This window comes from Humulus lupulus, chromosome 5 (genome assembly GCF_963169125.1).
Source record: "Humulus lupulus chromosome 5, drHumLupu1.1, whole genome shotgun sequence".
NCBI lineage: Eukaryota > Viridiplantae > Streptophyta > Magnoliopsida > Rosales > Cannabaceae > Humulus > Humulus lupulus.
The window spans coordinates 76,277,767-76,349,855 of record NC_084797.1 but is presented as its reverse complement, the minus strand read 5'-3'; the positions used below and the strand labels follow the sequence as shown (position 1 = coordinate 76,349,855).

At 41.5% G+C, this 72,089-nt stretch overlaps 3 protein-coding genes across 3 annotated transcripts; all 3 read left to right on the top strand.

The window, feature by feature from the left end:
• The first annotated feature begins 13,716 nt into the window (after positions 1-13,716).
• LOC133779235 (uncharacterized) lies at positions 13,717-14,355 on the top strand. The gene has a single exon (XM_062219222.1). The coding sequence runs from the start codon at positions 13,717-13,719 to the stop codon at positions 14,353-14,355; it is 639 nt and encodes a 212-aa protein (XP_062075206.1).
• Positions 14,356-35,380: 21,025 nt separating this feature from the next.
• LOC133779234 (alpha-amylase 3, chloroplastic-like) lies at positions 35,381-41,997 on the top strand. Its single transcript, XM_062219221.1, has 8 exons — positions 35,381-35,437; positions 39,567-39,652; positions 40,303-40,418; positions 40,925-41,001; positions 41,123-41,257; positions 41,553-41,621; positions 41,815-41,865; positions 41,968-41,997. Exons 1-8 carry the CDS (start codon positions 35,381-35,383, stop codon positions 41,995-41,997), a joined length of 621 nt encoding a protein of 206 aa, XP_062075205.1.
• Positions 41,998-42,870: 873 nt separating this feature from the next.
• Positions 42,871-44,638, top strand: LOC133780469 (endo-1,3;1,4-beta-D-glucanase-like). The gene is made up of 4 exons (XM_062220195.1): positions 42,871-43,071; positions 43,336-43,426; positions 43,603-43,692; positions 44,332-44,638. Exons 1-4 carry the CDS (start codon positions 43,042-43,044, stop codon positions 44,379-44,381), a joined length of 261 nt encoding a protein of 86 aa, XP_062076179.1. The 5' UTR covers positions 42,871-43,041; the 3' UTR covers positions 44,382-44,638.
• Positions 44,639-72,089: the final 27,451 nt, after the last annotated feature.

Sequence of the window (72,089 nt, the reverse complement as noted above, 5' to 3'; positions counted from 1 at the left end):
TTGGGTATTTTTTTGTGATCTACACGTCTGAATTGTGTACACACACATTTTGAAAGTTTAAATCTTGAAAACATACCCAACTTTGAAAATGTAGGGGGTATTATTATGAACTTTGGGGTGTTTTAATGCTTTCAACTTCTCAAATGTGTGTACACACATCTTAGATGTGTAAATCTAAAAAAATATGCAAATTAGAACAATCACCTAAAACGGACACCCGAGTGAAAAGTTATGCACTTTCTATGAATTGCATCGAGGTGTGTCGAGGCGTGTTGAGGCATGTCGAGGTGACATCGAGGCAGATGATTTTTTTCTTCATGAAAATCATGATTTTTAAGGGCCCATCAATCTGGGCATGGTGGCATATCGAGGTGTATCAAGGTATATCATAAAAATCATGATTTTCATGAAAAAAATCATCTACCTCGACACATCTAACAAAATGTAAATGTTTATCATCATTTCTAGTCAATCTCAGATTCTTAGTAAATTTTGATTGAAATTTGTTATTGTTAACATGAGCTTTTCATTAACCAAATGTAGATTGGAATCAAACACTTTACTGTAATATATGTTAAATGAAAATTAGGTTGAAGGCGGAAAGAGGAAATTAAAGTACAAAAATGAAGAAATAAGTGTCTTGCTTCAAGTGTTCATAAATCTGTACCCCCTTTTTGGTGGGGTTCAAAACTGATTTATAGAGGATCTTATAAAGGAGTCCTTTGTTTCTAAAACTAACCAAGTGTGACTATTGTATCAAAACAACAACTTTTTCTTCAATAATACCAAGTGTGACTATTGTATCTGTTGACGCGGTTCTTCGCCAACAGGTAATTAAGAAAATAAGAGAATGGGATTAGTGCTAAGTGATGAACCGAAACAGATGAATGATCTTAAAATGAATTGATGATACGAATACTTTTTTTATGTGGTTCAAAGGTTAAAATCCTTCTACTCCACCAACCAATATTATTGCTATATTTCTGGTATTCTTTACAGGGTATTTCGTTACACAATAGAATCCAACCCTTTGCAACTCCCAGGGTCTCCATATTTATAGGAGAGGGCACCTGGGAGTTGGTAAGGGGGGTCATCCCGTGACCTTCTTACCCATCATGTCACTTCTGTGACATCATCTGACAAATGAAGTGTGGTCTAATCAATAGGTAAGGGGGCCAATGGGCCGCGCGGCCCAACCTAGTCGTGGGTGCCTGAACACGCATGTTCATGCTGCGTGTCTGAGAATTCAGAGATATATCAGACACGTGATGTCTGATATATGCACGTTTACATTGCATGGTTGACTTTATAAAGGGTCACAGCCTCCAACTCCAGCTCGTGCCTCGAGATGGATGCCTTCTTCACCCGTAGTCTTCATATCTGACTCGGCTCTTAAGTAATCTTAATAAACTTTTGGCTACCTCGAACTAAAAAGATAAGACCTGATAACAGCAGCTCCGGCTATGTGGCATCCACGTGGCTAATATAATTATGCCATATCTCAGCTCGCTAATAGCCTGTGGAAAATTAGGGCGTACATTTGCCCCCCAAGCCTCTGCTTGTGGCACATGACGTCATCTGGGGCCACAGTGGGGGCTTTTAGGCTTCTTCATGGACTCTTCATATTCCACCCATTATGCAGGCGCCGAATATGTGGAGCATCGTGGATGGTGACGGTACGTCTTCCGAGAACCACATTAAATGGCCTAGCCTATACTCGGTTGTCGTTTCGCCTTTCGAGTAGAGAGCCTAGGATCCCACATCAGGGCAATCCAACGGCCCTCCTCACTTGGCCTCCTACGTATATAAAAGGGTTGGCCACCTTATGCATGGGCCACCCATTTATTTGAAAATTTTCCAAATTTCCCATCTTCTTCTTTCTTCTCATCCTCAAAAAACCCTCTTTTTCTCCCGGTTACTGTTCCCAGCGTTCCAGAAGTTCAGGTGCGAGAGCTCCTTTGAGGCTTTGGTACCAGCTATTCCGACGAGGCTCCAACCCAGTCGATCCCTTCATCCTCCCCACAGAAAAACACTCCGTAAGTTTTCTGACTGTGCATGCTTTGAATTTCTTCTTCACTGTAGCCTAGGTAAATTGTTCCTGTAGCTGTATGCAATATTCTGTGGGTTTTTTGTGGGTGTGAAAGGCGTAGGTTTTTATTTTAGGGCATCGATTGTAGAAGAAAACCATTTAGGAGAATGGCTCATAGGGTACGCTTCCTGGGGAAATCTTCTGGGTAGGAGTTTTGGTATGCTTGTTTAAAATATCCAGCCTTTTGGGTGCTAAACCGGGTAGCTTAGGGGACACGCTTCACAGGCAGTTTTGCACTTCTTGCCTACTGAAACTTTCCTTCCAAGGAAAATTTTATCCTGACCCTCCTGACACACGAATTTCGAGTAATCGGGGATCCGTTGGGAGAACAGGCGCGTGTTCATAGAACCGCGTGGTCTCACTCTCCACGGGTTGAGATTACCTCAGCCCGTGCAAAGGAACACATTTCGCTTCAGGTTCTTTCTGATGCTTAGGTCGCCTTTTCTAAAATTTATTCTTTTGTTCGCTAGGCGACCAGATGGGACCCAAGAAGAACGACCCTAAGAAGATCGCAGGCAGCTCGTCCTCTCAATAATTCAAAGGGAAGGAGGTGGCGATGGACTCTCCAATCCCCGTTTTCGGGCCGGCCGTGGAGCGGGAGCTCGAGGTGGCGCCCGACTCTTTCTTTGATGAGAAGATCGTCTCGAAGATCACCGACCAGGGGAAAGTGAATAAAATATTCCTTTACCACAATATCGAGCTGGGGAGGGGCGCCCTGATCGCCTAACCTCCCCTAGAAGGCGAGCGGAGCTGTGCGCTGCTCGATGAAGACTACGAGGCTTGGAGTGACGAGCACTTCAAGGCTGGGGCTTTCCTCCCGCTGGACCAATACTTTGCCGACTTCCTCAACTACATGAAGTAGGCTCCTTTCTAGCTCCCCCCTAACTCCTACCGTTTGTTAGCGGGGTTGAGATATCTATTCCTAAAGCAGGAATGGGAGATCCCCACCCCGTCGGATATCTTATATTTTTTCTGCCTCAAGGCCAGCCTGGAGCAGCGGGGGCGAGGCGACAGGTTTTACTACTTGACCCATTTTCCAAAGACGGCTGCGGTCATCGAGCTGCCCAGCCACCCCAATGACTTCAAAGACCAGTTCTTTATGTCCAAGGGATTTCGCAACTGCGAACTTCATTACTTCAACCGTCCTCGTAAGTACCTTTTACTCTTAGTTCGTAAGTTGACTATTAAATAGCTCCCTCTATTTGTTCTTGACTTATAAACGATCATGCAGCCATTTTCGCGAGGACGGCCAAGTCTGTGACCCTCGGGGGTCAATACGAGACACTGGCGGGTTTGCCCCCTAGTGAAAAGGACTATCGCTAGCTCATGACAGACGAGACGATGCTGGCGTGCAAGTTGATCTCTCCGGGCCAGACTTTGGCCTTGAGGAGACCTCGGGGCCCTCCTCCAGCCCGTGAGATAGCACCCATCTCTGAGGAGGAGGCCGCGGGGGAAGGAGAGGACGAGGACGAGGAGGACGAGGTGCCCCTCATGAGGCGGAAGCGGGCGCTGGAGGTCGCCCAAGAAACGGATGAGGAGAGGGTTCGGTCTGGAGCAGTCGCAGGTCCCTCTGGGCAAGGTAATCCTTACATGTTCAGGGACTTAGATAGGGACACCGCCAATCCTCGGTTAGCTAGGTTCAATCCCAACCAGCCCGTTCTACGTCACCGAAGTGGCCCAGACCGCGATATAACCCTACTCCAGTGCGTCGACCAGCTCGTGCTAGATTACGAAAGTAGCCGCCCTAGGGGAACTGTAGTTGTAGACAACACCATAGCTTTTAGGTCGGTCTTCTTTTAGGAGTATGGGACCAACCTTCGGTCGTGGCCCTCTCTTTGGGAGGGTATAGTAGCTCCGGGCCTTAAGAAATATGTAGAAGAGTCTAGTCCCGAGCCAGATTCAGACCCAAAACCTCTTCCAGCCCGCGAAGTCATTATCCTAGACTCACCCGCTACAGCTCCGGTGGTGGTGGTCGTGACCATAGATTCCTCCTCTAGCTCGGAGGGTAGGATCCCTTTCAATATATTTGAGATCTGTTTTCCCTTTAACTTTTGATATCTTGCATAAATATTTCTATTTGTATATTAATACTTTGCCTTTGCTTTCTCAAAAGAGATGTCTCAGCCTGGGAGCACCGACCTGCGAGCTATGTTCCCTGGAGGGAACCCTTCTTCTGGGGCCGCTGGGCCCATGGTGAAAAAGCTTCGGCTGGCCAAGAAGGCCATTGGGAGCACCTTTAAGTCCCCTGCAAAGGGGAAAAACCAGGCTCCGACAACTCCGGAGAAACTGCCTCCGCCACCTCCGCGAGTCTCCGACTCAGCTCGGGATACGGAGGTGCCCCCCGAGACCTTGGCGGCCATGACCCCCGAGGTGCGTGTCCCAGTGAAACCCCAGGCTCTAGAGAAGATCCCTGACGTCTTTCGGGGAACGGTCTATGAGACGGTGAGCAACACCGTGGACCATTACTACAATGCCGCCGAGAGGGACCTGAGGGCAATCGAGACGAGGAGCCCAGAGAATGTGATGGAGTCTTCGCTGGGGATGGATCTCATGGTAAGTTGACCTCGCCTTTGGTATTCCTTGCTTGTTATGCATCGCATGTTTATTTGTTGTTGTTTTTTTATCTAAGGCAGTTGCCTTATCATCTTTTGGCCTTGCAGGGTGCCCTGGCTCTCCACCGGAGCATATCCCGATCTCGGGCCAGGCTCGAAGACATGAGGGGGGAACACCAGGCTGCCCTGGCCGCCTTGGCGACTGCCAAGAAACAGGCACAAGAGGCTAAGGATGCCCTGGTAACCGTACAGGCCGAGCTGGAAGCGTCTCGGCCTAAGCTGCAGGAGGTCGAGGCTACCAAGGCCGCGCTAGTTGTGGCGAGGACTGAGCTCGAGGAGGCTAGGGCCGCTCGGGCCGCACTAGATGCCGCAAAGGCTGAGGCCGAGGAGGCCAAGGCCGCCCTGGCGACGGAGAGGGCAGCCTCCAGCTCCTCCATGGAGGCTATGCTGTACCATTGCTGGGTTTATAACCCAGATGGTGACTTCTCCTTCATGGGGGCGGATGCCTGGGAGAGCTTTCTAGAGAATTTCAAAGCTCGCCTTCAGCATGAGGCACCATCCGAGACTGGGGAGAACTTCGCAGCCGCCGAGCAGGAGGGCGAGGTGGTGACCTCATCGGAGCAGCCTGGCGGGGCCTAGGACTTCTTTTCTTTTTATCCTTTGTATACATTTTTTTTTGTAACTTTGTATGAGGTTTTCAAACCTCGAGCCAATTGGTTTTACCAACTTTTTTGCTTTTAATTGATTTGCATCACTTTACCTTTATGCATTTTGGCAAGTCTTAGTTTTTGTTGGTGCTGCGATTGACATTCTATGCAATTCTAGGAAAAAACATAACCAATTCTGAGCCAACTTCTAAGATAAGTCCTGGTTGCACCCCGGACATTGCCTTAAAAACTTAGTTCACGTTAATTCTTGATTAATATCTCGTGCTCTTTAAGAAAAACAACGATCAATTAATTTGAATTAACTTCTAGGTTTTAGGACCTGGTTATATCCAGGACGTTAGTTTGAAATCTTAGTTGGCGTTAATTTTTATCAATATCTCGTGCTTTTTAAGAAAAACAACGATCAATCAATTTGAATTAACTTCTAAGTTTTAGGACCTGGTTATATCCAGGTCGTTAGTTTGAAAACTTAGTTGGCATTAATTTTTATCAATATCTCGTGCTTTTTAAGAAAAACAATGATCAATCAATTTGAATTAACTTCTAAGTCTTTTAGGGCGACCTGGTTGTATCCAGGCACCATATGCCCCCCAAGTAATTAGGGAAGGGTCTTTCGTGGTTACTTGAGATTACATCCGCAAATATACACAATAATGAAAAAAGATTTAATTCTCATTGCTTAACAAAAAATGGCCTTTCTGAGTAACCCTTACAAGGGTGTTACTGATAATATTTCTTCAAATGGATGGCGTTCCAAGTTCGTGGGACTGCTTCTCCATTGAGCCGAGCTAATTTGTAAGTTCCTTCCTTAATGACCTCGGTGATTTGATATGGCCCTTCCCAGTTCGGTCCCAATACTCCATCTTTGGGATCCTTACCGGCTAAGAAGACTCTCCTGAGGACCAGGTCACCAATGCTAAAGGCGCATTTTTTGACCTTTGAGTTGAAATAACGAGTGATTTTTTGCTGGTAATGCGCGAGATGGAGCTGCGAATCTTCTCGTCTTTCATCAATCAGGTTGAGGGATGCGCAAAGTAGTTCGTGGTTGCGGTCCTGGTCATATGCCTGGACTCTATGCGAAGATACCTTCATCTCGACAGGAAGGACTGCCTCACTCCCAAAATTTAGGGAGAAAGGAGTATGACCCGTGGGAGTCTGATGCGAGGTCCGATATGCCCACAGTACCTGGGGGAGCTGTTCTGGCCAGACCCCCTTGGATTCGTCCAGCCTCTTCTTAAGGCTCGCCTTTAGCATCTTATTGACAGCCTCGACCTGGCCATTTGCCTGGGGATAGGCCACGGAGGAGAAGCTTTCACAATGTCGTACCTTTCACAAAATTCGGTGAAGAGGTCGCTGTCGAATTGAGTCCCGTTGTTGGATATGATTTTCTTTGGAAGCCGGAACCGGCAGATAATGCTTTTGACCACGAAGTCGAGGACTTTCTTGGAAGTGATTGTTGCCAAAGGTTCTGCCTCAGCCCACTTTGTGAAGTAGTCGATAGCCACCACAGCGTAGCGGACCCCGCCCTTTCCAGTAGGGAGGGCGCCAACTAGGTCGATTCCCCAGACTGCGAATGGCCACGGGGACGAGATCATCTTCAGCTCGACTGGGGGAGCTCGGGCAACTATGGCGAATTGTTGGCACTTGTCACATTTCTTGACGTACGAGATCGAGTCCTTTGATAGAGTGGGCCAGTAATACCCTTGCCTTAAGAATTTTAGGGCCAAGCTTTGCCCCCCAGTGTGATCTCCGCAAAAACCCTCGTGCACTTCCTGCAAGATGGTCTTTGCTACGCCTGGCGGAACACATCGTAGGAGGGGTAGGGAATGCCCATGCCGGTACAGCACCCCGTCTACCATCGTATACCTTGGAGCCTGGTACAGTATCCGCCGTGCGCCGTTACGCCCCTTGGGTAACTTTCCTTCAGTGAGATACTCGAGGATGGGGGGTCATCCAAGTCAGTCTGGCGTCGATCATCTCGACCTCCGCCCCGACCTCTTCTATACTTGGTTTCTCCAAAAACTCTACCGGTACTAACCCCAAAGCCTCCGTCTCCCCGGAGGTAGCGAGCCTGGCGAGGGCGTCTGCGTTAGCGTTCTGCTCTCGAGGTATCTGCTCGATTGAGCCTCATTCAAACGCGGACAGTTCAACTTTTACCTTGGCCAGGTAAGTAGCCATCTTGGCTCCCCGTGCTTGATATTCACCTAGCACATGGTTTACCACGAGCTGGGAATCGCTGAAGCATTGAACGGAGCTGGCCTTCAGCTCCTGGGCTACCCTTAGCCCGGCTAGCAAAGCTTCGTATTCGACCTTGTTGTTAGAGGCCTTGAATTCGAATCTCAGCGCCGAGTGGAATCTATGACCTTCTGGGGATATCAAAATGATTCCAGCCCCAGAGCCGTTCTCATTAGATGAGCCATCCACGAAGATCTTCCATGACGCCTGGGTCGAGGTGACCTAGGATGACTCTTCCACAGGATCTTCTCTGAATCCTGTGCACTCTGCCAAAAAATCGGCCAGGGCCTAACTTTTTATTGCTGTTCGTGGGGTGTACAAAATCTCGAACTGATTGAGCTCAATAGCCCACTTCAACAGGCGTCCCGATGCTTCAGGTTTTTGCAAGACCTGCCTTAAAGGTTGATCGGTCATGATGTGTATTGAGTGGGAATGGAAATATGGCCTGAGCTTTCAGGAGGCCGTGATAAGATAGAATGCCATCTTTTCCATCAACTGGTATCGGGACTCGGCTCCGAGAATTCTCTTGCTGATGTAGTAGACTAGCTTTTGAAACCGGTCTTCTTCTCGGACCAATATGGAACTAGCTGCATCTTCTGTGACAGCTAGGTAAAGGAAAAGAGGCTCTCCTGCCTTTGGTTTGGACAATATGGGCGACTCGGCCAGATGTGCCTTCAGGTCGAGGAAAGCACTCTTGCACTCCTCTATCCACTCGAACTTCTTATTCCCTCGGAACAGGTTGTAGAATGGCAGGCACTTGTCGGTGGATTTTGAAATAAATTGATTAAGGGCTACCACCCTTCCTGTCAGGCCTTGAATGTCCTTTCGCGACCTAGGTGAGGGAAGCTTGAGCAATGACTTGATCTTATCGGGGTTCGCCTCGATTCCTCTAGTGTTGACAATGAAACCCAGGAATTTTCCAGCGCGACCCCAAAAGTGAACTTCTGTGGGTTAAGCCTCATGCCGTACTCCCTTAGTATCTTGAAGCATTCCTCCAGGTCAGAAACATGGTTATGGCAGTCTTTGACTTGACCAGCATGTCATCAACGTACACTTCCATGTTCTTCCCGATCTGGTTGGCAAACATCCTATTCACCAATCTCTGGTATGTAGCACCGACGTTCTTCAGCCCGAACGGCATGACCTTGTAACAATAGACGTTAGTTGGGATCATGAAGCTAGTGTGCTCCTGGTCCGCTGGATTCATGGCGATCTGATTATAGCCTGAGTACGCATCCATAAAGGACATGAGCTCGTGCCCCACCGTGGCGTCCACCAATTGGTCGATCCTTGGCAAGGGAAAACAATCTTCGGGGCAGGCTTTATTCAGATCGGAGAAGTTGATGCAGGTCTGCCATTTCCCGTTGGGCTTCGGGACCAGCACAGGATTGGTGACCCAAATCGGAAACTTGGCTTCACGGATAAAACCGCATTTCTTGAGCCGGGCTACTTCTTCTTCTAGGGCTTCAGCCCGAGTTGTTCCCAGGCGCCCTCGTTTCTGGGACTTTGCAGGAACGCTCTTATCCAAATGAAGGGTGTGCATGATGACATTTGGACTGATTCCCACCATGTCCTCGTGTGACCATGCGAACACATCCAGGTTCTCCTGTAGGAATTTGATTAGCTCCGCCTTCCTCTTGCCACAGAGGTTTTTCCCGAGCTTAACCATCCATGAGGGATTCTGTGGATCGATATTTACTTCCTCGAGCTCTTCAATAGCTTGGAGCTCGGACTTATCCTCACCTATTCGGGGGTCAATATCCTCACTTAGGATGATACTTTCCCCTTCGGCGCTCTGAGGTTTTTCAATCTCAGGATTAGGCAAAGGTTCCTGAGATTCCTCTTCTCCACCTTGGACGGCCATTGTTAACTGCCCGGGTTTCAATTTTCCCTTCATGGAAATGCTGTAGTATTCCCTGGCAGTAAGCTAATCGCCCCAGATTGTGCATATCCCTATGGAAGAAGGGAATTTCAGCACGAGGTGGTGGATGGAGGTGATGGCTTCAAAAGCTATAAGTGTAGGTCGACCCAAATTGGCATTGTATGCGGCGGGACAGTCGATGACCGTGAATTCAAGGAGTTTTGAGACTGTCCGAGGTCCCTCTCCTAAGGTGATCACCAGCTCGATCGCCCCTATAGTCGCTGATCCTTCTCCAGAGAAACCATAAAGCATCATGGAGGTCGCCTTCAGCTTGGCGATAGACAAACCCATCTTCTCCAGCATGGACCGGAATAGAAGGTTTACCGAGCACCCATTATCGATCCGCACTCTCCTAACCCTCCGATTAGCGAACTGAACTGTACGACCAGAGGGTCGTTATGAGGGAGCTGAACGTGGCTGGCATCTTCTTTAGTAAAAATGATTGGTTGCCTTTCCAATCGCTGCTGCTTTGGCAGATGTTGCTCGGGGACGAACTTTACTCCATTATGAGCCTTAAGTTTGTTGACGTACCTTTTTTGGGCACCTCTGCTCGTGCCAGCCAAATGAGGACCTCCAGAGATTGTGGAGATCTCTCCTCCTATCACTGGAGGAGGGACGTCTTGATCTACCCGAGACCCGGGCAGAGTGACCGGGACTTCCGGAGCCGGACGGGCTGCGGGAACGCTGTTCCGCGCGTACTGAGCCATGGGGCAGGCTCTGATGAGAGTCTCGATCTCATCCTTAAGGTGTCTACAATCATCGGTATTGTGGCCAATGTCGTTGTGAAAACGACAAAACTTGGAGGGGTCTCGCTTCCCCTTCTGGTGCTTTAACGGTTCCAGCTTCTTCCAGGGGAGGCGAGCAGAGTTTGCTAGGAAGATGTTCTCCCTAGAGTGGGTGAGCTCCATATAAGTCGCGTAGACCGGCTTAAATTTTTCCACGAACTTATTCTTGTTTGGGCCGTGCTGGTTGCCCTCGCCGTTCCCCTTTCTCTTGCCTCCACCAAACTGGTTATTCTGTGTAACGTTCTGGGTCGCTGTCACGACGTCCGTTCCCACTCCAGCGGGCTGCTCAGGGACCTGGCTGGTTCCTGCAGCTGAGGCTTGGGCCTCCTCCAAGTTGATCCACCCCTGGGCCCTATTCAGGAATTCGTTTACAGAGCTGACTCCCTTCCTTTGTATCTCATTCCAGAGTCCCCCTCCGACGAGGATTCCAGTTCTCAATGCCATGAGCTTGGAGCTGTCATCTGCGTCTCTGGCTCGAGCAGCGACATTCGCGAACCTACTCAGGTAAGCCTTCAGAGGCTCGTCATGTTGGCCAGGGAGTCGGCCTTGACGCGGGCAGCCTGGGAGGCTCGGAATGCCCTCTTGAAATCAGCAGAGAAAGTTTTCCAGGAGCTGATTGACTGTTTCTTGCTTTGTTTAAACCACTGCCTGGTCGGCCTAGTCAAAGTGGAGGGAAATATTAAATACCTCAGCTCGGGGCCAATGTTTTGGGCTATCATCAGGGTATTGAACATACCCAGATGATCAGACGGATCTCCGTCTCCGTTGAATTTGGACAGGTGCGGCATACGAAAACCGCGCAGGTATGCCGTTGTTGCTATGTTGGGGGCGAAGAGCTCAAGTTCGTCCCCTGAATCATATTCGTTTTTTTCTTTTTCTGATAGGAGCTTCCTCATTAGCTCCTCCATCTGAGCTAGACGCTCAAGGGTTTTGTCCTGATTTCCTTGGTTATTCCGGGGCTATTCAACTGCTCCGGATCCATTGTACACGTTTGGCGGGTAATTGTCTCTCCTATCTTGAAATAGGTTATATGGGACATTCCCGCTGTCGCGTATCTCGGATAGGTCTTCCCTTGGGTGAGCACGACTGCCGTTTCCCACTGGGTCTCCCCTTTGGGAGTTAAGACGATCTCAGAGGTCGCCTCTCGGGGTGGCTTGAGGACTTTGCGCCGAGATTAGGTGTTGGCGCAGGTTTCCACCAGAAAGGTCACTACGGCGGCTTCCGGTCCAATAGCTCCCGTTTGAAAAGTTCGGAGCCCGCCTTTGGGGCTGAGGATCCGGGACTTCTTTGGGCGCCCTGCTACGATGGGAAGGTCCTGCGGATGGTGGATTTCTCCTGCTGCTCCCATAAGCTGGGATATCTCGGACAGGTCGAGGAGGAGACATATATTTTATCGGTGAAGGAGGATGTCTGACCGGGGACACAATCCTGGTCCCGTCAGGGTGGATCAGGTTAGGTAGGGGCCTCTTGGCCCTGCCAACTTGCAGGTCTTGTGCCTGGCGATCTGAACGGGGCGCAGGACGGCTGGCCGGGACGGGCTGTCGCTGTGAGCCCTCCCCGGATCTCCTTATAGAATTCCCTAGAGCCCTCCTGGGTGCGCTCGAGGCTGGTAGTGAGCTAGGAGTTGAAGTTCGGACTGAGTGGCTTTACTGTTGTTCAGCCCTGGGTAGTTCTTCGAAGGTTGTCTCTCGGCAGCACGATGAGGGAGTGAAGTTGGATGTCGGGGGTCTGGCCGACCGGCTAGGCCTAGACCAATTACCCCGGCAGGACTTATGAGTCTCACCTTGCCTCTTTCCGACGTTAGCGTCGATAGTAAGAGGTGGTAGTCGGGCCAACACCTCCTTAATCTGCTGGTTAGCTTTTGCCAGTTGACTCTTCAGCTGAGCATTCTCCATTTCTACTGCCGTGTAAAAATCCGGGTTCGGATTAGGTGGCTGAGGTGCCAAACTTCCAGTGTCATTCTGCCTTATTGGCTGCTTGCCCAGCCGCTGTTGAACTTCAAGGTTTTGCTCACCGGAGATGGCGGCATGATGAGCCTCCTGCCCATCATGTTGGTCCGCTTCGTTACCGTGTCTTGATCGAGTGATCACCATGGTTGGGTATCTGCGATAGCACCAATCTAACAAGCTCTCAATGAAAGCACCAAACTGTTGACGCGGTTCTTCGCCAATAGGTAATTAAGAAAATAAGAGAATGGGATTAGTGCTAAGTAATGAACCGAAACAGATGAATGATCTTAAAATGAACTGATGATACGAATACTTTTTTTAGGTGGTTCAAAGGTTAAAATCCTTCTACTCCACCAGCCAATATTATTGCTATATTTATGGTATTCTTTACAGGGTATTTCGTTACACAATAGAATCCAACCCTTTGCAACTCCCAAGGTCTCCATATTTATAGGAGAGGGCACCTGGGAGTTGGTAAGGGGGGTCATCCCGTGACCTTCTTACCCATCATGTCACTTCTGTGACATTCATGATTAATTCCTAAAACCTGACAAATGAAGTATGGTCTAATCAATAGGTAAGGGGGATAATGGGCCGCACGGCCCAACCCAGTCGTGGGTGCCTGAACACGCACGTTCATGCTACGTGTCCAAGAATTCAGCGATATATCAGACACGTGATGTCTGATATATGCACATTTACATTGCGTGGTTGACTTTATAAAGGGTCATAGCCTCCAACTCCAGCTCGTGCCTCGAGCTGGATGCCTTCTTGACCCGCGGTCTTCATATCTGACTCAGCCCTTAAGTAATCTTAATAAACTTTTGGCTACCTCGAGCTAAAAAGATAAGACCTGATAACAGCAGTTCTGGCTATGTGGCAACCATATGGCTGATATAATTATGCCATTTCTCAGCTCGCTAATAGCCCGTGGAAAATTAGGGCGTACAGTATCAAAACAACAACTTTTTCTTCAATAATATTTTTTTCCTTCTTTCATTTTCTTCTCATGATTTTTCCATTCTAATATGGTATTAGAGAAATAGCTTTCTTTTCTCTTCTTGTTTTTTTCTTCTTCTTTCTCTTCTTTTCCATCATGCCTCGCACTCGATCGGGCCGATCCACACCTCTCCCAGAGACTACTGTTATGGAGAATCCCACACGTCACGTGGTGACTCTGCTCATCCCGTCGTTGATGTTCCTCACGCTAATCATTCCTGCTCCTAAAACCCATCAAACCCTATTTTCTTTCTAATGATGATCACCCAGGAGCAGTCATCGTTTCCAATCTTCTTCAAGGGAGAAACAACTATAATTATTGGTTTCGATCCATCAAACTCTCATTGGTGGCCGAAAAAAAAATGTTGTTTGTTCTTGGCACCGTACCCACACCCCTCATTAATGACCCAAATTACAACTCTTCGACCCGATGCAATTCCATGGTTATGAGTTGGATTATCAATTTTATTTCTCATAATATTGCTAATTGCATCATATACCATGATCGGGCGTCTACTATGTGGCAAGACCTCTATGACATATTTCACCAAACCAATGGCCCTAAGGTTTCCCAACTCAAACAATCTATTTCAAATCTTCAAAAAGGCGAGCTTGATGTTACTACATATTTTACTAATCTCAAAGCCCACTGGGAAGAGCTTAGTGATTTTAGACCCATTACAGTTTGTGTTTATGGTGGCAGCAAAGAAACCTCTTACTACCAACACCAAGATTATCTCTTACACTTCCTCGTGGGGCTGAATGAGTCCTACACCCATGTTCGTGCTCAAATCTTGATGATGAATCCTCTTCCTCTCATCGACAAAGCTTTCTCCTTGGTTATTCAAGAAGATAAGCAATGTGGTCTACCTTTCATGACTATCCCTATACCTGCTCCTGTCAATGGTAACAAGAATTACCCCAAGAAACCCTTACTTTGCACTCACTTTGGCCTCCATAATCACAACAAGGACCAGTGTTATAAACTCCATGACTTCCCTCTTGGTTGGAAACCAAAATTCAAGGATGGTACAACAAAGAACAACAACAATGGCAGTGTATCTCATATCTCAGAAACTCCTGCTCCAAGTGCCCCATTCACTCCAGCTCAATGTCAACAACTTATGACATTTTTGGCTAATCAACTTCAAGCTTAATCTTCCAATTCGAATGGTTCAAGCTGTCAAGTCTCATGTAATGTATATAACTCTAATTCTTGGTTAACATATACATGGACTAGCCTCTATATATGCAAAAATTCTCGTATGTTTCTTTGTTTTGATGTCTCTATTTACCCTAAATTTGTTTCTTTGCCAAATGGCTTACATGCCCCTGTGCTCAAAGCTGGAACTATTCAACTTTCCCTATTTTTTACATTACATAATGTCCTTTATATTCCAACATTCTCTGTAAATTTAACATCTGTTAGTGCCCTCTGTAAAGAATCAAATAGCACTATCATTTTTTATTCAAATCAATGCACTATTAAGGACAATCTCTACCATTCTTTGATTGGGAGGGATGAATTTCTTGACAATCTCTACATCATGGATATTGCCCATACTACTGCGATCACTGCTAATTTATGGCATACCAGACTCAGACACCCAGCCTTGCACATCATAAATTCTAGAGACAACTTGTTATCTTTTCATACTTTCAATAAAAATCATACTCCTTTTATTGTTTATCACCTTGCTAGACAAAGGAAACTGTCTTTTGTTTTAAATAATAACATTTCTGAATGCATTTTTGACCTTATTCACATAGATATTTGGGGTTCTTTTACTCAAGAAACTAGAGAAGGATATAGATGCTTCCTTGCCATTGTTGATGATCATTCTCGATATACTTAGCTATTTTTGTTAAAATCTAAATCTGAGATTGCTTTAGTTATTTCCAATTTTTTTTACCATGATAAAAACTCACTTTGGGAAAAATATTAAAGGAGTCTGTTCGGAAAATGCCAAAGAGTTGGTGTAATGCCCTAGTTACTCCAATACCGTTACTGTGGACTTTAAATAGTGCTTAACTCACTAAACAAATCATTAGGTTATAAACGTGCATCTAGGTGTTATTAACAAGCCAGGGTAAAAATCTTAATAAAAAGGAATCGATATATTTTAATTAAAAGTGTTACACTGTACATGGGTCCATAAAAGTGTTTACAATCGAAAATGGTTATTACAATACAAAAGATATAATCCGCCGACCTAAGTAGCAAAAATAGGGTTAAACCCTAGTGCCTCTGAGAAACACTTTGGCCGTGGTGGTCAAGTAGTCGCATATATACACATTGCCACTTAAGCTTTCCACTATAGGTTGGGTGAGCTTTTCTTTCCCTTTACCTACACCACATAGCACCTGTGAACCAAGACTCAGCAAGAAAACTTATTACTGCATGTATACAATACAATAAATGATCATGTAATCATTCTGGGGCTTGCAGCCCTAGTCAAATAGGAGACTAATGAGTCACTCCTGGGGTAGGTCACTAATGAGTCACTCTCTGGATAAGTGACTAATGAGTCACACTTTGGATATGTGACTAATGAGTCATACTTTGGGGCTCCGCACCCTAAGCCATGTGACGTTTCAATCACCTGAGCCTTTTGGCCCTGACTCTAAGTAACTAGCCTTTAGACTAGACCGACGCTTTAGTTTTCTTCGACCTTAGGGTCAGTCAAGCATTTAATACTCATATTGATTAGATCTAATCATTTCATCTTGCGTTAAACACATTAATGTCGTTCTTGACTCGTAAGACAATACCATACGACCAATGCTCAGTACTACCGCTGATCTTGACTGATAAGTCACAACTTCACGACCAATACTAAACACCGATGTCGTTCCCTGACTAATAAGTCAGTGCCATTCCCAAGTAAGCAAAGCTGCTATGCATTTATAATGCAATCAATGTCCATATATAGAGCACTCAACATAACTGATCAATAACCATGCATGTCACATACTAGGTGCAGTTTTCTTACCTCTGGTTCGAGCGTGAAATAATAAAAGAGCGACCCTTGAAAATGATCAGTCCTTAAGTCCCTTAGCGGTCACCTAGTCATAACTAATATGAAATCCCATTAATAAAATAAATCAAAAAAGGTTCATGGTCTAAAACCTCGCTCCCGGGACCTCGAATCCTTCTAAAATAGTTAGTAGATTTGATCCCGAGCCTTAAGAAATGAAACCCCAAGCCTAAAACTCTTGAAAAACCCATCCTGGCACAAAAAGGAGGGGTGAGCCGCGACTTGATCCAGTGGGTCGCATGCGCCCCCAAGATAGAAAGCCTATGTCTGGGGTACCAGGGGAAGGTCGTGACTTGACCTAGTGGGTCGCGACACGCTTGCTAGACAGAGCCTAGGGGAGGCTCTGAAATGGGTCTAGGTCGCGACTTGCATGAACTCGGTTGCGAATTGACCCCGCGAACCTAGCTCCCCTGCCTTTCTCTCAATTAAAAACCAGCCAAAACCTCAACAAATCAATCCCATAATTAAAACCAAGCATCAACATAACATATCCACCAGTTTATCAACAAAACCCAAGCTTTGAAACACTAAAAACCACACCAAATAACTACTTCTAAGATCAAAACTCTCAAGCCTTAAACTAACCTTAAAATAGAGTAGAAACTTGAAACTTGAGCTGAAAACCTTACCTTAAACACATAATTGAATCTCCTTCAACTACTGACCACAAACCTAAACCCTCAAGCCTTGATTCCCAAGCTTTAATCCTCAAGCTTACTTCAAACTTTCAATCCGTGAAAGAGAGAGAGATGATCGAGAGTGAGGAAGAAAATTACTTTGTTTTTGCTTTAAACTTCTACAGCCTACCAGCCTTAAGTCTATCCCATGGTCAAAAGACCAAAATGCCCCTAGGGTCAATTAATTCCTTTACAGCCACCCAAGGGCAAAACAGTCATTTCCCGTCTATTCCATTAATTATAATTAATGTCCTCCAATTCTCGTTACTCCCAATATTCTCAAATAATAATTAAATCATATCCCATTACCCGTTCATTCCCAGTAATGTACTAAACATCAAATTACCCACAAACCGCTAATTAAACCCCGTTATGACCAAAGCGCTAATCTTGCAACCTAAGATCGTCTCATGTCGAATGGCTCAAACATATCCACATAACAATGTGGTCTCACCCATAAATCACCAACATGCACACAAATATACATATATGCCGTTAACATGCCAAATTACGAAAATGCCATTCTTATAAGAAGTTGACCCACATGCATGCAATTGTCATCATATATTAATATAACTCACATAATCATGCATATAATCACATAATTGCATAATAAATCAATTATGGCCCTCCTGGCCCCCTAATCCAAGCATTAAACCACATTAGGGAATTTGGGACATTACAACTATCCCCTCATACAAATTTTGTCCTCGAAATTTACCTGAGCAGTTCGGGATACTGATTCTGCATATCTGACTCCAGCTCCCAAGTTGCTTCCTCGACCTTGTTGTTCCTCTATAATACCTTAACCAAATGTATAGTTTTATTCCCTAGGACCTTGTCATTTCTATCTAATATCTGGACTGGCTGTTCCTCATAGGAGAGATCTGTCTCAAGCTCCAGATCCTCGTAACTCAATATATGAGTCACATCTGATACATACCTACGAAGAGCTGAGATATGAAAGACGTTATGCACGACTGACAATGCCGGTGGTAAAGCCAACCTGTAGGCCACCTGACCAATCCTCTCTAGGATCTCAAATGGACCTACAAATCTAGGGCTCAACTTGCCCTTCTTCCCAAATCTTCTCACCCCTTTCAATGGTGAGACTCTAAGGAAGACATAGTCTCCCACTTGGAACTCTACGTTCTTGTGTTTGATATCTGCATAACTTTTCTTTCTACTTTGAGAAGCGAGCATCTGAGCTCTAATCTTTTCAATGGCCTCATTGGTCCTCTGAACTGCCTCAAGAGCCAAGTATCTCATTTCTCCTATCTCATCCCAATGAATGGGAGATCTGCATTTCCTAACATACAACATTTCATAAGGAGCCACCCTAATGGTCGACTGATAGCTATTGTTGTAGGAAAAGTCTATTAAAGGTAGATACTTACTCCAGGACCCACCAAAGTCCAACACACATGCTCCCAGCACACATGCTCCTAACATGTCTTCTAATATCTGAATTGTCCTCTCAGATTGTCCATCTATCTGAGGATGATAAGCAGTACTGAACTTCAACTATGTTCCCATGGCCCTCTGTAAACTTCCCCAGAACTTGGATGTGAAAGTGGGGTCCCAATCTAACACGAACGACCTCGGTGCTCCATGGAGGCGCACGATCTCTCATACATAGAGATCCGCGTACTGGTCAATTATATAAGTATTCCTCATTGGTATGAAGTGAGCTGACTTGGTGTAGCAATCCACGATGACCCATACTGAATCATGTATACCAACAGTCCTGGGTAACCCTATCATGAAATCCATCGTGATGTCCTCCCATTTCCACTCGGGGATGTCTAGAGGCTGCAATAATCCTGCTAGCCTCTGATGCTCAGCCTTGACCTGTTGACATGTCAAGCACTTAGCCACATACTCTGCTACATCCCTCTTCATCACAGGCCACCAATACAATGATCTTACTTCCTGAACATCTTCGTGGTGCCTGGATGCAAAGAGTAAGGAGTAGTATATCTGGCCATAGCAGTGTATGAGATTCAACTAGAATCTCCCACCTCATAGCAGTGACTAACGAAACACATATCCGGCCTTTGTATCTCAACAAGCCCATCTCAGACACTGTATAATCTCAGACACTCCAGCTAAAACATATTCTCTGATCTTGATCAGCTGTGGATCACCCAACTAACCTTCCTTGATTATCTACAACAGCATAGACTGTAGCGTAATATTGGCCAACTGGCCTACCAACAACTCTGGTCATATCCTCTGTTAATTCTTTGGATATCAGCCTCGCACTAAAGATCTGTCCTGGACCCTTCCAGCTTAAAGCATCTGCTACCACGTTGGCCTTTCCTGGATGATACAAGATTTCATAATCATAATCTTTTACTAACTCCATCCAACGTCTTTGTCTCATGTTTACGTCTTTCTGTGTGAAGAAATACTTCAGGCACTTGTGGTCAGTATAAATCTCACACTTCTCCCCATAAAGCTATTTCCTCCACACCTTTAATGCAAAGACCACAGCTGCCAACTCTAAATCATGAGTGGGGTATCTCTGTTCATACTCCTTCAGCTGACGTGAGGCATAAGCAATCACCTTCCCTGACTGCATCAAAAAACAACCCAAACCTTGATAACAGGCATCACAGTATATCACAAACTTCTCCTGATCTATTGGAAGACTCAGAACTGGAGCTGTAATCAACCTTCGCTTCAGTTCTTGGAAGCTGTTCTCACACCTGTCTGACCACACAAATTTCTGATTCTTGCGTGTCAGCTCAGTCAATGAAGTGACAATCTTTGAGAACCCTTCCATGAAACGTCTATAATAGCCTGCCAATCCAAGGAAACTTCTAACTTCTCAAGCATTCTTTGGTCTTAGCCAATCTCTGACCGCCTCATTCTTGACTAGATCCACTTTATTCCTTTCCTTACTAACAATGTGCCCAAGGAAAGTTACCTAAGATAACCAGAATTCACTTTTCTTGAATTTTGCAAACAGTCTATGTTCCCTCAGTCTCTGTAGAACCAACCTCAGATGTTGTTCATGCTCTGACTCTGACTGAGAATAAACCAGAATATCATCAATGAAGACGTTCACAAATTGGTCCAAATAATCCTTGAACACTCTGTTCATCAAATCCATAAAAGCAACAGGGGCATTAGTCAATCCAAAGGACATTACTAAGAACTCATAATGCCCAAATCTACTGCGAAAATCAGTCTTTGGTATATCTCCCTCCTTGACCATCAATTGATGATAACCAGATCGAAGTTCTATTTTTGAGAATACCCTTTTACCTTGCAATTGGTCAAACAAATCATCTATCCTTGGTAGAGGATATTTGTTCTTGATTGTTAACTTATTTTGTTCTCTGTAATCAATACACATCCTCTGAGAACCATCTTTCTTCTTCTGTAACGCCCTACTACCTTAGAGCCATTAGTAAGTGAGTTTAAAATGGAAACTGTGCAACTAACTGAACCTACGAGGTTTTCAAAACCAAAAGTGTGACTAAACCAAAATTTAAGGCTGTAGTTTTTGAAAATGCTTAGTTTCATTGAAAACATTAAGTATCAAACATCTGGGATCCCAAAAATAAGGTTTATTAAATATTTACAACTCAAAAATAGATTTACACCTGGTTAACTATCAAAAGAATAAGTTAATACAACCATATTTAGAATGCCCCCAACCAAAGCAGTCGGGCAGGCCGAACATGTACGCGCCGCCCCCACGCTCTCCATACTCATGGCTAGTTGACTAACTCTTTGCCTTTACCTGCAACACAGAGCACCCGTGAGCCGAAGCCCAGCAAGAAAACTCATACAGTATATAACATATGCATATTATATAGTTAACATATAATCCACAGATAAACAGGAATACCATCAGACTGAGCAAACACGGCCATGCCGCCCCAGAAGCATTACCAAAGCCTGGGATCTCGGTCATTACCGTAAGGATACCCCATGTATCCATTGGGTTCTACCCTGACTATAAGCACTCCATGTGCTAAGTGTTACTTCCGGCCCCACAGCCGTTCTCGACCTTCGCCGCTCTCGGCCTTAGCCGTTCATTTCGCACAATCACACATATAGTACATCTCGAAATAATCATTCAAACATATAATAATTCATTTAAGGTGATACTTTAGCACGTAATACAATCTAGGGCCATGCCCTGCAATAACACTATGGGCCCATGCCCTATTCTCAGGTGCTACGGTTTTCTTACCTTTCAATTAAATAGCTTTGATCACTTGACTCCTTGAGCACGATCCCACTCGAGCCCTAGCGCTCACCTAAACAAAATCCATAGGTCAAAGTCAACACCAACCTCAAGTCCAAAACCTAGCCTCGGGACCAATCTCGAGCCCCCCGGGAAGTCCTAGATCCATAAAACAAGGTGGTGGAATCGAACCCCGAACCCTAGGTCAAAATCCCTCAAAAATAACCCAAAAACCCCTTTCTGGGAACAGGGTAGCGCTACAGCGCTCAAAAGAGGGCGCTATAGCGCTACAACCAGAACCGAACTTCCCCAGAAACAGGGCCTAGCGCTACAGCACCCAAAGACTAGCGCTGTAGCGCTAGTTGCAAACAGGCAACACCCAATTTCGTTTTCTGCGATTTCTTTCAACCAATTCAACCCCAAACTTGTCCAAATCTTTCCCAAACCCAAAACAAACTTATCAACACCTCCCACTCATCCCAAGCATCCCAAGAACTCAAAACCCAAGCTCATGCAACCCAAATCTCAAAATCCACCATAATTAACCCTAAACCCAGAAATTCAGTAAAACATCAAAGTTAAAGACTTAGAATTCATACTGTGGATGGAAATTCGACCTTGAGTTAAATCCTAGACCTCCTTAGCTTGCTCCTTCTCAACCTTGGCCTGAATTCCCCTAAAATCCCCATCAATTCAGCTTAGATACATAGCTCAAACCAATCAAACCCTAAAACTGAAACTTCTAAAAACTTACCTCAATTTTTGATGTGTTCTTGCTAATCCCTTGCCAATCTTCAAGTCTAGCTTAGGATCCTTGATGCTTAGCCTATCCTAGCTCTCCTCTGAGCTTATCTCCAAGAAAAATGAAGGGAAATGGTGGGAGAACCACAAACCGATCCTTTGAAACAAAACCCCTCTGTTTTTCTCTCTTTTCTTTTTTTTCCTTTTTCTTTCTTTTCCACAACCTTATAACTCTTTTCTACCAATCCCACTAAGTAAAAAAGCTTCATTTAACCTATCTCTAAGAAGCCTAATGAACAAAATGCCCTCCCCATTAATTCTAAACCCTTTTGTCCATGTAGGGCCATTTTAGTCATTTTACCCAATTCCCACTAATTCCTCGAGTGTCTCCAATAAATTCCCGCTTGCTACCCAATACCTGATTAATCACCAAATATATATATATATATATTCCTCATCATCAAAATTAACCTCAATATATATTCTCTAAATTCCCATTTAAACTCCCCAGGCTTAACCCAAGCCGGGTATAAATTCCCGCTTTGACTTTTCCGCTAATCCGCTCATTCTAGGATCGTCTCGAGTCACAGATCACAGATATCAGTACCGTTGTGCCCAAAATGGCCAAAATTACAATTATGCCCTTTTTAACACAATCAGGGCCTACATGCATACTAATACACATAGTCATGCATCTCAAATAGTCAAATAGTCATATATCATGCTTTAAATCATAATCATGCATTTAACTAATTAAAGTCACACATATAAATCCCATTATGCCCTCCAGGCAGACTAATCAAGGCCCTTAAGCCTTATTAGCGAATTTGGGTCGTTACATCTTCACAAACAGTACTGGTGCACCCCACGGTGAGAAACTAGGTCTGATAAAACCTAAGTCTAACAGCTCTGCAGCTGTACCTTTAGTTCTTTCAATTCTGATGGGGCCATTCTGTAAGGTTCTCTAGACACCAGCTCCATCCTTGGTGCCTGTTCTATCATAAATTCAATTTCTCTGTGTGGTGGCAACCCTGGTAACTCTTCTGGAAACAAATCCAGAAACTCACAAACTAGTCCGGTCTCCTTTGGTCCCATTGGCATGACCTGAGTGGTATCCACCACACTGGCTAAGAATCCTATACAACCTCCTTGCAATAGATCTCTAGCCCTTAGAACATATATCATAGGTATACGGGGTCCATGAATAGTGCCAACAAACACAAAAGGATCTTTACCTTCAGGCTCAAAGGTTACTATCATCCTTCTGCAATCTATGGTTGCCCCATACTTCACTAACCAATCCATACCCAGAATCATGTCAAAATCAGTCATGACCAACTCTATCAAATCAACTGACAACTCTCTACCCTCTACTGTCACTGGCAGTGATCTGACCCATCCCTTGGATACAACCAGCTCCTCAGTGGTAACAAGGTCTCTCAAACCCCACAGCATAATAATCACATGGTCTACACAGCCTATTAATAATTCTAATAGCAACAAAAGAATGTGTAGCACCATAATCAATCAAAATAGTATAAGGGATTCCAGCACTAAAAAGCTGTCCTGTAACTATTGAGGGTGAAGCCTCAGCTTCTGCCTGAGTCAATGCGAACACTCGAGCTGGGGCTGAGCTGTCCACCTTTCTGGGTTCTTCCTTTCTTGATTTTAGGCAATCTTTCTTGAAATGTCCCACTGCCCCACATAAGAAGTAAGATTTTGTCCTACACTCCCCCACATGTTGCCTCTTGCATCTAGGGCACTCAAGATAAGTCTTCTAGGCCTCACTGCCACCCTGGCAACCCATTGAAATACCACGTGGTCGCCTATCAGGACCTCGAATTGGGAAGGCATAAGGAGCCTTCCTTTTTTGATCACTGGGGCCTCCGCCCCTACCTGAACCCATAAATGGAGCACCTGTTCTCCTAACATATCTTCTGGCTGCCATTGTCCCGCCAGATCTTGTTCACTACGCTCTCAGCTATGAGCGCCTTCTCAACCACCTGTGCATAAGTAGTAACTCTAGCCACAGTGGTGATACGAACATCCCGGGCTATTCTAGGTTGTAGCCCTTGGAGAAACCTGCCCTTCCTGGTCCTATCTGTAGGCACCAACTCCATGGTTAACTTTGCCAATCTATCAAATTTCAGAGCATATTCAGTCACTGATGTGTTTCCTTGAAGTAATCTGTTGAACTCTTTAGCCTTTACAGCCACAATGGCATCATTATAATACTTTTCATTAAATAGATTTTGAAACGCTTCCCAACTCAGGGCATTGAAATTTCTGGCTTGGGATATCACTTCCCACTAAATTCGGGCATCCTCCCAAAACATGTATGTGTCATAAGCCACTCTCTCATTACCAGACACCCTCATAAAGTTAAGGATGGTGGTAACCATGCTCATCCATTGCTCAGCCTTACCTGGATCTGCACTGTCCTAAAAAACTGAAGGGTGTTATTTCCTGAAGCTTTCATAAAGAGGTTCCCATTTACTTTTAGCCTTTGGCAACTACTCAACTGTTGGCACTGCTACAGGTGGTGCCTTCGGTAGAATTTTCCCTACAGGAACCTATTTCTGTCTCAGGAGGCACATTTCTTCTTCCTGCCTCATAACTCTAGCTTACAAATCAGCAAACAACTGCTGCCAGTTATCAGGAGCTGGCTGAGGGATCTGACTCTGGTCATTTTCCTGAGCCTGTCATTCATTCTAGCCCTGTTCATCCTGGCCAGCTGATGAATCTACCAATCTTGGAATCATATTATCAACTTATACCTTGCTGCAATAATCAATACAGCCAGTTAGGCAGTGATAACTAAACCTCTTGCTGCCTCACGATCCAAGATCAACCAGATATTTATCCATGTTCCACAATCATACAGATAAATATATTGATTCATGATCATAACATTTAACATTTAGCATTTAGCAATTAACAATTGACAATTAACAATGCAAATAAGCATGTTCTAGCAATATCAGTACTAATAAGTACATTCTTGCTTATCATGCAGCAGTCAAGGCCCAACCTTATTAATGTATCTCATGTAGGCAGGTAAAGCATTTATATTCTATTTAAGCAGTTAAACACATAACCACATAAATAGTTACCAAACCATGAGTCGAGCTTGTCTTCAGTGGCGAGTACATGCCCAGCCAGTCTACAAGAACCCTAAACCTTGGCACACTCTGATACCAAGCTGTAGCGCCTTTGGTTACTCTAAGACTGTTATTGTGGACTTTAAATAGTGCTTAACTCGTTAAACAAGTCATTAGGTTATAAACGTGCATCTAGGTGTTATTAACAAGCTAGGGTAAAAATCTGAATAAAAAGGAATGGATATATTTTAATTAAAAGCGTTAAATTGTACATGAGCCCATAAAAGTGTTTACAAAGTTATTTACAATCCAAAATGGTCATTACAATATAAAAGTTACAACCTGCCGACCTAAGCGGCAAAAATAAGGTTAAACCCTAGTTCCTCTGAGAAACACCTTGGCCGTGGTGGTCAAGCGGCCGCATATGTACACATGGCCACCTAAGCTCTCCACTCAAGGCTGGGTGAGCTTTTCTTTCCCTTTACCTTCACCACATAGCACCCGTGAGCCAAGGCTTAGCAAGAAAACTTATTACTACATGTATACAATACAATAAATGATCATGTAATCATTCTGGGGCTTGCAGCCTTAATCAGATAAGAGACTAATGAGTCACTCCTTGGATAGGTCGCTAACGAGTCACTCTTTCGATAGGTGACTAATGAGTCACACTCTGGATAAGTGACTAATGAGTCACACTATGCGGCTTCGCACCCTAAGCGATGTGACGTTTCAATCACCTGAGCCTTTTAGCCCTGACTCTAAGTAATAATCCTTTAGACTAGACCAATGCTTTAGTTTTCTTCTACCTTAGGGTCAGTCAAGAATTTAATGCCGTTCTTGACTCGTAAGCCAATACCATATGACCAGTGCTCAGTACTACCGCTGATCTTGACTGATAAGTCACAACTTCATGACCAATACTAAACACCAATGTTGTTCCCTGACTAATAAGTCAGTGCCATTCACAAGTAAGCAAAGCTGTTATGCATTTACAATGAAATCAATGTCCATATATAGAGCACTCAACATGCCTCATAATAACCATTCATGTCACATACTGGGTGCAGTTTTCTTACCTCTGGTTCGAGCGTGAAATAATAAAACAGCGACCCTTGAGAACGATCGGTCCTTAAGTCCCTTAGCGGTCACCTAGTCATATCCAAATATTAAATCCCATCAATAAAATAAATCATAAAAGGTTCATGGTCTAAAACCTCGCTCCCGGGACCTCGAATCTGACTAAAACGGTTAGTAGATTTGATCCCGAGCCTTAAGAAATGAAACCGTGAGCCTAAAACTTTCGAATAACCCATCCTAGCACATAAAGGAGGGGTGGGTCGTGACTTGACCTAGTGGGTCGTGGCACGCCCCCAAGACGGAAAGCCTCTGTCTGGGGTACCAGGGGCGGGCCGCGACTTGACCTAGTGGGTCACGGCGCATTTGCTAGACGGAGCCTAGGAAAGGCTCTGAAATGGGTCCAGGTCGTGACTTGCATGAACTCGGTCGCGACTTAACCCTGCAAACCCAGCTCCCCTGCCTTTATCTCAATTAAAAACCAGCCAAAACCTCAACAAATCAATCCCACAATTAAAACCAAGCATCAACATAACATATCCACCAGTTTATCAACAAAACCCAAGCTTTGAAACACTAAAAACCACACCAAATAACTACTTCTAAGATCAAAACTCTCAAGCCTTAAACTAACCTTGAAACATAATAGAAATTTGAAACTACAGCTGAAAACGTTACCTTAAACACATAATTGAATCTCCTTCAGCTACTGATCACAAATCTAAACCCTCAAGCCTTGATTCCCAAGCATTAATCCTCAAGCTTACTTCAAACTTTCCACCCGTGAAAGAGAGAGAGATGATCGAGAGTAAGGAAGAAAGTTACTTTGTTTTTTCTTTAAACTTCTATAGCCTACCAGCCTTAAGTCTATCCTATGGTCAAAAGACCAAAATTCCCCTAGGGTCAATTAATTCCTTTACAACCACCCAAGGGCAAAACAATCATTTCCCATCTATCCTGTTACTCCCATTATTCTCAAATAATAATTAAATCATATCACATTACCCGTTCATTCTCGGTAATGAACTAAGCATCAAATTACCCCCATGCTCACCCCGAGCCTGGCAATTAAACCCTGTTATGACCAAACCGCTAATCTTGCAACCTAAGATCGTCTCATGAAGAATAGCTCAAACATATCCACATTACAATGTGGTCTCACCCATAAATGACCAACATGCACACAAATATATAGATATGCCCTTAACGGGACAAATTACGAAAATGCCCTTCTAATAAGAAGTGGACCCACATGCATGCAGTTATCATCATATAATAATATAACTCACATAATCATGCATATAATCACATAATTGCATAATAAATCAATTATGACCCTCCTAGCCTCCTAATCCAGGCATTAAATCACATTAGGGAATTAAGGACAGTTGGCTTTTGATTTGTTTTTTACAATCTCAAGGTACTCTACATTTCATTTCTTATGTAGATTGTCTTGAGCAGAATGCGGTTGTTGAACGAAAACACCAACACTTGTTCAATGTGGCGAGAGCTTTAATTTTTCAGTCTGGATTATCTCTTATGCATTGGAGATATGATGTCCTCATGACTACTCACCTAATTAATCGTTTAATGTAATGCCCTACTACCATAGAGTCGTTACCATATGATTTTAAAATGTGCCATTAGCTCGCTAATTGAGGTTTTAGACCGAAAAGTGAGATTAAATCGGAATAAAGACTCATTTATTGAAAATTAAGTATAAAAGGTTTGGACATGCATTAAAGCTATAAAAGTGATACATTGGGATCCCAAAAATATGTTTCAAAATGTATTTACAACTCAACAAATAAAGTACAGTCGACCTAAGCGACAAAACCAAATGTTTATAACATGTCCCTCAAACAACCCCGGTCGTGGCAGCCAGGTAGGTCGAACATGTATGCGCCTCTCCGTGCCCTCCAACTCATACTTTGTCGGCCTTTCTTTTGCCCTTACCTACACCATAGAGCACCATAAGACAAGGCCCAGCAAGAAAACTCCCCACAAAGCATATGCAAGTTCAATCAAATAAATACACAACCTTAAACAAATAATAGACTATTCACATAACAGCCTATGCCGACCTAGGTGCTTTACCAGGCACTGGGTCGCGGTCTTCACTAAATGGGTTAGCACAACACCCTAGATGGCCATGCCCTGGCGGCCTGCATTCAGCATTCCTATCGCCATTCCAGACCTTCACATATCCCGTCCTTCGCCGTACAATCATAATCACACAAAGATGGCATAACAATTTCAAATATTCGCACATAACATTAAACACAGATAATTGGGCCACGCCCTGCTCTATGGGCAGAAACAATTTTCTTACCTGTGTCCTGAGCTGACTGACTAGTGCAGCATGATCCCCTAAACCCAAGCCTTGGCGGTAAAACCTAATCACAACGCAATAATAATAATCCATCAAGCCCTAAACCAAATAAGAACTTCAGAATAATATTCTAGCCTCCGAGACCTCGAATTCTACTAAACCGGGTAGTAGAGCCCTTCTCGGCCCTTAAATTTGGGTTCCCGAGCTTAAAACCCTATATAGGACATTTCCCCTAATTTGAGTCACAGCGCGCTACAAGTCAGAGAGCATTGGGGCTCTCTTCTATGGGACACGGGCCGCGGTGCGCTCTACTTGCGCAGCGACGCCTAGGAAAAATTAGATGCTCCCTAAGCCTCTTCGCACACACAAGTCGTGGCGCCTGAAGAACAGGACAGCGTCTCGAGCCTCAAACCCAGAAATCTTGCATGTTTTCACTACATTTTCCTCAGCCAAATTTACCAATTCACACCCAATTCAACCTCTACAACCAGAATTAAATCTAGAATTCATATCAAGGCAACCTAACCAGTATAACACACTTCAATAACTATTCCATAATCTCATCAAAACCTCAAAACCAGCCTAGAGTTTCAACCCCATGAAAGCCCTTAGATCACAACAGAAAATCAAGTTGAAACCCTTACCTCAACTGAGAATTCGTGTTGAGCTAATCCCCAAGCAATTCAAGCCTCAAGTTCTTCAAATCCTTAACGAATCGCTTCACGAATTCCCCCGAAACCTCCAAGTTTAGTGAGAGAGAGTGAGCATCGAGAGAGAAAGAGAACAACTGAAGGAGAGTTGTGTTTTTTTTTGTCTTCTGATTAGTTCTAGAGTTCTAAGCCTAGTTTAAGTCTATCCTCAACTGCAAAAATGTCGAAAATGCTCCTAAGTTAACCCTTAGCCACTCAATGCCTCCAAGGGCAATCCTGTCATTTGCCACATCCCGCCAATTCCTCGAGTGTTCCTATAAATCCCCAATTAACCAAGACATACCTAAATAACCGATAAATAGCTACTTGTTACTTGGTACATCTCAAACATATACTACATTCCAAAAATACCCCTAGGTTCATCCCGAGCTGGGTATTCGACCCCATTGTGACTATTATGCTAATTTTCTCCCTAGGACCGTCTCGGATCACACATCACAAATGTATCTCCACAATATTGTGGTCTCTAACACAACACACACATAATCACATTTATGCCCTCAACGAGCCAAAATTACAAATATGCCCCTGTTAACAAAAACAGGCCCACATGCATATTTAATTGACATAAACATGCATTTCTAATCATATAATCATTTAATCCACGTAATAACACAATTAAATCAATTATTGCCATCATGGCATGCTAATCAAGGAACTAAGCCTTATTATCAGATTTGGGACATTATATTTGCCCACTAAATTGTTGCACAATAAGACACCTAATTATGAGGTACTGCATTCAAAACTTCCCACTTATGATCATTTGCTCATCTTTGGATGTTTAAGTTTTATCTCAGCTTTAAAAATCTCTAGAAATAAATTTACACCAAGAACTAAACCTTGTATTTTTATAGAGTATCCACATGGTATGGAAGCTTACAAAGTTTTAGAACTTGATTCCAACAAAGTGACTATTTATTGTGATCTTGTTTTTTTTTTAATGAAAATGTCTTCCCTTTCCTTAATAATAATTCTGAAAAAGATGTAGGTTTGTTTCTTTTTGACTCTTACTTACCTTTTTTTGTGCATGGAAAATCTGTCCAAGCTACTGATAACACAAGTGCTCCCAAAAACTGGCGCTAAAAGTGAACATACAACAACCTTAGGACCAGATTTGGACAATGTCACAAAAACTACCCCTGTTGTTACTACTCGCTCTAGGAGATACCTAAAACTCCCTACTTATTTATAGTAGTATCATTGCTTTAATACCACTTCTGAGTTTAATCATTTTGCTACTATTAGAATTGGTTAAAATACAAAGCTTAAAGTGGTATTACACAAGCTAGGTGTAAAACCCTAATGGTTTCATTTAATGAAGATGTGAAATTTGATTTTTTATTGTAGGAATTTAAAAATTGTATTTTTTTTTTATCCAAAGTGATACATTGAGATATCTAACGATGCCCAAAAATTTTGGGAGCATTTGGAGACGTTTACGGTCACTTTTGAGAAGTTGGACATGCCCATATGGCATTGCATCGCCTCCTTGTAGGTGATGCATTGATTAAAAGCTTGAAATTTGGGCAAGATGCAGTAGGCGATGCATAGCCAACTAGTAGGAGACGCATCGCCTGACAGGCGATGTATTGCCTATAGTCAGGTGATGCATCGCCTGGCGTGTCCATACAAACACATATTTTAAGCTCCAAATGATGTGTTCAAAAGCCCTCCTATTGGTTAGACTTAATGACGGCACCTACAACATAAATGGGGACTTTTAGAGTTTTGATAGACTTGATCACTCTTTAAAATCTGTCTCTAACCACTCTCTTTCTCTAGCTTTCAAGATCATAAGGTTTCTCCAAGAAATATATAGAGAAAGTGCTTATCTTTGTGAATTTCAAGGATTGTTCAATCCCAATTCCCTTCCTACTAGTGAAAGCCTCCAGCTTCAATGAAAGGCTAGGATATAGAGAATTTAGACAATGATACATCTCATGTATAAGCGTTGTGTTTGATTATCTTCATCAAAAGGATTCAAATGGTGTTCTACCTAGGGTTTGAAGGTTGGAAGAAGAACAAAAGTGTTTGTTCTATAACTAGGGTTTGCATCTCTTTCTCAATCTTTTATTGGACTCTGTCAAGTTATGTGTAGCTTCTTGTTATTGTGGTGGTGTAATCTCACTCTCTCCCTACAATCAAATATAGAACCGTCTTCAATTTTGGCTTTGAAATTTATGACACAAGACTTGGTTAGATTGGATAAATTTGATGGAACTATATTTGTGCATTGGCAAGACAAGATTAGGTTTTTACTCACTACTCTCAAGGTATACTGCATCTTGGATAAATGACTAAAGGCCATAGAACCCGCTAAGGAGAATGACACTCGAGAAGTCATCAAGGAAATGAAGAAGCGTGAAGAAGATGAACTAATTTATAGGGGTCTCAACCTCAATGCCCTCTCAAACTAGTTGTATGATTTCTATAATAACACCAAGACCGCTAAGGAGATTTGTGAGACATTGGAAAACAAATACAAAGCGGAAGAAGAAGGTACAAAGAAATTCCTTATTACTCAATATATGGAATTTAATTTTTTTGATGTGAAACCCTAATTCCCTAAATTATAGAATTACAAACTATTGTGAATAAACTATCTACCTAAATATTGTATTTCTAGAACAATTCCTTTTTGGTTCTATTATAGCCAAGTTGCCTCCACCTTGGAGAGGCTATAGAAAGAAAATCCACCATAAGAATGAGGAGATTTCATAGGAGGAAATTCTAATAACATTTGAGGATTAAGGAGGAGTCCTGTTCTAGAGATAAGAATGTGGAAGATTCTAATGGAGAGACTTTTTTTTGGGATAAGGCTATAATCCAAGCTTTGTATATTACAATTAAAAAGAATAAGCCAAAGATAATCTATTCTCTAATGGAAGAATAATACAAAGAACATAACAAATAAAACAAGTGGTAGAATGGTGTAGAGTCCCAGAATGTTTACTTAGCCTAGCTAGATAGTAGTAGTAGTAGTAGTAGATAGTATTAGTTAGTAGTATGTTAGTTACCGTAGATTTTGGTTCAAGTCGGGACTTAGTTGGAAACTCATAGCAACAATTATGGATTTTATAAGTTTAACCTATAGTTTAAGAATGTTAATTAGAACATAATGTTTGATTAATATTGTTGGTCCTAGATATATTATTTATTATAACCTAAGGTTTAGATAGAGCCAATAAGAGCATGACACTTGTCATAATCATGATTGTTAAGGAATTAAGTATTTTGATGAATAGTTTTAATAAAAGAAAGATCTAGAAGCTCTAGAACCTTCCAGCAACTGTTAGGATTGTATTATGACTCAGTCAAAGCTGTTTATCCAATTCAAATTATGCTAAAAAAGTGCAAATATGTGTTTAATTTATCTACGTATGCCGATATATTGCAGCATAGGGGCCGATATATCGCCTACGGAAGATACGGAAAACACGTCAACTTTCCACGAGTGATCGAACAAGCCTCAGGAATACAGGGGGAGGCGATATTTTGCCTAGGGTGGGCGATATATCGGCTCCATGGGTATATTTTTGGAAGTTTGACTTTTTAAATTTTAAAAATACCCTTAACCACTTATATTGCCTTTGAATGATTTTGACCGAGTTCTGGGCGTCAGTTGAACGAAAATTCAAAAAATTTCATTTTATAATCATTATTTATTCAAATTAAAAGGGGTTAGTTTCACTCCTTGAACTCTATAAATAGGACCTAGTACTCAGCCATTTTCATCATTCTTCAAGAATTTGATCAGATTCTTCAAGCATTTGATCAGATTCTTCAAGGTGCTAGTGTTACTATAGAGAGATACACTAGGATTTTGGGTTAAAGCTTTATTATTCTAAGCTTTTATAAACAGTTGGGAAGTGAGAAATAGAGTGTTTTCGGTATTGAGGTTTAGACCAATATATAAGGTCATTCAAGGTATTCCTATTCTTTAAGTCCAGTTCTTTATAATTCTTTAGTTTTCTTTAGTTTCTTTTGTTCAGATCCTAACTCTTATTATTGATTCTTGATTAGGTATTTAAGTTCTTGAAACTTAAGGCCCTTCTTGGTAAGTTTCTTCTTGATGGTTTAGTTCCCATATTCATCTTTATTCTAAAAAATTCTCACCCTTTTCTAATGTTGGTTTATAGGAGTTTCTAAATCTCGTTCTTGTTCCCAAATATCCCGACTTTTGGTAAGGAAAATAGGATAGATTTTATATGCTTATATGTTATGATATGATGTGTTATGTTATAATATGTTTATGTTATGATATGTTATGTTATGATATATATGAATATGTCTTGTATTCGTTGGGGCTTATAGTTGCTTAGCTAGCAAACCTCAATACGATTATGTCGCTTGAGGCTTATAGTTAATTAGCTAGCAAACCCCAATGTTTTTATGATGCTTGGGGCTTATAGTTGCTTAGATTGCAAACCCCAAGATTACCATGATCATGGGTTAGAGTTGTGATATATGTTTTATAGTATGTAGTTATGATATAGTCTTATGCTTTTGATTTATGATGTATGTTGTTAGTAGACTTTCCTTGCTGGGCATTAGGCTCACTCCTTTATTTTTAGTGTGATGCAGGAAAGTGATTATGGAGGCGGAAGGATTCTTGGTAGCTTCGCTTGTGTGTTAAGGATGAATGGACTAAGTGGATTGCGTGTCGATCGAGGATGACATTTATTTAGCCTTTTGAATTATGTTTCTTTTGTAATTCCACATTTAGTCCTTGAACAATTGATTTAAAGTTAGGTTTTATGTTTTACAAATAATGGGTACCCAAGCCATATTACATTTTAATTTATAATTTTATGTTATTGATACAATAATTATTTTAGAGTTTTAATAAGGTTATGATTATTTCTTTTGTTTTCTCCAAAAGTAGTAGCTAAGTCTAGTAGTAGCTAAGTCTAGTAGTTTTAACGGTCCAAGATCTTAGAAATAGTTGGGTTATTACAAATGGACCTTTGAGTTGTAGAACCTTGATACATAAAATCACAAGTTTGTGATTTTATGTAAATAAAAAAAATGTAACAAAGGCTTGAAAAAATTTGAGATTTGTTGTCCAAAAAATATCTATTCCTAGTCTCATCCTTGAGATTTCTTAAAACTACTACAATGGAATGAGATTTACAAGCCTTGAATCTCCATGCAAGTCAAGCTTTCTTGATGAAGATCTTGGAGAAAACTATTAATCTTGAACCCTTATTAGACTAAACTAATGAGATTAGAGCATTTAATTTTAAATTTTAGTGCAAAAAATGCGTCACTGTACGGACTGCCCAGGTGATGCGTGGCTTGCACCTAGGCGAAGCATCACCACCATGTAGGCGATGCGTCACCTGTGTTTTGTTTCCAGGGACCAGCGATGCGTCGCCTCTCAGAGGCGACGCAATGGAGGTCCCTTTGACTTGGCACCCCAAAACTTGTCTCTAAACATCCCCAAATACCTCCAAATTTTTTGGGTACTTTTATATACTCCAAAGAAATACTTTGGACCCAAAAAATATGATTTATAGATGCCTATACCAAAAGTGAACTCTCACATGTTGACTTTAGTGAAACCATTATGGTTTTTGTACCTCTTCGTGCCTAACCAATTTCACTATGTATTTAACCAATCATAACAATCCACCACTTGGATAAATACATCCTCAATCATATAGCCAGAACGATATTAGTGCATAAAATAAAGTGCCTTTTTGCTTTGAACTTTATCTTAGTGAAAACACTACAAAGCTTCTATGCTAAGGTATTCTTAATAGATTAAACCAAACATTCTTAGTGATAAAAACCAGTAATGTCTTACACACCTCTAATCAATTACTCATGTATTTCCCACTTTTTGTGCTTAACACTTTCATGGCCTTGTGCTTATCCATTCACGAACCATCCTGAGAGAAAACTCCTACTCTCTTGAGAGGCAGCACCACCTCTAGGTTCATATCGGTGAAATTCTTACAACATCTTTGCTACATTTAGAGATGCTTGTTGCTCTTCAATTGAATTTCATTAAAAGACTATGGCTTAACCCTCATGTCCAGTAGAAACAAACATTAACTCATTGTCACTATACAATAAACTCTCATTGAATTCAACTTCTCTTGGTTCAATTATCACATTAGACTCCAAGTCTAATAGCCTACATGCCTAACTATTTGAGGCATAGCCTAGAAATACACATTTGATGGCCCTTGGACTCAACTTGGTTCTTTTAGGCTTCGCGCTTTTGCTATAAGCAAGGCACCCCCATAATTTGAGATACCCTAGGTTGGGCCTCTTTTCTTTCCATATCTCAGATGGAGAAATTTGATTCTTCTTTGGAGGAATCCGGTTTAGAATATGACAAGCGGATAGTAAGGCTTCTCCCCATTACGTAAAACTCATATTTGCATGTAATAGCATAACATTTATCCTTTCAACATATGTTCTATTATTTCTTTCCACTATACCATTTTGTTGGGGTGTATAAGGGGTTGTACATTCATGTATTATACCATGCATATCACAAAACACATTGAATTCATTGGAAAAGTATTCACCGCCCCTATCACTTCTAATTGCTTTAATTTTCATTTTTAACTTCGGCTTTATAGATTTTAAACATGCTAAAGGCTTCATCCTTATTCTTGAGCAAGTACACATATGTGAATCTAGAACAATCATCAATAAAGGTAAAACAGTACATATGTCCACCCCTAGTAATTATTCCATTCAATTCACATAAATCACTATGTATAAAATCTAACAAGTTAATTTCTCTTTCAACACTTGGATAAGGTTTATTTACCATTTTAGATTTAATACATAATTCAAATTTATCATGCTCAAAATCATTGCATACAATTAAATCACATTTGATACCTATTTTAAGTGTACTATAACCTATGTGAGTAAGTCTATTATGCCACAAAGTAATAGAATCAAAACCAAGCATATAAGAGGAAGAAGTGCATTTATTATTATTATTATTATCATCATCATCATCATCATTATCATCATCGAAAATTGAGTTTGTGGTACAAAATTTAATCATCCCATCACACACATACCATTTTCCTACAAATTAGTTCCCTTTTAACAAAATTAGCTTACTAGATTCAAACACCGCTTTGATGCCGGGTTTGCTTAACAAGTTCCCACTAACAAGATTCCAACTCATATCTGGAACATACAACACATTAGTAACTTTCTTTCAAGACGTGTAGTAGAGATCAACATTCCCCTTGCCCAACATGTTGGATCTATGCCCATTTCACATTTGGATCTCATGGCCATCCTTTAATTCTTCAAAGGTTTTGAAGACCTCTCTATCATAAGTTACATGAATGGTAGCACAAGTGTCATACCACCATCCTCGCACTTTGCCTTGGATGACATTCACCTCACTCAAGGTAGCAACCAATTCCTCTTCAGTTATGTTGACCTTGGATCCATAGTTGTTGGACTTACATAATGTGCATTCCCTAGCCATGTGACCAATATTTCCACAAACAAAACAAGGGACTCTCACACCCTTGAATTTCCCTTTATTCTCCTTAGGGGCTTGGTAAGTGTCCTTTTTTAATTGGGGTTTCTTGTGGGCCTTCCCTTTGGAATAAGAAGGTTTCTCTATGGCTTTAGCCTTGGATGTCCCACCATTAGACTCTTCCACGCACTTGTCTCTATAACCCCTCTTCAATCCTTAGGTGCTATAGGATCTTCTCCAAAGATATCTCCTCATTCCTATGGAGAATCTTCTTTCTATAGCCCCTCAAAGATGGAGGCAACTTTGCTATTATCCCACCCACAATGAAGGACTCTGTCAATGTTATCTTAAGAGTAGATAACTTAGTCATAATGACTTGCAATTCATATACATGGGGAGTAAGGGTTTTCCATAAAAGAATTTAAATTTCATATATTGAGTTATGAGGAATTTCTTAGTTCTTTATTCTTCGGTTTTGTACTTCTTCTCAAGTGCATCCCATATCTCTGTTGTCGATGTTGTATTGGTGTAGAGATCATAGAGACAATTTGAGAGGGCGTTGAGTATGCAACCTCAACATATTAGCTAATCTTCTTCCTTTTTCTTCATTTCTTTGATCACTTCTTGAGTATCATCATCATTTGGAGCATCCAAAGTCTTCGACTCTTTGTCAAGAATGTAGTGAACCTTCAATGTTGTAAGAAGAAACTTGATCTTGTATTGCCAACGCACAAAGTTTGAACCATTGAATCAATCTAGTCTCACTAGATCTTGAGACATGAACTTGAGGGGGGAGATAGAGTAGCTTTCCTCCATAGCTTTGATTAGTAGATAAATCTTAGAGAGAGAAAATCTTTGATACAAAACTTAGGTTTGGGGTTCACTACAACAATATTGAGTATATATTACATTAAAGAATAGCATATATTTAGAAGTGCTATTATTAAGTGGGGATTAAAAAACACGGAACTGAATAATGGGGATTAAAAACACACGGTCTGTTTTTGGCGCCATATGACTCAAAGCTCAGGCGGTAAAATGAATTTCTGCCAAATTCCCTTTCTCTCAGCCTTTCTCTAAGTTACCCTTTCTCTCAGCCTCCATCTCTCACTCACGAAGCCCTCTCCGCCCTCACGAAGACTCACCGCCCTCAACTCATCTCTGCCTCACCACCCTCAACTCATCTCTGCCTCACCGCCCTCACGAAGTCTCTCCGCCCTCACCACCCTCAACTCAGCTCTGCCTCATGAAGACTCGCTCCAGAGTCGAGCTCTTTCTCCGCCTCACGAAGTCACGCTCCAGAGTGGAGCTTCTCTGCCTCACGAGTTCTCTGCCTCACGCCCACGTAACTTTATAGCAAGAGAAGGTACTGATTTCCCATGGATCCTTAGTATCGATAATGATTTGTTCTTCTTCTTGTGTGAAGGAGCCTTTCTTAATCTTAATAAACCCTTCTCTGGTTCTCATCACTGGTGATCTCACAGGTTTCTCTCTCAATCTATCTTCCTTTATTTTTATTGAACTTTTATGTTTTGGCTGATATAGCTTCGTGGGTTGTTGAATTATTTGGTAGTCTGATATGGGTTTCTTCTATATTTGTAATATTTGCTTCATGTCTGAGATTAGTATCATGGACTTTTATAAATATGTAACGCTTAAGGAATTAGATTCTTCTTATGCATGATTGTATCTGGTGAAATTTTCACTTTTTAAAAAGCATAACACAAATTTCTTGTCTTGTTTGGGCAGAGACTAACCTTTCTAAAGAAGTTACCCATTCCTTTTTTAATTAATGGCATTGTTGTGTGTGTTTCTTTTCGGAGAAATTTGTGCTTTTTATATGCTGTCAACTGATATAAGTTTTGATGATATGCATAGTCAGATTTGAGAGTTGAGAGTCATGTTGTACTTATAAGAGTTTAAGTTATTTTGCTATGTTCTCACTGGTTGATAGAGTACTGTTGCATGCTCCCCCTTATCCGTATAGAAATCATAAGCAGTTTGCTTTATATCAATATACTCAGTATAAATTAGATTATGATTCCCACTAGCCTGCGTTAAGCCATCTACAGACATGATTTGTCAAATCGAGCACTGTCTAACTTCTTGTTGTTATCTCCACTAGATGGCAAGAGCAAGGATTTTTTAACAATGAAGCAAAATGAGGTGGTCTGGTCTCAAATAGTTTATCCATCTTAATCTACAGCTCTTCCCACACCTTTGTAATCCTGCACTCTAGTACTCATTCTATTAATTTATATTTACAAATTATTGAAATATATATATATATACATATTTAAAATATTATACATCTCACAATATAAGAAAAGATGATGTAAACTTTAAAATCACTAATTTTTACAGATAGAGCAAAAGAAACAGAACCTGCAAGCTTTGGGACAGAGCTCCAACTGCCATGGCCATGAGTGGTGATATGTGTAAGGAGCTTGTCATCTTCTTCAGGTGACCAAAGGCCTCTCTTGACTTTCTGCTTGTTACAGCAACGATGGCCCATATCCACAACTATATATTATTTACTTTCCCAAATAGTTAGAAAGCTTATTAATAATGATGATCAATACTAGCTAATCACTTGAACATTTTTCACAAGGAAAAATCATTCCAACTAACCTCTCACGACTCTCTCTCTCTCAATAATTTTTACATTCAATCATCTTATTGATATCCATATATACACTAGTCCTGTTATCTTGCTTGTATGACTCAAGTAGCATGTATTAATTATGCAGTTTTGAACTCACAAATAAGAAAGATTGGTTGATGCATGCCAAAACCTGCAGCTTAGCAATGAAACTTTTGAGATATAAACTGAGGACTTCTATTTTAGTTAAACACCATGGATAGCTATCACTTCATTGTTATGTTCTTTCACTTGAGTTGAATCCTACAACTAGCATCCTTGGAAGAAGGTGAATGGTCAGAGACTGATAAACCTTATTCTCTTTTGCAGAATTTGAACCACAAAAATATTGTGAAATATCTTGGATCATTCCCAGGAGTTTGTAAGAAAAGATATAAAAGAGTGGTTATATTGGCTTCGAAATTACATTGGTTATGATGGGTGCCGCCTCGACTTTGTGAGGTAATGTATTTCTCAAAATTTTCAGCTTTACATGTGTTTCAAACACTTCCTGCTGATTTCTGTGCTAGGATTGCTTATTCATAGATCACAATGATAAAGCTGGATGGAAAGCAATGTATATGAGATTAGATCCTCATCACCATTCATTTAAAAATAAAAATAAAAATAAAAATTCTGTTTGTATTGTTGAGAGCACTGTGTGCTTGTGCATTTACAGGTCATCAGTGACTTTTACAATAAATGAACATCATTCTTTCCATCTTTGAGATCTATCCCATTTTTGTCTTTTTGAGTCAAAGATGCTGATATTGATATGAATGAAGCATAACTTTATAAAGTCATGTCTTTAGATGGCTCTGCTAAGGACATTAATATTCTATATGCTCCAGTCAATTTCATTTGTTTAGTACTATACTCAACTTTTCTGACTGAACATGCCATCTAAATGTAACATGTGTCACCTTGACGTTCAAAGGAGACTAATTTAAGAGGTATCACAGTGACTTCTGTCAACTGCAGATGTCAACTGCAGATTACACTAATTGGAATGATAGGATGTTTGGGAAAGTTTTGAATGGTTCTATAAATTCAGAATTATATTTCTATTCATATATTTTAGTAGAAGTTTTTGTCTTATATGTTATTCACAGGGGCTTCTCAGGTTCTTATGTAAAAGAATATATTGAAGCTTCAAATCCTGCATTTGCTATTGGAGAATATTGGGATAGTTTAGGTTATGAGCATGGCGACTTGTGTTACAATCAAGGTAAGAACTTAAGGCCCGAAAGAAAGTCTTCACTTAAGGATTTTAGCTGTTATGTTTGCTCAATGTTGAGAGATCTGTGTGCATTCACATACAGTTTATTTACCTGCTACCTCACTGTTTTCAGGGTGGCATTTTTTTATTTTTTTAATTTTTTTTTCAAGTGCCTACAAACTTGTTGAATTGATCTTCCAGATTGGGGCATAGAATACAAGATTTCTAAAATACCATGTTTGATTATTCATCTGGGGTCTAGATGTCTGGAGACTTTTTTGGCTACCTAAGATGGGTTAAGATTTTGATCTTGCTCTACCAATACGTAAGTGGACCTAGAATTATTTTACAAAACAATGAGTTAGAAATTGAAGCAAGGGAACCTGAATCATGTTATTTATGTCATGCACTATTTGTTAGGCAGCTAGAAAAGATCAGTTTACTTTATATAAGATACACTCTTTTATTTATTTATTTACTTTTGTGCGTGTGGGGATGGAACACTCAAATTATAGATGCTCATAGGCAAAGGATAGTCAATTGGATCAATGCCACAGGGGGTACTTCATCAGCATTTGATGTCACAACAAAGGTGATGTTTCTGCTTTCTCAAGTTTCTCATAATATCTATTTTAATTTCCCAGATATTTCATTTCTTATTTTACTTATTTTCAATGAAAGATGTAAACTCTTGAGGTATTGCCCTTGTGCAGGGAATCCTCCACTCTGCTCTGCATAATCAATACTGGAGATTGATAGATCCTCAAGGCAAACCAACTGGAGTTATGGGATGGTGGCCTTCGTGTGCTGTCACATTTCTAGAGAACCATGATACAGGATCAACACAGGTCTCTCTCTTACATGCATTTAATTATTCATAAAAAGGCATAAACATGCACATTGGTAATACGATCTGTAGTATGAATAGCCAAATTTGCAAGATTCGCTAGAGCGATTGTCTACTACTTATATGCTGCTCTCTATGCTTTTTCCTACTGGCACTTCTTGATGTTGGTTAAGAAGCCAAACTTTTATCCTTGATAAGCAAATACTATAAAAATTTTAGTTATAACTTATTTATATAGTGATATCTATATCTAATGAGCTTGAATTGAGGGAAATTGACTTTCTATTTTCTTCCAGGGTCACTGGCCATTTCCACGAGATAAGCTTGCACAGGGATATGCCTATATTCTGACCCATCCTAGAACAGTAAGTTCTTTGCCACTCAATTGCTTGAGTGTACCCTTCATTCCATTAAAGCTTCCATAAAACTTCACCTGGTGGATATAGAGTACATAATCTTTTCTTGAGCCAACTTAAACTCCTTGTTCCCTTTTTGCAGCCTTAAGATGAACTAGTATGAGAAATAACTTAAACCCTTAATTTCATTGCTAAATTGTAGTCACAGTTTTCTTTTCCTTTTACTGAGAAAAACAAAATCAATAAAAGCCAAGTATTATATATGGTAATATGCATTTGGGTGCATGTTATATGGTAATATGCATCTAGCTATACATGATATGTTTCTTGAATTTTGTTTGTCTTGTTCATGCAGCTTCTAATTGATGGTAACTTATTATTTTAATAACATAATTGCTGGTGCCTTTTGTGTGTTTATAATTTGTTTTTGTTTGCATATTGTGTGTTTATTTTCTTGAGTTATTTGATTCCTTCTAGCTTTTCCTTTATTCTGAAGTTGTTTAGAGAGCAATATAAGGGAATTATTTTCTAAGTAGTTGCAAAGAGCAACAATAGAAATAGAAAAGAAATTAAGAAAACAGGGCATAAAAAACAACTAGATGATTCTTTTTACTGCAATATGTGGAAACTTTTCGTTTGAGCAGTAGTTTTTATTCCCCTGCCCCATACGTTATTCTCATAATAGAGGGGATTTAGAGCAGTGATTGGTAATCCACCGCTTCAAAATAAAACCAAAACTTCCCCATTAGTTAGTTACAATGCCCCAGCACTTGTACTTTCTCTCTCATTCATCACCACTATCCTATACATATACATAAGAGCAATGATTGTGCTTAACATCAAAACTAGTAAATAATAAGAGTTAATTATAAATGAATTCAGTATGTCTTTTAGCATTATTACTACTTTTTTTTTCTTATTATTATTACTATATGAGAGTGTTCCTTAGCTTAATATTTGAAACCAGTCCAAACTTCTTCCCCTTTTTCCCACCTGTTATTATATTTGGAACCAGTCAAGATTCCCTTTTGTTAAAAAAAATGACACCCAACTTATATGTTGAGGAAGCTGAGCTAAATTAGACAAATATTTGTTGTTGTACTATTCTAAAGGGATTAGTGTAATATTAGTAATAGTGGATATTACTATTGAGGTACTTAGCGGCACAAACCAACCATTTGAGTTACCTCTCATGGATTCGTTAAGACTCGCTATTAAGCAATTGCATGACAGTTTTTTTTCTTTTTTGTTTGAGAAAAATAAGTTGTGATTTGTATTAATGATGTTGTGTGTCCTCTTGAAAACTAATACAAGCTTCTGCCTATTGTAAAGGAAAGTGGCTGACAAAGTCGCAGCTGCTGGATTCTTTGTGGCCGTTCCTGACTTCTTGAAGGGGGATCCTTTTGTTCGTGCAGATACTAAAAGGCCTATGAGCGTTTGGATTAAAGATCATAGCACGGTTGGTTCTAGTGTTTTGATTCATACTTGATAGTCCTTAATATTAGTAATAGATACTTAAGATTGTTTCTGGTGAGTTAGTTGAAAGTTTTCATGTTGTGGGCTCTGCAAAATTAATTCTAGATTCAGCTAGGCCAAGAGTTGCTATTTTAGCATCTTAATCTTTCCTAACTGTCAAGTTAATTTAACTTCTGGAAGCATTTGTTGTACTCTAGTATTAAAACTCTCTTAGACTTGCTCTGAAACCTTTTGCTTGTTCCAATAGGACGAGGGATTTGAATTTTCCAAAGTAGTGATTCAGGATTTGAAAAATAGAGGCTATTCTGCAATAGGTGCTGCAGGCTTTTGTTGGGGTGGTAAGTTTGTTGACATACTTCTTTGTTTTCCATTATGGTAGCTAGATGACATTTTGGCAAATTCGACAATAACTTGTGAACAAATTTAATCACGAGCAGTGACTGACTTTGTTAGTTCAAACCATATATCTAGTTGTTACTTACGCTAAGCTGATCAAGATTTGTTCTGTTCTCAGCCAAGGCTGCAATTCAACTCGCAAAGTGCGACTCTATTAAGGCTGCTGCCCTCTTACATCAATCTTACGTCACTGTGGATGACATCAAAGGTACTACATAGTGATATACATAGTGATATGATACTTTGAAACAACTACAAATTATAAGATAACTTTTAGTTCAAACGCTTGTGTATTTCACTTCACCAAAACTCCAATTTTTGCATTTTATGTTAAACTTGACTCATTCTTTCTCAACTCAAAAATATTAATCCATGATTCAAATACTTTCAGAGGTCAAAAATATCTAATTTGTTTATGAAATTGTTTAAAAATCATGCTTTAAAGTTTAATTAAGTGTTTGTTCTCTTTGTTTAATTAACCCTGTTCAATCCCCAAATAACATTCAGCCATTTACTACAATTCAGAGTTGTTTAAGTTCTTGGCACAATGTTCCAGTGATATTTCATTATAAGTCTGTAAAAATTATAGTATAGCATTCATTCATTACCTGGGCTAAATACATGTTAGTTTGGATTCCAAGTGGGTTAATGAAATCTTTTACAGGTCTTTGTTAATTTTTAAGCATCTCCATTTTTTTTTTGTCTTTAGCACATATAATCATTAAGCTGTGCAAAATAGCTAGTGGTATGAGGTTCATCACATCTGATGTTCATGCATATCTATGTAATAATCTATTTGGTTTTAAGGGAAATAATATGTGTCTAATGTCCATATGTGCTGTTTTAGGTTCAGATCACTTCCAGGACTTGTCAACCAGACCCAAAGGGATATCATAGAATGTGAGAATTTTGTCTTCTGGACAAGTGCACAAAGAATGATGAATTGAAGGAAGGAGCAAGTTTCTTGCATGGTTTACTTTTGTGTATCTTGTAATGTTTTTGTTTTTCATTTTTGAAGTAAAAAATGTTCAAGAAACTTTATTATGTTATGCTTTCAAACTTAAGTTAGAACTAAGATCTCATGAAGTAGACATATTCATGGTTTGAATTAGTTATTGTTTAATGTAATACTTATGGTTTATCAATATATTGAGAATTACATTTTATGATTAATTTTGAATTTTTTTTTATCAAAATACAATAATGAAAATCTTTTAATTAAAAAAAAACCATATAAGTATACTTATCAAAATAAAATTGAAAATTTTATTACTAATGTTATGATTTAAAAACATATTATAAGCGTAAAAAATCGTTATGGTTTATATAATATAACAAATTAAAAATGTTATCAAAATAATCAAATGTAACAGTTGAAAAGTGTTATGAAAAAAGTACAAGATTAAATTTCAAATTTATAACCAAAAACTCTATCTAAATGTTATAATTTGAATATTATAGCACCTAAAAATGTGTTACTGAATAGTTTAAGATAACACCGAACATAACATTCAAAAACTGTTATAGAAAAGACTGGACTTTTAATAACAGGGGCTATGTTAGCATTTTCAGAAGTGCTATCAATAGTCCCGGTTAGCAGTTTTTAAGTGTTATGAATACTGTTTTTTCTTGTAGTGGTTAGAGATTTTTTATTGTTTTTGATAAGGCTATACACCAAGCTTTGTATATTTATAATCCAAAATAATAAAACAAAGATAGTATATTCTATAATGGAAGAATAATACAATGAACATAACACAAATAAAACAAGTGGTAGAATGGACCTTTCAGTTGTAGAAGCTTGATACAGAAAATCACAAGTCGATGATTTTATGTAAATCAACAAAATGTAAAAAAGGCTTGACACAAATTGAGATTTGTTGTCCAAAAAATCTCTATTCCTAGCCTCCTCCTTGAGATTGCTTAAAGCTAATACAATGGAATGAGATTGGGATTTACAAGCCTTGAATCTTCATGCAAGTAAAGCTTTCTTGATGAAGATCTTGGAGAAAACTAGTAATCTTGAGAGCTAGAGAGAGAGAAAGGTTTTAATGAGAAAGAGAGAGGTGAGTGATCAATTCACTAACAACTCAAATGATCCCTTTAAATAGTATAGGAACCCTCATTAGACTCAACCAATGCGATTAGAGAATTTCATTTGAATTTTGGAGTAAAAAACACGTCATTGTACAGTCCTGTAAAGACTGCCCAGGCAACGAGTTGCCTCCCAGAGGCGACACAACGCAAATCCCTCTGACTTGGCACCGCAAAACTTGTCTCAAAACATCTTTAAATGCCTCCAAAATTTGTAGGTACTCTTATATACTCCAAAGAGACACTTTGAACCCATAAAAATCATTTGTAGATGCCTATACCAAAAGTCAATTCTCACATCTTGACTTTAGTAAAACTGTTATAGTTTTGGCACCTCTTCAAGCCTAACTAATTTCACTATGTATTTAACCAATCATAAAAACTTCTAAGCCCGATGCGGTGGCTAAACCTTTTGACAAAAACAAAGGAAAATTAATTGGGAAGCCTAAAGGCAAAGGTTGATAACGCTTGGGACCTAAGAAGAATGAAGGTCAATTCAAGAGTTCCAAAAGACCTTGCTTTGTGTGTGTGCCAAAAATCACCATTTTCAAGGGATTTTAGGTTCAAGAAGAGCCACAATAATGAGCCTAAGGTGAATTCAATCGATGAAGAATTAGTGGCAGCACTAAGTGAGATTAATGACATACATGGAAAGGTAAAATGTTGGTGTTATGATACTTGTGCCACCATCCATGTTACTTATGATAGATCTCTATTCAAAACCTTTGAGACTGCAAATGATGTGCAATGAGAAAAGGTTCAAGGTTGAAGTCAAGGGAACTATTGATCTTTTCTTCACTTCCAGCAAGAAGGTTTTACTCACTAATGTTTTGTATGTACCAGATATGAGTACAAACCTGGTAAGTGACAATTTTCTTGGCAATTGGGGAATCAAGGTGGTGATAGAATCTGACAAGCTTACTTTGTCTAAGGAGAATATTTTTGTGGGGAAGGGATATTCTTGTGATGAAGTGTTCAAACTTTGTACCTCTATTCATGATATGAACAATAGAGCTTTTACTTCTTCTTGTAATATGCTGCGCTCAAATTCTATTACTTTATGACATGTTAGACTTTCACATTTAGATTTTAGCACAATTAAAAGAATTATTAAATGTGGATTGATTAATTGTGATAATTTTGAGCATGATAAGTGTGAGCTATGTGTAAAATCTAAAGTGGTTAAGAAACATTTTCCTAGTGTTGATAGAAATTCTAATTTGTTAGATTTGATACATAGTAATTTATGTGAACTAAATGATATGTTGAGTAGAGGAGTAAGTAGACATTTTATTACTTTCATAGAAGATTTCTCTAGGTTCACATATGTTTATTTGCTTAAGAACAAAGATGAAGAATTTAATGTGTTTAAAACATATAAAGCGGAAGTTGAAAATCAATTGGCAAGTAAAATAAAAGTACTTAGAAGTGGTAGAGGTGATGAGTATTTTCAAACGATTTCATCTTGTTTTGTGAAGAGTATGGAATGATACATGAATGTACCTCCCCATATACTCCATAACAAAATGGTATAGCGGAAAGGAAAAATTGGACATTTCTTGAAATGATCAATTCTATGCTATTACGTTGAAAGTTAAGTTTTAATTTGTGGGGTGAAGCCTTGTTATCTGCATATCATATCTTGAATCGTATTCCTATGAAAAAAAAATCTCCATATGAGTCATGGAAAGAAAAGAAACCAAACATTGATTATCTTAAATTGTAGGGGTTCCTTGCTTATTGCAAAAGCACGGACCCTAAAAGGACCAAGTTGGGTCCAAGGGATATAAGATGTGCATTCGTAGGATATTGCTCAAATAGCAAAGCTTATAGATGGTTAGACTTGAAGTCTAATGCGATAATTGAATCAAGAGAAGTTGAGTTCTTTAAGAACATGTCATGTGATGACAATAAATCAAAAGAACCTAATCAAATTAGAAAGCCTCAAGATGAGACTCCTAAAATGGTTGGTGAGCAACTTTTATTGGCTAGAAGAAGTCAAAGGTTTAAAGAATTATAATCAAGTGAAAGTGCTCTCAAGTAGTGACACTATATCTAGTAGGAGGAAATAATGAAGAAGTTACATAGAAATATCCAACCGTACTTTAAGTAGAAGATGATCCCAAAACTTTCAAAGAAGCTATGTCCTCAAGTGACTCCACTTTTTGCAAGGAGACAATAAATGTTGAAATGGATTCAATTATGTCTAATGACACTTGGGAATTGATTGACCTTCAACAAGGATCTAAACTAATTGGGTGTAAATGGATATTTAGAAGAAAATACCATACCCATGACACCATACAAACCTTTAAGGCTAGATTAGTAGCCAAGAGACTCAAATAAAAGGAACGAATATATTACTTTGACACATATGCTCTGGTAGCAAGGACAACTTCAATTAGGTTTTTATTTGTCTTATAGTCTATATATAACCTCTATGTTCACAAAATGGATGTTAAAACAACATTCATAAATGGAGATCTCGAAGTATGTCTATATGGAAAAACTAGAGAGTTTTATTCTTCAAGGAAATGAACATAAAGTGTGTAGACTAGTCAAATCATTGTATGGTTTTAAAGAAGCTCCAAAATAATGGCATGAGAAGTTTTATCAAGTCATTGTTTTAGATGGATTTAGACATAACAATGCGGACAAGTGCTTATATGCTAAGACTTGTGATGACTATGCTACACTAGTGTGTCTTTATGTAGATGATATGTTGATTTTGAGTAATGAGATGAGAGGAATAATAAAAACAAAGAAATTTCTATTTTCTAACTTTAAGATGAAAGACCTTGGAGAGGTCGATAACATTCTAGGTATGAAAGTTAGAAGAAATAATGGGGGTTTTATTTTAAGCCAAGCCCAATAGGTCGAGAAAGTGCTTGAAAAATTTATTCATCTCAAAATCAAAGAGGAAAATACACCATTTGTTTCAAACATGAAGCTTGAAAATAATGAAGGAAGAACGGTGACTCAATTGGAATATGCAAGTGCAATAGGGAGCCTAATTTACGCCCCTCATTATACTAGAGTAGACATTGCATATGTGGTTAGTAAACTTAGTAGGTTTACTAGCAATCCAAGTATCAAGCATTGGAGGCCTATTGAGAGGATTCTAGGATATCTTAAATATACCAAAGAACATAGCCTTCACTATTCAAATTTTCCTATGATACTTGAAGGATATGTCGACGCTAGTTAGATATCGGGAGTGGGAGACAATCTCTCTACCACCGGTTGGGTGTTTACACTTGGAGGAGGTGCCATTTCTTGGGGTTCCAATAAATAAACTTGTATATCACACCAACCATGGAGCTAAGTTTATAGCTACAGCGACAATCGACAAAGAGGTCGAGTGACATAGGGATCTCATGATGGATATCCCTTTCATCGCAGATATGGTATCGATGATCTTGATACATTGTGATAGTCAAGTTACTCTTTCTAAAGCATATAATAGTGTATACAATGGGAAGTCTAGACATATAAGTCTAAGACATGAATATGTGAGAAAATTTATCCAATATAGAATCATATCTATCTCATATGTTAAGACTAGTAAGAACTTAGCGGATCTAATTACAAAACATCTTATGATAAGGTTAGGAAGTTCTACTTCTAGAGGGATGAGACTAAAAATCCTAGAATAAAATATTCACTAATGATGGCAACACAACTCCAATCTTGTTAACAATCTGGGAAAATATCTCAATGGATAAGAACAAGTCATTGATAAGTGGATGGTTTCAACACTAAAACAATTGTGAGTTCCATCCAAGATGATTAGTGTTTGTTGCTCCCGAGTGAGGGTTAAACTTAAGGTTTTTAATGAAGTTCGGATGAGTGCAACAAGCATCTCTATAGGTAGCAAGGATGTTGTACGAACTTCACCTATATGAACTTAGAGGTGTGCCACCTCTCATAAGAGTTGGAGTTTCTCCACTGAAAGTTCATGAAAGGATGAGCATATGGTCATATTAATGCAAAGCAAGAAAAGTGGAAAATGAATGTTCAAGTAGAGGTGTGTGAGGTATCACCAGTTTTATCATAAGGAATACTTGGTTCAAGCTTTTAAATAACCAATGTGTAACGCCCTGGGTAACCAAGACCGTTACACTGTGTGTTTAAAATAGTGTAAGACCTACTAATCAGGTCGTTTGAACTAAAATGTGTTTCTAAAGTCATTTGAATGGTTAGGGTTAAAAGATTTTTTTATTATAAAATGATTGATTTTCATTAAAATAAGAGTTTGATACATGGGATCCCAAAAATAAGATTTACAAGGCGGAAACGACTCTCAAAAGTTAATACAATAGTAGCCAGTCTAAATGGAAAAATACAGTTTAGAGCTATAGTTCCTGTAATTCCCTCAGCCGTGGCGGTCGAGCGGCTGTCGATGTACACTTCAACCCCAGAGCTCTCCAACTCATGGTTGGTCCAGTTTTCCTTTGCCTTTACCTGCACCACGTAGCACCCGTGAGGCTCAGCAAGAAAATCATAATCAACAAGCATAAACAGCAACAAGAGCATATATCAAAACTCCAAGTAAACCAGTTCAATTAATCAGAAGAATACATGTATTAAGCTAGGCAACATTAAACTTATACTTTAAAATATATAACTCAATCTGTAACACAAATATTTAGGTGTCGACGCACTTAGGTCGAGCCCTCTGGTTATCTAGCTGACCCCGTTTCGCTTAGGCCGAGTTGCATTCAGTACACTTATCATCAGCCCCGACACCCTTTGGCCGAACTTTCATATCCCACATAACAGATATATAATTCACAGATACATATGTTCAATTATAAGTAATCTCAGTCCCATTTAACAACCACATGGGTGCATTTTTCTAACCTCGAGCCCAAGCGACAGATAAAGAGCGGTCCCAAGCACGATCCTCAGTCCTGAGCCTTAACAGTAATCCTAGTCACATGCAATAATGGATAACTATCAGATTCTAATCCAATTAAATGTTTTGGAAACAAATACTAGCCTCCGGAACCTCGAATTCTACTAAACTAGGTAGTAGAATTCGTCCCGAGCGCTTAGGTTTAAAGTCCCCAAGCCTCCCCGAGCCTAAAATATAAGTTTCCCTTTCCTTTCCATTTAGGGCTGTGACCCGCTACTTGGTATAAGGGCAAGGCCCTCCCTGCTGGAGGACACGGGCCGCAGCATGCCCTCTAGGGCCGCGACAAGCCTAGGTAAAACAGAGGCTTTCCAGCCTCTTTGAGCACACGAGCTGTCGCGCCTGAAGAACAGGGCCACGGCCTGAGCCCCCAAACCAAGAAAACTAGCTTTTTTCCTATGTTTTTCCTTGAGCCTAAAACCCAAATTCACACCCCAACCTATAAACAATTCCTTACATTCATCAAACACCCAAAACCAGTTTCGAATCCATCTTCATGCAAGCTCTAAGTTCTAACAACAATTCAGCAGAATTCATTTAAACAACTGAACTTTAACCCTTACCTTGAAGATGAGATGGTGTCTCTGAGTTGTACCTCAGAATCCTAGCTTTAATTTCCCATTCCTCAAGCTTAATTCTTCAAGTTTCTCTTTCAAAACTTAAAACTCTTCTAGGCATAAAAGAGGGAGAGAGAGAGCGTGTATAAGATAGAGAGGGAGAGAGAGTTATGTAAGTATTAGGTGGGTTCTGGCTGTTTCCTAAATCTCACTGAGCTTATCCTTTAACTAAAATGACCAAACTTCCCCTGTTATTAACTTAGCATCATATTTTCCCTTAAGGGCAAAATGGTGGTCATTTTGCCCCCCGTTTCCCGCTAATTCCTCAAGTCATACTACCAATTGTGAGTTATTTCCGTCATGCCCAACTAATTACCAAATACTTACTTGTTACTTAATAAACCCCAAAATATTCTCCAAGTTCCCAAAATACCCCTAGGCTCACCCCGAGCCGGGTATTAAATCCCGCTGTGACTATTTCGCTAATCCGCTCACTAGGATCGCCTCGAGCCGTATACTGCAAATATATATATATCAACATAATAATGTGGTCTCAATCATTCAACATATATAATCACAATTATGCCCTTAACGGGCCAAAATTATAATTATGCACTTATAAACAAGAACGGGCCCACATGCATATTTAATATTCATAAAAATGCATATAAATATATTCATGTATCATATATATCATGCATGCCTCCTAGTCATGCTTTTAATCGATTAATCACACACATATTCAATTATGCCCTCCCGACACGCTAATCAAGGCACTAAAACCCTATTAGCATTTTTGGGTCGTTACAACTATCCCCTCCTACTGAGAATTTCGTCCTCAAAATTTTACCTGAATACTCAGTATACTGATCCCCCATAGCTGACTCAAGCTGCCAGGTCACTTCCCTGACCATACTATTCCTCCATAACACTTTGACTAGAGGAATTGTCTTGTTCCTCAAAACTTTATCCTTTCTATCTAGGATCTGAACTGGTCACTCCACATACTTTAAATCGGTCTGTAGCTCTAGATCCTCATATTCCAATACATGAGTCGTATCTGAGACGTAATTCCAAAGCATAGAGATGTGGAATACGTTTTGAACTCCTGATAACTATGGTGGCAGAGGCAATCTATAGGCTACCTGCCCGATCCTGTCCAAGATCTCAAAAGGTCCTATGAATCTAGGGATCAGCTGGCCCTTTTCCCCAAAACCTCTTCACCCCTCCCAATGGTCAAACTCGCAGAAACACGTGGTCCCCGACCCCCCTGGAACTCCACGTTCCTAGGATCAGCGTAGCTTTTATGTCTGCTCTACGAAGCGAGCATTCGAGCTCGGATATTCTCAATAGCTTCATTAGTCTTCTAAACCATCTCTGGTCCCAAATACCTCCTCTCCCCCATCTCATCCCATTGAATGGTGATATACACTTCCTTCCATATAACATCTTGTATGGTGCTACTCCAATCGTTGATTGATAACTGTTGTTGTACGAAACCTCAATCAACGGGAGGTACTTACTCCAAGACCCCTCGAATTCTAGCATCACGCCCTAAGCATGTCTTCCAATATCTGAATTTTCCTCACAGACTATCCGTCTGTCTGAGTATGAAAGGTAGTACTGAACTTCAACTGAGCTCCCATAACCTTCTGCAAACCACCCCAGAACTTGGAGGTAAATATGGGATCCCAGTCTGATACTATAGATTTAAGAACCCCATGGAGACGTACAATCTCCCTCACATACAACTTTGCATACTAATATATAGTATATGTTGTCTTCACTGGAAGAAAGTGAGCTGACTTGGTGTATCTGGCTACTATCACCCACACCGAGTTATGTTGCCCCATCGTCCTGGGTAAGCCTCCCACGAAATCCATAGTGATGTCTTCCCAATTCCGCTCAGGAATACCCAAAGGGTGTAACAACCTCGCTGGTCGCTGATGTTCAACCTTTACCTGTTGACAAGTTAAACACTTGGCCACGTATTCAACCACGTCCTTCTTCATCCCGGGCCACTAGTATAAAGTCCATAGATCCTGATACATCTCCGTGGTATCTGGATGGAGCGTGTATGGTGTAGTATGGGAGTCATCAAGTATCTGTCATCTACTCCCCATATCCATCGGAACACAGATCCGATCCTTATACCGTAGTAAACCTGTCTCTGAAATAGAATAATCTTTAGCAACTCCAGCTAGAATCGGATCTAATCCCCATATCCACTACATTGGCCTTTTCTGGGTGGTAAAGGATGTCACAGTCGTAGTCCTTCACCAATTCCAGCCAATGTCTCTGTGTCATGTTTAAGTCCTTATGGGTGAAGAAATACTTCAAACTCTTATGATCTGTGTATATCTCGTACTTCTCTCCATACAAATAATGTCGCCAAACTTTTGGTGTGAATACCACTGTTGCCAGTTCCAAGTCATGGGTAGGGTACCGCTGCTCATACTCCTTCAATTGTTGTGACGCATAGGAAATAACGTTCTCATTCTACATCAACACGTATCCCAATCCAAGTCTCGATGCGTCACAGTACACTACAAACTTCCCTCCCTTTGAAGGGAGGCTCAACACAGGAGCAGTAATCAATCTTTGCTTCAACTCCTGAAAACTACCCTCACACTTGTCTGACCAGGAAAACTTCAGGTTCTTCCGTGTCAACTCAGTCATCGATGTAGAAATCTTTAAAAACCCTTCTACGAACTGGGCATTCCTTTGCCTCGGCCAATCCCTAACTGCCTCTACTTTGGCTAGATCTACCTTAATCCCATCTCCACTAACAATATGTCCAATGAATGTCACTTCTAGTAGGTAGAACTAACACTTCTTAAATTCAGCATATAACCGATGCTCGCTTGAGATGATTTGCACTCCCACAGACAAAGCAGGCCCTAATCCTACGATCACCTTGGTGTCGTCGTCTGCACCGAGGACATACTGGAAAAATCCTCCAGTTGTCACCTCCGCCCTGACGGCCACTAAAAGCACCCCGTGCCCTCCTATTCGAGCTAGGAGGAACAAAAGAATCTGGGGACTTTATCTTCTGCTCACTGGAGCCACTACCCCGACTGGATCCAATAGAAGGAGGCACTGTCCTCCTGGCATCGTGCCTAACAATGCTCTCTCTCCAAATCTGGTCCTCGGCCCCCTTAGCTGTAAGGGCCTTGTCCACAACCTGAGCATACGTAGTAGTATATGGATTTAGGGTAATCTTCACATCATGAGCAATCATAACATTCAACCCCCGTACAAATCTGTCTCTCCTTTCCGCATCCGTCGGCACTAAATCCAGTGCAAACTTCGCCAACCGGTCGAATCTCAAAGCATACTCAGTAACTGTCAACCGATTTTGAGTCAGGTTGATGAACTTGTCAACCTTTGCAGCTCAAACTGCAACACTGTAATACTTCTCGTTGAAGATGTTTCTAAACTCTTCCCAAGACATAACTACCACATTCCTCCTTTGAACCACTACATCCCACCAGATGCGGGCATCCTCTCTGAACATGTAGCTAGCATAGGCTACCCTCTCGTTCCCCTCAACCCTCATAAAATCCAGGATAGAGGAAATCATATTCATCCAGTGCTCTGCCCGCAGTGGGTCTGGTCAACCCTCAAAGGTGGGAGGATGCTGCTTCCTGAACCTTTCATATAAAGGTTCCCACCTGTTCTCCACAACAAGTTGAACCGGCACTGGCACCACAACCTGCTGAACTGGCAACCCAGTGACCTGTGGAGGGGCCTGCTGCCTCAACTGTCGAAGCTCTTCCTCCGTTCATTGCAATCTTGCTTCCATTTCGGCAAACATCTGTTGCCAATTCAGTGGGGTAGGTGGAGGGTCCTGACCCTGGTTGTCATCCTCGGCCCTACTGCCACGGAGTCTCGATGATTGTTGAGGCATCTCAACAATATGCCTGCAATCAACGACGCCGCTCATCAGGCATGATAACAACATCCAAAACCACCTCCCAAATTGTATCAGTCAACCATAAACAACAATCCACATAACATACAAATAACATATAACACTCAACGGGCCATGCCCTAGCATAATGCATATGTTAACTCATTCATCATGCTCTATATAAATAAGCAGGCATACAGGGCATTCAAGCACATATTCAACCTAATAAGTCAATCATTACCAACCAATCCTGAGTCGAGCTTGTCACTGACAGCGAGCGTACATGTTCAGTCATTCTCCAGAAACCATAAACCTTGGCTCGCTCTGATACCAAGTTGTAACGCCCTACTTCCTTAGAGCCGTTACTAAGTGAGTTTAAAACGTGCAATTAACTCGTTAATCGAGGTTTTAAGACAAAAGTGTAGTAAGACAATAAACAGAGTCTTATACTTTGAAAATAATTCCATTTACTGAAAATCTTAAAGCATTTAACAATTGGGATCCCAAAATACTGTTTAGAAATATTTACAACTCAAAAATATAACCAAAGTCGGCTAAACAACAAAATCTAGGTTTAGTACAATCATCTCTCAAAAATACCCCTGGCTGTGGCAGCCAGGCAGGCCAAACATGTACGTGCCGCCTCACGCACTCCGTACTCATGGTTGGTCGACTTTCTCCTTACCCTTACCTGCACCATAGAGCACCCTTGAGCTGAAGCCCAGCAAGAAAACCCTCACAAGCAGATAACATAAGCATATTTCACATTCAACATATAAGCAATCCATTATCAGGCTAAACATGTACAACCATGCCGTCCCAGGCGCTTTACCAAGCCCTGGGTTTGCGGTCCACACCGTGAGGATATCCCAGGTATCCTCCAGGGTCTCGCCCTGGCAACTCGCACTCTGCGTGCTAAACGCTGCTCCCGGTCCCTTACCGTTCTCGGCCTTCGCCGTTCCTGGCCTTAGCCATTCAATCACATATATGCACACATAGCATAATTAAACAAATACTTAAGCACGTACAACTCAATCAAAGGGGCTACGCCCTAAAACACAATCATATAGGGTCATGCCCTACAACACAAGCTCTACGGGTACAACCGTTTTCTTACCTGTGTCCCGAGCTTTCCAAGCACCGATGTCCCGAGCACAGTCCCCTAGTCCGAGCCTCGCTAAAAACCTAGTCACAACGTACCAATAATATCCATCCATCACGTTCTAATCCATTAAATAAATTTATGTCATAATTTTAGTCTTCGGGACCTTCAATTCTATCAATCCGGGTGATAAAATCCAGCCCGATCCTTAACTTTTGGATTCCCAAGCCTTAAACTTCTTTAAAGCCCAAAAATGTACTAAGCATCGCGGCCCCATGAGGCCATGCCGCGACCTGCCCCCAACCAGAGACCTCCAACCCCAAAACAGGGCAGGCGCGCCGCGACCCAAGCAAGGGCATGCCGCGGCCCGCCCTTCTTCCTAGCCACCGAAATGCTCTAGAGGGCCGCGACTCAGCAAGAACAATGCCGCGGCCCGACCCTTTGAACCCAGAAAAATCCTCCATTTTTACCACGAAAACCCAGCCAATTTACCCCAAAATCAACCTAACAATCCCACTTAATCATCATAACATTTCCAGAGCAATCCTAGCAGCAAAACCCAATAGAAACTAACCCCAAAACTCACCCAAATATTCAAGAGCAATTCCCAACTTAGCTTACATGAAACACTCTAAAATACCAGCAGCAATTAAACACAACTCAACACATTTAAAAGCTTACCTTGAGCAGAAATGAATCTCTGAATTAGGTCCTTAAGCTCCAAGCTTCTAGCTCCCAAAATCCAAGCTCAAAATCCTTAATCTTTGGTTAGTTTCCACCAAAACTCACTAAGCTTCCAAGGGAGAAAAGGAGACCGAGAAATAGAGAGAGAAAGGGTCGGTTTAGAGAATTCTCAATGTTTCTTATGTTTTGTTTTATTTAACTTAGTCTCTAAGGTTACGTCAAGGGCTCGGGGTACCAAAAACGTCCCCGAGGGCAAAATGGTAAATTTCCCCAATATTCCCTCCTAAACATTCGATCTTGAAATATATCTCCAAATATTTATTTCCATAACCCGATAACCCCATAAAATGTCTAATACCCAAAATACCCCTCGACTCGCCCCCGAGTCGGGTTTTCGACCCCGTTGTGACTTTCTAGCTAACAACTCCCTAGGATTGTCTCAGATCGTGCAACACAAATATATCACAATTATTAAAATTATCACATTTATGCCCTCAACGGGCTAAAATTACAAACATGCCCCTAACAACCAAACGGGGTCCGCATGCATATTTAATTCACATAAACATGCATCTCTAATCACATATTCATACAAATTCACATATTATAATATTAAATCACTTATTGCCCTCCAGGCATACTAATCGAGGCCCTAAGCCTAATTAGCAAATTTGGGACGCTACACTGTTCATCAGATCCATAAATGCTACTGGGCGTTGGTCAAACCGAATGACATGACAAAGAACTCATAATGCCCATACCTCATATGAAAGGTCGTCTTCGAAATACCCTCATCCTTGATCCTCATCTGGTGATAACCAGATTGAAGATCAATCTTCGAGAATATCATCTTACCTTGTAGTTGATCGAACAGGTCATCTATCCTCGGTAAGGGGTACTTGTTCTTGATGGTCAACTTGTTCAAATCCCTATAGTCTAATACACATTCTCAAAGTCCCATCCTTCTCTTTCACAAATAAAACCGGAGCACCCTATGGCGAGAAGCTAGGTTTGATAAATCCCAAGTCTAGAAGCTCTTGCAATTGTTTCTTCAACTCCTTTAACTCTGCCGAAGCCATCCTATATGGTGCCCTTGACACTGGCTCCGTACCCAGTGCTAACTTAATGACGAACTGAATATCCCCGTGTAGCGGCAATCCAACAAGTCCTCAAGAAACACGTCCAAGAATTCGTATACCAGTCTAGTCTCTCTTGGCCCCATTGGCGTAACTCTAGTGGTATCCACCACACTAGCTAGAAAACCTATACAACCTCCTTGCAATAGGTCCCTAGCCCTCAATGTTGATATCATAGGAATGCAGGGTCCATGCATACACCCACAAAAACAAAGGGGTCCTCACCCTCAGGCTCAAAAGTCACAATCTTCTTCCTACAATCTATAGTGACCCCATATCTGACTAGCCAATCCATCCCCAAAAACATATCAAAATCATCCATACTCAACTCAATCAAATCTAGTGATAATTCCCTACTATCCACCATCACTGGTAGTGCTCTAATCAATCTCCTTGAAACTACCAGCTCCCTTGTAGGCAGTATAGTCCCAAACCCTGCAGTATAGTACTCACTAGGCTTACACAATCTATCAATCACTTTATTGGAAACAAATGAATGTGTAGCACCAGAGTCAATCAATACAATATATGAAGAGTCAGCGCTAGAAAGTTGACCTATCACTATCGAAGGACTAGCCTCAGCCTTTGTCTATGTGAAGGTGAACACTCGAACTGGAGTCAAGCTGTCCACCTTCCGTGGTTCCTCTTTCTTCAATGTTGGGCAATCCTTCTTGAGGTGTCCAACCACCCCAGACAAGTAATAGGCCTTTGCTCGGCATTCGCCCAGATGGCGTTTCCTACATCTAGTGCACTCTGGATAGCTCCTCCATGAGTCACTGCCTCTCTAGAAGCCACCCTGGGCACCCCGACCCCTCCTATCAGGACCAATAGTCGTCGAGGTGTCAGGGGTCTTCCTCTTCTAATCACTGGGGCCTCCACCCCTACCAGACCCTGTATATGGAGGCACTGCCATACTCAGTAACTGTCATACTACCCTGCACCAACCCAATGAACTCATTCACCATCGCCGCCCTGACGGCAACATTATAATATTTTTCGGTTGAACATATCTCTGAACCCTTCCCAACTCATAGCAGAAACATCTCGAGTCTGTGATGCCACCTCTCACCAAATACGGGCATCCTCACGAAGCATATAGGTGGCACAAACCACCCTATCTTTACCTTCCACCCTCATAACATTCAGGACGGAGGTGATCATACTCATCCACTATTCAGCTTTTAGTGGATCTGGTCCTCCTTCAAAGATTGGAGGATGTTGCCTCCTGAATCTTTCATAAAGTGGCTCCCACTTGTTTCCAATCTTAGGTGGCTGTACAGCTAGTGCCACAACAGGTGGCAAATTAGGTGCGACACTCCCTGACGAAGCCTATTGTCTCAGATGGCGAATATGCTCTTTTAGAATCTAAAGTCTAGCTTGCATATTAGCAAGCAACTGCTACCAGTTTTCAGGGGCTGGTGGAGGGTTCTAACCCTGCTCATCATCTCTAGCCTCGAACCTGGTGCAGGCTAGCTGTATTGATCGCCTTGGACGCATAACTATCTGTAACGCCCTACTACCTTAGAGCCGTTACTAAGTGAATTTTTAAGACAAAACAGTGTGCAATGAACTCGCTAACTGAGGTTTTGAAACAAAAGTGTGACTAATTAAAAGTTAAGGCTGTAATCTTTGAAAATGCGTCGATTCATTAAAACTTCTATTATTAAACACTTGGGATCCCAAAATAAGGTTTGAAAACTAATTACATCTTGAAATAAGGTTACAGTTGAGAAATCATGAAATCATAGATTATTACAGCCATTTTCGAATAAACCCCCAACCAAAGCAGTCGGGCAGGCCAAACATTTACGCGTCGCTTCACACTCTCTGTACTCATGGTTGGTTGACTCAGTCATTGCCCTTACCTGCAACACAGAGCACCCGTGAGCCGAAGCCCAGCAAGAAAACTCATGCAGAACATAACATATGCAGTTTATACAGTTTATCATAACAGATAATCCACAGATAAACAAGTCAACCATTAGACTAAGCAAACACGGCCAAGCCGCCCCAGAAACCTTACCAAAGCCCTGGGGTATCGGTTCTCACCGTAAGGATAACTCATGTATCCCTTGGGTCCCACCCTGAATATAGCATACACATGTATCCACCGGGCCCCGCCCTGACTATAGCATCCCATGTGCTGTGTGTTACTTTCGGCCCCACGGCCGCCCCGGCCTATGCCGCACTCGGCCCCACGGCCGCCCCGGCCTACGCCGCACTCGGCCCTTGCCGTTCATTTCATCATAATCACACATATAGTACATTCGAAATAATCATTCACACACATCATGCTTCATTTAAGGTTAAACATTTGCACCTAATACAATCTGGGGCCATGCCCTATTCTCGGGTGTTATAGTTTTCTTACCTGCATTCCGAGCCTCCTGATGCACTAAAGCCGCGAGCACGGTCCTCAAGCACGAGCCTCTCCAATAGCCTAGTCACAACACACATAAAACACTTTTTAATACTAACCAACCCAAAACCATTTCCCGGAACCAATCCCGCACTCTCGGGACCTCTAATTCCCTAAAACAATACACCGGAACCATCCCCCGAGTCCCCGGGCAAAAGCCCTAAAAACCAGAATTTTGCCTGTCAAAATGGCCTAGGGCCGCGGCACTCCCCTCAAGGGCCGCGGCACCCAGCAGCCTGACCTCCTCCTGATGCAGCCTCGCGCCGCGGCGCCCAAGAACAGGGCCGCGGCGCTCATACGCGAACCCAGAATTCTGGGTTTTCCCATGCGTTTTTCCCGAGCTTCAACCTCTCCAAATCACCCCAAACAAATACCTCAACCCCAAAATCAAATCAAAACCTCATATAAACCATCTAATAACCCATAAACACTAGATTTAAGCTCAAAACACAAACATACCCAACAATCCACCCTTAGATTGCAAAAATCAGCAACTTCAAACTAAAACTTTAAAAACTTAACTCAAGCTTCAAATTTCTCAAATCAAAACATAAATCAAACTTAAATATGCATAAGTTCCTTACCTTAAGTAGAGAATTCACCCAAAAGCCTCCTCACTTCAGCCCTTCTTCCCTTCCTCTTCTTCTCTTTCACTTGCCCTAGCTTTCTTCTCTCCTTCTCTTTCTTCTCTTCCATTTCTATCAATGCTCAAGTGAACATAAGTGCCCAAACCGAACCCCCCTAAATCCCAGCTGAACTTTGTCTATAACCCTTGCCAAAAGACCATTTTACCCTTTCCTACTAATCCTCCTTAGCTAAACCTTAAAGGGCACTTAAGTCTTTACACTTCATTTCAATTCTATCACTTTTTACCTTAAAACTTGTTACCCACAGCAGTAACTAATGGTTACCCAGGTTACTAAATCCCCAATAACCAATACCCGCTAAATCTCAACTTAACCATAAAATTCCCGAGGTACCCCTAGGCTCCTCCCGAGCCGGGTATAGAAATCCCGTTGCGACTCTTGAGTTAACTAGCTCTCTAGGACCGTCTCGGCACGTGCATCACAATAATAACACCACACTCACGTGGTACAATTCACAGAATACAATTATCACATATATGCCCTCAGCGGGCTAAAATTACCAATTTACCCCTATCATGCAAACGGGGTCCACATGTGTAATTATTTCACCTAACATGCATACTAACCACGTAGTCATGCATCTCAATGTTCAATTAGTCATATAACATGCTTTAAATCATAACCATGCATTTAACTCATAAAATCACACATAAATCCCATCGTGCCCTCCTGGCACGCTAATCAAGGCCCTTAAGCCTTATTAGCGAATTTGGGTCGTTACACTATCCAAGTTTATCTGCAATCAACGACTCAGCAGTCAGACAATGATAGAGGTTTATATTCACTCCATGGTCCAACACCATTATCTAGGCCACAAAGCACAATCATGATGCAAATAGGAATTTAAAAAATTATTCACATACAGTAGCAATGCGTATAAGCACGCCCCAACATATTCTCATAGTAGTCAAGGGCCAGGCCCTATCAGTATATCTCATGCTCCCTATTAATCATGCAGATAAAGCATTTATATTTCACTTAAACATTTAAACATATAACCGCATATTTAGTTACCAAACCCTAAGTCGAGCTTGTCTTTAGCGGCGAGTGTACATGCCCAGCCAGTCTTAAGGAACCCTTAAACCTAGACCGCTCTGATACCAAGTTGTAACGCCCTGGGTAACCAAGACCGTTACACTGTGTGTTTAAAATAGTGTAAGACCTACTAATTAGGTCGTATTAACTAAAGTGTGTTTCTAAAGTCATCTGATAGGTTAGGGTTAAAAGATTTTTTTATTATAAAATGATTGATTTTTCATTAAAATAAGAATTTGATACATGGGATCCCAAAAATAAGATTTACAAGGCGGAAATGACTCTCAAAAGTTAATACAGAGTATCCAGTCTAAATGGAAAAATACAATTTAGAGCTCTAGTTCCTGTAATTCCTTCGTTCGTGGCGGTCGAGAAGTTGTCGATGTACACTCTGCCCCCAAAGCTCTCCAACTCATGGTTGGTCAAGTTTGCCTTTGCCTTTATCTGCACCACGTAGCACCCGTGAGCCAAGGCTCAACAAGAAAATCATAATCAACAAGCATAGACAGCAACAAGAGCATATATCAAAACTCCAAGTAAACCAGTTCAATTAATCAGAAGAATACAGGTATTAAGCTAGGAAATGTTCATATACTTTAAAATATATAACTCAATCTATAACACAGATATTTAGGTGTTGACGCCCTTAGGCCAAGCCCTCTGGTTATTTAGCTGACCCCGACTCGCTTAGGCTGAGTCCTCAGATTATTTAGCCGACCCCAGCTCGCTTAGGCCGAGCTGCGTTCAGTATGCTTATCATCAGACACGACACCCTTAGGCCGTACTTTCATACCCCACATAACAGATATATAATTCACAGAACACATATGTTCAATTACAGGGAATCTCAGTCCCGTTCAGAACCACATGGGTGCAATTTTCTTACCTCGAGTCCCGAGCAATGGATAAAGAGCGGTCCCGAACATGATCCTCAGTCCTAAGCCTTAATGGTAATCCTAGTAACAAGAAATAATGGATAACTATCAGATTCTAATCCATTTAAATGTTTTGGAAACAAATACTAGCCTCCGAGACGTTGAATTCTACTAAACTGGGTAGTAGAATTCATCCCGAGTGCTTAGGTTTAAAGTCCCCAAGCCTCCTCGAGCCTAAAACCTAAGTTTAACTTTCCTTTCCATTTAGGGTCGCGACATGCCCTTTAGGGTCGCGACCCGCTACTTGGTCAGAGGGCAAGGTCCTCCCTGCTGGAGGACACGGGCCGCGGCATGCCCTCCAGGGCCGCGACGCGCCTAGGTAAAATAGAGGCTTTCCAACCTCTTCAAGCACACAAGCCGTGGTGCTTGAAGAACAGGGCCACGACCCAAGCCCCCAAACCCAAAAAACCAGCCTTTTCCTGTGTTTTCCTCGAGCCTAAACCCCAAATTCATACCCCAAACATCAATTCAACCCAGAATTAAGCTAAGTTTTCTAATCCTTATAGCATAAACATCATAACCAACATATAAACAATTCCTTACATTTATCAAACACCCAAAACCAGTCTTGGAATCCATCTTCATGCAAGCTCTAAGTTCTAACAATAATTCAACAGAATTCATTCAAACAACTGAACTTTAACCCTTACCTTGAAGATGCAGATGGTGCCTCTGAGTTGTACCTCAGAATCGTAGCCTTAATTTCCTAGTCCTCAAGCTTAATTCTTCAAGTTTATCTTTCAAAATTCAAAACTCTTCTAGGCATAAGAGAGGGAGAGAGAGAACATGTATAAGAGAGAAAGAGAGAGAGAGAGAGAGAGAGAGAGAGAGAGCTCTGTAAGTATCATATGGGTTCTGGATATTTCCTGAATCTCACTGAGCTTATTTTTTTAACTAAAAAGACCAAACTGCCCCTGTTATTAAATTAGCCTCCAATTTGCCCATAAGGGAAAAATGGTCATTTTGCCCCCCGTTTCCCGCTAATTCCTCGAGTCATCCTACCAATCGCTAGTTAATCTTGTCATGCCCAACTAATTACCAAATACTTACTCGTTACTTAATAAACCCCAAAATATTCAACAAGTTCCCAAAATACCCCTAGGCTCACCCTGAGCCGGGTATTAAATCCTGCTGTGACTATTTCGCTAATCCGCTCACTAGGATCGCCTCGAGCCGTATACTGAAAACATAAATATATATCCACATAATAATGTGGTCTCAATCATTTAACATATATAATCACATTTATCCCCTTAACGAGCCAAAATTATAGTTATGCCCTTATAAACAAGAACGTGCCCACATGCATATTTAATACTCATAAACATGCATATAAATATATTTATGTCATCATATATATTATGCATGCCACCTAATCACTCTTTTAATCAATTAATCACACACATATTCAATTATGGCCTCCCGGCACGCTAATCAAGGCACTAAAACCCTATTAGCATTTTTGGGTCGTTACACAATGATTTTGATAAGAATTTGTGGTAATTTCCCTAAGGTAAAGTTCAAGTTGAAATGCACTTTATTTTAACCAAGTGAGGGTGTTGACCCAGATTTTGGGCAACTGACACGGAGTCAAAATACGCTTGACGTGGATGAATACGTTGAAAAGAATGTGATGACGAAAGTAATAAGAACACAAGATTTTATAGTGGTTCGGCCCCAGGATCTTGTAATAACCTATGTCCACTTAGATTTTTATTGATATAAGATCCAAAGGAGTGATCAAAGAACTAGGGTTCAATGAGTTTCACCAACCTCTAAAGAACAATACAATATGACTAGTTTGATAGCTCTAATCTCAAGTGATCTCGAAGAAAAGAAAAAGGATCCCCTTCCCTGAGCCCTCTTCTTCTATTTATAAGCTCAGGGAAGATTTGCATTGATTTGTTACAGATATTATTTCTTAAATAATCGGATACTCAGGAAATCATGGGAGATAATTTCAAATTCCATCATAACTGCCTAAGATTTCCTCCGCGTATTATGTGCGTACGACCAGGCTGGTTGTACAAAGAAACCGATCGCATGATATTGAACGTCTTCCTGGTCGATATTCGAACAAAGATTCTGCCAGGTGTCAGCCACGTGTAATTAATGCCTACCATGTCATTCACTTCTAATTTTTGGGATAACATTTGCCCCCCAAGTTTGTTTAGTGCGACCAGCAATAAAGAAACTTAAGGGAACAACCGTTCACATTCCCATGATGTCTGTCAGAATCCCCGTGCATTTTAAAAAATCGTGATATAATTATGTCTAATCAAGCCTTTTTGGTTTCCAAAAAGGCAATTTGACGGCTTATACACTTCCCCACGTTTCGAAAGTGGGAAGTGATTATTACTTCCTTTTGGCTATCCCTTCGATCCCTATAAGTAGGCTTTTCTTCCCTTTTAAGAAATTTTTATTCACCATCTTTGCCAATATTTTCAAGAACTTGCACCAGAATCCAGAGCTTCAGAAACTAGTCTGACGTCTAGCCGAAGGTCTTCCAGTTCGAGTTTCCGTCTTCTTCCGAATCTCCATCTTCGTCCAGGTAAGCACTTTGTTCTTTAAGCTTTCTATTACGCCATGCATGTCGTTTCTATGCTCTGTGACTTCTGTGTTCTTGAATAGGGTTTTAAGGGTTTTTTGGTATAAACCACCTAGTGCTTGGTCAAAGTGTGTTTCTATGCTTTGTATAGGTTAAGACTATAGTTTGATAGTTAGGATCTCTGGTTTGGGACGTTAGGTTGACAAAAGATTCAACCTTTAGGCCAGGTGAAAAAATTGAAATTTTTTCTCACCCCTCAGGAGTCGAAAAAATTTCTCTTTTCAGAAAACAGTTTTACTTTCCTTTTTGTTTTTATCCGTCTTTTAAACTACCCACGTTGAACATAGCGTAGGATTAGGATGCTACTAGTTATTTAGGCACGAGCAACGTTATCCCAATCTCCCACACTACTTCGCGGATTGTGTCTTATCTCCTCCATTGCCTGTTTGCAGTTCATATGCAAGACCCTGAAAGACCTATCGAAGACAAACTCTTGGCCCAACTGCTCGAAGGCAAAGAGAATCCATCTACATTGATCCCAGAAATCCCTTTTTCTTGTCCTTGCCCAAATCCTCCACCAATTCCCACTTAGAAAATGGCCAGAACAAAAACCAAAGCTAAAAAAGACGCAACCTTAACTCTCCAAGTCAGCCTTCTGCTGATGCCCCCTTGACCAGTGGTCGAGGTGAATTCCCCCTTGAAACCAAAGTTCAGAGGCGTGCCCGTCCTTGCCATGTCGACCAGCTGGCTGTCGAGTGGCACGTCGTTTCCCCAAGTTCAGTGACACTTCGCATGATTAACAACTATTTAAACAAATACAATCTGACAGGGGTGACCCTGGTCAGACCTTCCATCGACCAGCGAGCCAACCTGCCAGGGGGGCTGATAGCGCCTGGTCGAGGTACCACATCGAGGCGGGTGCCACCCTGCCTCTTCAATCATTCTTTCAAGGGGTGGCAAACTACTTTGGGGTGGCCCCTTTTCAAATTACCCCAAATGGGTATAGGATGTTGGCCGCGCTCTATATCCTCTACAAGCTCAAGAAATGGCCAGATCCTTCTCCTCATGAGGTCAATTTTCTGTTCGACCTCAAGTCCAACCCCAACCAGGATGGTACGGGGTTTTTTCATTTCTGCCACCAGGAGACCGGTCGCACCTTTCTGTCTGACACCACTCACATCTCCAACGTGGGGAAGTACCATCAAGAGTACTTCCTTACGCCCGACATTTCCGCGGATAGTCTGGCCTTCACTCAAGGAGGTAAAGAAGATAATAATCCTTGAACCAGTAGTTTCTGTACTTTAATCCTTTCTTGTCATAATACTTCGCTGTTCCATTGTATTCCAGGTCCATGGTTACGCCCGACCCCCACTCCAGGAAAGGAGTCGAGGGCAGCACTCTTAGCCAGCATGTCAAGTGCTGCTAAGAGTGTGAAAAACTTAATTAATGAGGCTAACCTTAGGTTGGCTGGCCTTTGGGGCTCCCAACCTGCGGTGAGTGGTGCCCAGGCCGATGTGGAACTTGAGCAGGTACCCGAGTAGCAACCTCAGGCACCCCCTCCCAGGAGGAGGCCAACTGGGGTTACAATCAGGGAACCTACTGTTCCCCACCGAGCAGTGGAATCATCGATCCCCAAAGGCAAGGGGAAACAAAAGGTTGCTGAACCTACCAAACTGTCTGACGACTCGTCGGAAGTAAATGGTACATCATTCTCGTTTTTGAATAATCTGCCAATTCCTTCCCATCTATTTGATGGGGATGGAAACTTTTGGAATGCCCCTTCTTTAAACTCAGATTTCTTCCAGGAACTAGGTAGTTCAGTAGATAATGTTACGATCAGTAGGTGTAGCTCGGGTATTTTACTTGTAATCCTTTTACTTTGATCTCTGTTCCCCGTGACCCTTTAATCTAACTATTTGAATTGTTTTCCTTTGTGCAGGTATGGACTCTGAGGACTTCTTCGAGCATTACCAAACTGCTACCGCTGCTTCTGTCCCGAAGGACAGCAAAAGGGCTCGAGGGGAAAGCAGCAAGATCCCTTCAAAGAAGGCTCGAACGGAGGATACTCCCGGTGCTGGCCCTTCTAAGGAAAACATGACACCTCCGCCTCCCACCGAACAGTCGATGCCCGCGCCTGAGAATCCACAGCCCTATTCTAGGGCCGCTGGTAGAGAGACTCTGGACAACTTGTCCGAAGGCTCCCTGTCCAGCCTCGTGGTCGGGTCGGCCAGGGAGAGAATATATAAGCTCTCGAAGCATAGACGCAGCCAGGCCGCCATCAACGAAACTGCCTCAATGGAGGCCGACCAAATCATCAACAGAGGGTTGAATGAGATAGTCAGCGTAAGTCACTTTCTGCTGTTTCATCATTTATTCTGACTTCTATTCCTTACTTTTTTATTTTTTTGTTTTCAGGGACTGCTGGCTGGCGCCATACTGGGGCGTTGGTTTCTCCCGGACAGAACTTTGACTCCAGGCTTGCTCAGGCTAAGCAAGTACTCGAGGATGAGAAGAAAAAGCTGCTCGAGGAAAACAAGGAGCTGTCCAAGCTGAATGAACAGCTATGCGAGGACCAAGCCACCCTCACCCAGGAGCTTCAGGAAAGTCAAGGGGCCCTGAAGAAAGCCATCGATGAGGTACACAGATGGAGGGAGAGTTCTGTACTCCACACCCAAGAGTCTAAACAGCTCACACTCAATCTGACCGCCAGCAGGGATGAGGCAAAGAAGCTTGAGGAGCGGGTGCGAGAGCTCGAGGGGCGAGTGCAGGAGCTAGAGGAGGATGGGGCCAAAACTTTGAAGAAGTACAAGGAAGTCACCTTCCTTTGTTTCTATGACTTCTGGAAGCATAATCGGGAGGCCAACATTAACTATCTCTCCGAGCGGTTGCAAAGGACACTGATGGCATAGTGCGCTGCTCGGTTGGAGGCAGAGGAGAAAGCCAAGGCCAAAACCCCTGCTGCTGATGCTGCGGCTGGTCCTCCGGCTGATCAGAGTGCTCCTAATCCAGAAGACCCTCCTGCTCCCTAGTAAAATTAGTATTTTTTATTTATTTTCTCAGCTTTTATGGCCCAGGGGTCTATCTGTAAAGACAATTTTCTTTTATTGCTGCGAGGGCAGCTTTTTTACTTATACTTGAACAATTGAATCTGGGCAGTACTGCTCGCGGTGTAAAGGTTTTTCCTTTTAATTACATATTTACATCCGAGCACTAATGCTCACGGTGTAAACGATTGCCTTACTGATATTATAATGTTTCTTTTATTATAATACATGTTCGCATGACCGAACTTAGCATAGTACTTTGGTTTTATTTTACAAAACATAAATTTTGAAAAATGCTCTAAGTACCGTAGCATGCTTTCACTCATTTTGTTCACGTGTTTACATACCTCATGGTACGCTTTGCTATCGATGTACCTTATATGCCCCCTAAGTGATCGAGGAGCTTTAGATCCTTGGTCACTTGCCTTGACCATGACCTGTTCGAACATTACTGCTCGGTGCAAAATTCAACACTTGTAATACAGCAAAACAACACACGTAATGAACAAATACTTGTAAAAATAAATTTACAAAGGTTGGCAAGAATGACTGGCTGTGCACAGTCCCTTATAATCTCGTATTAAAAATGGACTAAACATGTCTGTACGAGGGATCTTAAAAAGATCTTACACTTATAAGAAATTAGCCATACAATGTGGCTAACCCTTTTTCGAAACTTGTAAAAAGTAAAAATTAATACAAGCCAGTCCTTTAAGAAGGAGTGTTCATTGATAATACTTGCGCAGGTGTTCTCCATTCCAATAGCGTGGAACGAGATCTCCATTCATGCATGCAAGTTTGTAGGTGCCCGGATGAAGGACGTCTTCAATCTAGTAAGGTCCTTCCCAGTTTGGTCCGAGTACTCCAGCAGTGGGGTCGCGGGTATTTAAGAAAACTCGTCGTAGCACTAGGTCACCGACATTGAATTTTCTTTCCTTTACCCTCGAGTTAAAGTACCGGGCGACCTTTTGCTGGTACGCAGCAACTCAGAGTTAGGCTTTTTCTCGTATTTCGTCAATTGAGTCTAGGGACTCCATCATCAGTTGGCTGTTCTGGCCCTGGTCGTATGTAATGCGTCGATGTGAGGGGGGATCTAATTTGACAGGTAACATGGCCTCATATCCGTAGGCTAAGGAAAATGGGGTATGACCTGTCACTGATTTGTGGGAAGTCTTGTACGATCAGAGGACTTCAGGCAGCTGTTCTGGCCATGCTCCTTTAGCGTCTTCAAGCCTCTTCTTCAGGGTGTCCTTAAGAGTTTTATTCACTGCCTCGACCTTCCCGTTTGCTTGTGCATGTGCAACTGAAGAAAAGCTTTTGATAATCCCGTGCCTTTCACAGAAGTCGGTGAATAAGTCACTGTCAAATTGGGTTCCGTTGTCTGAAACAATCTTTCAGGGCAAACCATACCGGCAAACAATGTTCTTGATGACAAAGTCAAGAATTTTCTTGGTCGTTATGGTAGCGAGTGGTTCAGCTTCGGCCCATTTGGTGAAGTAGTCAACTGCCACAACTGCATACTTTACTCTGCCTTTTCCCGTGGGCAGGGATCCAATCAAGTCGATACCCCATAATGCAAAAGGCCAAGGACTCTGCATCTGTTTTAACTCGTTTGGAGCTGCTCGTGGAATTTTGGAAAACCTTTGACATTTATCGCATTTTCGTACAAACTCCATCGAATCTTCGTTCATAGTCAGCCAGAAGTAGCCTTGCCTTAGAATCTTTTTTGCCAAACTTTGCCCCCCAGCGTGATCCCCACAGAAGCCTTCATGTACCTCTTTCATTAGCTCCTTAGCTTTTTCTGGTGTAATGCACCTGAGTAGTGGCATGGAATATCCTCTTCGGTACATAACACCATCGACCAGTATGTACCTAGCAGCCTGCCTTTGAAGAGTTCTAGCCTTGTTTCTATCTGTCGGTAGCACACCATTTGTCAGATACTCTAAGTAAGGCGCCATCCATGTTCCTCCCATTCGGATTTCCATATTGGCTTCAATTGCTTGTATGCTTGGCTCACTCAATCTTTCCACTGGCACAATGTTCAAAGTGTCGGCATCTTTCGTGCTCGCGAGTTTGGCTAAGGCATTCGAATTCTGATCCCGCGGTATTTGCTGGAGGGTATACCTCATGAATTGGGCTAACAGGTCTTTAGTTTTATTCAAGTAGGCCACCATTTTTAGTCCTCGCGCTTGATATTCCCCAAGAACTTGATTCACTACCAGCTGTGAATCACTGTAAATATCCAACGCCTTTATGCTCATGTCTTTTGCCATTCTCAATCCAGTGAGGAGTGCTTCGTATTCGGCTTCATTATTTGACGCGGTGAAGTCGAACCTAATGGCACAGTGAAATCGATGCACTTCCGGCGTTATCAATATCACTCCCGCTCCTGCGTGAGATTTGTTGGACGACCCATCCATGAATAACTTCCACGAAGGAGCTTCATCTTGGGGCTCAGGCGCACTAGGCTATTCGCACTGCTCGCTGTCTGGGAGTTCGGTGAACTTTGCAATAAGATCAGCCAAGGCTTGCCCTTTTACTGCTGCTCGCGGTGAATATGTAATGTCAAACTGCCCTAGTTCGACTGCCCATTTTAATAAACGCCCAGCCGCCTCTGGTTTTTGGAGGACCTGCCGAAGGGGCTGGTTAGTTAAGACTGTGATAGGGTGGGCTTGGAAGTAAGGGCGCAGCTTCCTTGAGGCCAGGATTAAGCAATATGCTAACTTCTCGATGGGTGGATATCTCAGTTCAGCTCCGATTAGCCGCTTGCTTACATAATAAACCGCTTTTTGTACACCTTCTTCCTCTCGTACTAGTACCGCACTAGTAGCAACTTCAGTGATCGCCAGGTAAATGAACAAAGTTTCTTCTTCGATTGGCTTCGACAAAATGGGAGGTTGTGCCATATGGGCCTTTACGGCCTGAAAAGCTTGCTCGCAGTCTCCTATCCATTCAAATTTCTTATTGCCCCTAAGTAGATTGAAAAAAGGGACGCACTTGTCCGTCGACTTTGAAATAAATCTACTTAGGGCTGCAATCCTCCCGGTTAAACTTTGTACATCTTTGATCTTCTCTGGCGATTTCATATCAATCAAGGATTTTATCTTGTCGGGGTTGGCCTCGATTCCTCTTGAATTTACAATGAACCCCAAAAACTTCCCTGATCCAACTCCGAAGGAACATTTGAGAGGATTTAGTTTCATCTGGTACTCGTTCAATACATCGAAATACTCTTGCAAATCCTTCACATGTCCTTCGGCCTTTTTCGACTTTACCAGCATGTCGTCCACGTACACCTCCATGTTTACTCTGATCAACTCTTTAAACATGTGGTTAACCAACCGCTGGTAAGTCGCACCTGCGTTTTTCAGTCTGAAGGGCATTACTTTATAACAGTATAAGCCCGTATCGGTCCGAAAGCTGGTGTGATCCTCATCAGGGGGATGCATGCTAATCTGATTGTAGCCCGAATATGCATCCATGAAGGAGAGGATCTCATGTCCTGTAGTAGCATCGACCAACTGGTCGATCCTTGGGAGTAGGAAGCAATCCTTTGGGCAGGCTTTATTGAGATCT

Coding starts and splice junctions, on each gene's coding strand:
- LOC133779235 (XM_062219222.1), top strand. CDS start 13,717: ATGTGGCAAGACCTCTATGACATATTTCACCAAACCAATGGCCCTAAG.
- LOC133779234 (XM_062219221.1), top strand. CDS start 35,381: ATGGAGAAATTTGATTCTTCTTTGGAGGAATCCGGTTTAGAATATGAC. Junction 35,438..39,566: donor TAGAATATGACAAGCGGATA/GTAAGGCTTCTC, acceptor GATCATTCCCAG/GAGTTTGTAAGAAAAGATAT. Junction 41,866..41,967: donor ACAAAATCAATAAAAGCCAA/GTATTATATATG, acceptor TTGTTCATGCAG/CTTCTAATTGATGGTAACTT.
- LOC133780469 (XM_062220195.1), top strand. CDS start 43,042: ATGAGCGTTTGGATTAAAGATCATAGCACG. Junction 43,072..43,335: donor GGATTAAAGATCATAGCACG/GTTGGTTCTAGT, acceptor TTGTTCCAATAG/GACGAGGGATTTGAATTTTC. Junction 43,693..44,331: donor CACTGTGGATGACATCAAAG/GTACTACATAGT, acceptor GTGCTGTTTTAG/GTTCAGATCACTTCCAGGAC.